This window comes from Pelobates fuscus, chromosome 13 (assembly GCF_036172605.1).
Source record: "Pelobates fuscus isolate aPelFus1 chromosome 13, aPelFus1.pri, whole genome shotgun sequence".
Taxonomy (NCBI): domain Eukaryota; kingdom Metazoa; phylum Chordata; class Amphibia; order Anura; family Pelobatidae; genus Pelobates; species Pelobates fuscus.
This window is the reverse complement of record NC_086329.1, coordinates 34,894,442-34,966,530: the sequence shown is the minus strand read 5'-3', so window position 1 is coordinate 34,966,530 and position 72,089 is coordinate 34,894,442. Positions and strand designations below refer to the sequence as shown.

The window sequence follows — 72,089 nt, the reverse complement described above, 5'->3', positions numbered from 1 at the left end:
ATAGATCTGTGAATTTTCCTTTTGCATCCTTTTGGGCTCATTTATTCTCAAATACTGCGACACCACCCACCAGGGTATTCCCAATTCTAAATACCTAACTCCCTCAGTGTCCACACTCTCGGAGGGCCCCACGTCCCTGTGACGGCCCGCCTGGCACCACAAATAGGTGTCTCTGCTAATCAATGCTTCCTAGTAAGCCTCGAGTACCATAAGCACTGCACCGGACAACATCAGCACCCTAGACCCTTAGCCGCAGCAGCTTGGCTAGAGTCTCACCATCCTCCACCCAGCTTCCAGTGGGTAGACCTCTCCTACTCCAGAGAGTATAGCAGGATAGCTCTTACAAGAGCTAGTGATATAGCTGGTATAGCGGTTCTCTACAATCATGAGACGAGGTTTTGTGTTGAGGGTGAAGCTGAACTCTTTAATGGCAGCCGCAACTGGCCTTACATGCAGGTCCCGATGCAAGTGGCACTCCCTCCTGGACCTGAGAGTAGACTACAGTAAAAACATACACACGGTTACATTGGCTCTCAGGTCCAGAACACTCCCACATAAAACAAGATAATCCCACCTCTGTGCCTGGGAGATAATTGAGTCAGCCACTGTATTAGACTCAATTATCTCCAGGCACAGAAAACATACATTTTTACAAAATACCTTTAAGCCCACAAAACCTCCACAAAAGTTGCATCTCCTGATAGTCCCGATCTGGGTGACCAACATATCCAAAAATCACCCAGATCGGTACAGGGGTTAAGGAATTTCCCGTAAGCCATAATTTGACCGACCGAACGCATGGTCCCATGCCTAAAACAGTTCCAGAGAATCAGGGCTGGTAGTTGGTCTAGTTCGGTAGTTTAAAAACTACCAAACATAGTCAATGTTCTTACCCTGGAGCTTGTTCACCTTGTTCGTGGGAATGAGTCCACTGAACAGTGCCCTTCTAAGTGGTGTAGAACCAAACACAGGCGATCCTGGAAGTCCAGCGGTGTTCGGGAGTTTGTCCGAAAACCAAACACTGCTGCCTGCGTTCGCGGGATCAAGATGACTGCCACCTCGTGGTCGTTCATGCGAACAGCGGCCACCCAAACAGACCATTAGAACATTGCGGTTAGAATTGTTCCAAGGTGTTAATAGGGCTCCCGGGTGGTCTGTTTCGTGCGGCTTTCCAGTTCCCGAACCAAATATAAAATCCCACGAACCAAGTTTGTTCCTGTAGTTCTTAAAGGGCCCATAGCCTTTTGGCAGGAGGCTGGCAAGCAGGCCTCTCCAGGAGCACGTGGCAGAGGCATTTCTGCCACTGCATCTTTCCCCCCCAAGGGAAGACTAACCAGGTGCTGGTCGGTATCTGAGTTAGTCGGACAACCCACCCAAAAACAGTTGGCCGGGTAGCCTCCAGTGCCATGCTCTATCTTGCCTGTCCCAGGTTGCTGTGTGGGGGTGTGAAGACAGCCTGCAGCCAGAGGATATAAACAACTCACAACCACCGGACCACCAGGGCACAGCACCTCTCACACACACAGCACCCTTCACACAAACACACAGCACCTCTCACACACTGCACCCTCCACACACACACACACAGTACCCCTTTCGTACACTCAGCACCTCGGCCCCCCTCCACACACAGCATCTCTCAAACACTGCACAATGCACCTCTATACACAAACACATACACTGCACCCCTATAAACAAAACACACACAGCACCCTTCACATACTGCACACACACACACACACACACACACACACGGCGCCCTCTCACACACACACTGCACCCCTATACACAAACACATACACTGCACCCCTCACTGCAGTCTGTGTGTATTCAGCAGTCTGTCTGTGTGTGTATAAGTCAACCTGTGTGTATTCAGCAGTCTTTCTGTGTGTTCAGCAGTGTGTATGTATTCAGCAGTCTGTGTATGTACTGTATGTATATATTGCATTTGTTGGAGGTACCAATAAATATAAGTTTGATTTTATCAATAATTACAAATTTTATTCCTGTGAGTTGTTGTGTAGGAAGGGCCCCAGTGCACTGCTTTGCCCGGGGGCCCATAATGCTGTAAAGATGGTACTGCTTGTGTGTGTCAGTGAGCTTCTATTTAGTGAGCTTGTCTGTACTGAGCTTGTGTGTGTGTCAGTGAGCTTGTCAGTAGTAAGCTTGTGTATGTCACTGAGCTTGTTTGTAGTGAGCCTTGTGTGTCTATACAAGTGAGTTTGTCTGTAGCAAGCTTGTGTGTGAGTCAGAGAGTTTGGTCTGTCAGTGAGCCTATTTGTGTGTCAGTGAACTTGTCTGTCTTTGAGGCTGTGTATGGGTGAGCTTATATATATATATATATATATATATATATATATATATATATATATGACTTATAGGGCTGGCATACATTTTTTTTTCCAGGGCTGCTATGCATTCCCAGTCCAGCCCGGCCAGCGGGTGCACTATACTGCCGAATCACCTCTGTGAGCTGCCGCACACTTAAGCCTGCATTGCCCAGCCCTGTTACACGTCTGTGAGCTGCTGTTGACAGGTACTAGTAGTCTAGAGATTGGGTCATGGGGTATGTGCTCAGCTATCTGTATAATACTATAGTGCTGCTCTCTGTATAATACAGGTCTGTGTATAATATCCCAGGACAGTCAGTGCTCCCTGTATAGTAGCAGAAAGATAAGTCCTGCGCTCACTCCCATCCCTCCTGGGCGGCAGCAACGACTACAGTACACATCAGCCCCAATATATAGTAAAAACCAAAGAAAAACAAGTTACCTGTGCTCTCTCCTTAATCCCTATGTATTTTTAAACAAATGGAGGTTTTTTAGTTACTTCCAATGGCCATGAGAGGGTAAGCCCATCTGCCATGCCAAGTCAGATCTCCTACGTGGGTCCTTACTCCAACCATTCACCTTGCTTCCTTGAGCTTCCGGCAAAGATATCTCTGAGACAGAAAGGGGTATTTTTTATATACACCCCTATATATTTATTAACCCGTAATAGGGAACACATGGGGATGGGCTGATGATACTAAGATATGTAACAGGGTTGATGTTCCAGGAGGGATAAGCCAAATGGCAAATGATTTAGGTAAACTAGAAAAATGGTCAGAGTTTAGTAACACAGTACTAAATCATTATATAGGCACTAATCTAACTGATATTTGTCACAGGAAGAAAATAAAGGGAAATTAAAAGAGAAGAGGTTAAAATAACACAGATAAGATTGGTGAATAAAGGAATGAAGGGAAAGAAATATAGACATATAGATTTAGAAAGTCTAATTGGACTTAAAAGACACTTTTTTTCTTCTGGAAATTCTAATCACAGGAATTGAAAAACACAGTAGTAAATCATTATATAGGCACTAATCTAATTGATATTTGTTACAGGAAGAAAAGAAAAGGAAATTTGATAAAGAGAATAGGTTAAAAATATCACAGATAAGATTGAGGAATAAAGGAATGAAGGGAAAGAAATATAGAAATATAGATTTAGAAAGATTAATTGGACTTAAAAGACACCTTTTTTATTTTATTTTATTTATTTATTTTTCACCCTCTCTTCTTTTCCTCTTTTTACAGATACATTTCTCCCGGCCAGAAGAATACTTTAGCTCACATTTTCAGTAATTTTGTGAGCCTAAAGAAGGGGGTATAGGCGACACTCGTTAGAGAGTAATTGTCGCTATTTGGTCTTTTTTCCCTGGTGTTGTGGGATACCCGGGGTTGGAGAAAGGTAGGAGGGAGGAGAGATACATTGAGCTATGCCTAAGTAAAGGCAGAAAATGTATAGAGTTGTGTGGTTGTAAATGTCTGTATTTTAAGATGATGAACCTCCCAAACTCTCTGTGGAAAAAATAAGAATAGGAAGATAATATGAGATTGGCAACAATTAATGCACACGTGATCAATTCGCAATTTAAAAGATATACAATCCTTGAATTTTTGAGGAAGGAACAAATACATATAGTGGCTATCCAGGAAACACACTGGAAATTAGAAGGAAAAAAACAAACTTAAGTCTAAGTTATTTCCCACTATAATTAATGCCTCTGCAAGCCATAAAAAAGAGAGGTAGCTTTTTTTGTTTTCAAAAAATATCTCTTTAAAAATTGCTCATCAAGAACTTGATACAGAAGGTCGATATATAATTTTAGTGTGTGAAATTAATAATCAAAAATACACGTTAGCTAATATATATGCCCGAAAACAGGCACAAATTCCATTTATTAGAAAAGTGTTTAGCAGAATTGACCATGTTAAAACTGGCCAAGTCATTATTTTAGGAGACTTCAATTGCGTTTTAGATGCAGATTTGGACAGAAGTCCTAAATTAAAAGGTAGTAATTATAAAAAGGTAAAAATTAATGGGAGTTCATGAGGCAAGCCTTTCAGGCATTTGGATTAGAGGGAAGACTTTTTCAAAATATCTCTGCTCTTTATACAGTACCAACGGCTAGAGTTATGGGAAATGGCTTTAGATCGGAATGATTCTCATTGCTAAACGGAACAAGACAAGGGTGTCCCTTGTCTCCGTTACTTTATATCATGGCATTAGAACCTTTGGCTTTAGCCATAAGACAAGATCAGAAGATAGCAGGTTTTGATAACAATAAAGAAAATATAAAAATAAATTTATATGCTGATGATGTCATCTTAACAATACAAAAACCTATACAATCTATAATACAACTTATGGAAATCATTGGGAGTTTTTCAAAGGTTTCTGGATATAAAATAAACATAGAAAAATCAACTATCTTAGCTATTAATGTATATAAAGAAGAAAAAAATGAGATGAAGAAATTTGACTTTGCATGGGTCGAAAAATCGTTTAGTTATTTGGGAATTAATATCTGTGCAGATTCATAAAAAATAGTAGAGATTAACTTTCTCCCTGTCACGATACTGGGAACCAAACACGCTAACACACACACAGAAAAGGTGCTGTACCGGACCTTAGAGTGGCCGGGCTAAGCACACAAAGAATAGTCAGGAGACAAGCCGAGTAAGGGGAACCAGAAGACAGAATAACGAGAAACAAGCCGAGGTCAAAGGGTAGGAGAAAGTCACAGAGTCAGATAAACAAGCCAGAGAGTACGTAACTAGAAGCAAAAGTTTCAGTAGCAATACTAGCAAGCAAAGACCGCAGGGAGAGACAGGAAAGGTAAGTATTTAAACCTATTGATTCATTCTGATTGGATAATTTCCAATCAGAATTAACAATCACACGTGGGAGATATTTATACGCCGGGTCAGGTGGCTGACCCCGGCGTTTAGAAAACTGGGCGTTCTCCCAGCGTGCAGCGTCATGCATGCTGCCGCTGGGGGACGGGGAGGAAGACACGGCGGGATCCGTGGCTGGGAGGATGCCACCCGCCGAGCGCAACGCAAGAAGGGGACCGCGGACGGCTGGAGGGAGAGTGCCGCGAGCGGATTGCAGCCTCCCCTCGCAGCCGCCCGCGGGATCCTGACACTCCCACTGCTTATTAAAATGATTAAACTCCTAAAGGAATGGAAGAATCTAGAATTTTCGTGGTGGAGCCGTATTAATATTATTAAGTCCTACATTTTACCAAACTGGTTGTATTTGTTTAGAATGATTCCCTTGAGTGTCCCCGATAGTTGGCTGCTACTAATCCAACAGGCTTGGTCTAAGTTCATATGGCAGGCGAAAAAAACAAGAATGGCAAGAAAACTCCTCTCGATCAATCAATCTAAAGGAGGGGTAGGATTCCCAGTCATACAGCAATATTATAAAGCGAGTATTCTCTTTCATAGTATCATCTCACAATTGGCAGGGGCCAAACTAGAAAGGTGGTACGCGGTGGAAAAAGATGGTAGGGATCTATTAACGCTTTTCTGGTTTACTCAAGAAAGAGAAATAAATAAGAGCCAACCAAGTTCTGGCAGTGTGGTAATAGAGTCCATTAGAGGAACTTGGGGTAAGATAAAAAAGAGTGCAGGATTTAAAAACCGCATTATTAACACCCTGCCGATCTCAATACTGGAAAATAATATGCAAGACCGAAGACTAAATAATTGGAGGAGAGCAGGCACACAAACCATAGAAGATATAACAACAGGACCCAGGGTTAATTTGTTTAACCCCTTAAGGACACATGACATGTGTGACATGTCATGATTCCAGAAGTTTGGTCCTTAAGGGGTTAAACAAATATGTACCAATTTTGGTCTCCCGGAAATCGAAAAATTCAATTATATGAGGATTAAAAGCCATCTGAATAAAACCCTAAACAAAGAGAAATGGGAATTTAATAATAAATTGGGAAACTTGTTAAAAGGAAAGGACATGAAAAACCTGTTAAATAAATGTAACTCGGTATTGAGACAATTCGAGGGAGATTTGACGTTCCCGGCAATAAAAAAATGGGAGAAAGATTTAAAAATACAAAAAATTGATGGACAGGACTGGAATAGGGCTTGGCTAACAGTTGCTAGGCGTTTAAAATGTCTAAAGCTAGTGGAGCTACATTTTAAGATCATTAACAGACTATTGGGTTCCTAGTCGTCTAAACAAAATAGATCAGAATATAACAGATATATGCTGGAGATGCGAAGAAGGAGTGGGAGATAGTGTACATATTTGATGGAGCTGTCCCCTACTAAGGGAATTTTGGAAATTGTTCCTGTCCAAAATTGAAATGGTAACCGGATCCAATTTCCCCTTTTCCACAGAAATGTTTATATTTCACTTACATATTCATCAGTATAACTTAGATTTGCAATATTTCTATAGCTTTCTATAGCTAGAAGGTGGAGAACTAAAACTCTACCGAATTGGGACATTGTAAAAAATCAACTAATTTTGCAACTTAGGATGGAGGGAGGTATAAATAGAAATATGAAGAAAAATAAATATATTTGACATAAATAAGATGTTATGGAAATTGACTGCAGTGGACTAATATACATAGAAGATGAAAGGAGGAAGAGAGGAGGAAAGGGAAGGAGCTAACTCATATATTAGTGCTAGGAATAGTAAAAAATAGAAGTCCAGCGCACTGACTTATCAGCTAAACGGCTACTTTGATGCTGACAGATTTGACTAGTTTTATTAAAAACACTTAATCTAGGCAAAAAATAATGGGGGTTTAGTTACACTATATGATCATACATTGCATAAGCCTGCCACAAACGGCAATGTACCCCATCTTTGGCAGGTCCTACTCTCACTGCCAACTGTCTACTAAATGAGATACTTACTTGGGGAAATCCTTCCATCTCGAGTTCTCTGCAGTACAAGGCTTAAATAGGGTCCTGAGATGAGACACCTGTGACAGGGGGCGGTGCAAAACCAAGGAGCTGGCTAGACTCCTAAATATATATGGGAAAACAAGGGGCTGGCTGCACTCACCTAAACATGCTTAAACGGGGTGCTGCTGGGGCCAATAAGTACAGTAAAAATAGAAGTCCAGCGCACTCACTTATCAACTAAACAGCTACTTTGATGCTGACAGATTTGACTAGTTTTATTAAAAACACTTAATCTAGGCAAAAAATAATGGGGGTTTAGTTACACTATATGATCATACATTGCATAAGCCTGCCACAAACGGCAATGTACCCCATCTTTGGCAGGTCCTACTCTCACTGCCAACTGTCTACTAAATGAGCTACTCACTTGGGGATATCCTTCCATCTCGAGTTCTCTGCAGTACAAGGCTTAAATAGGGTCCTGAGATGAGACACCTGTGGGGATATTTATGGGATAATAATAGTAAACAGTTGAGAATTGCCCACTATTTCAATTCTCAGATCCCAAAGATTCATTATCATGTAAGTGAAATGTATTCCATATAAATAAAATCACAATTTGTTATAAAAATAGATACAATTTATTGTGACAATTTAAATAATAATAATAATAATAATAAGTAACATGCGTGACAATAATCAATGAATATTCATTATAACATGAGTATGCAATACAATGGCAATACACATTCCAATGATTAACACAGCCAATTATCAAGACAATGATTTATGATGGTACTTCACAGAGAACAAAAGTGAAAGTTTCACACAGTTTGCAGCGTAAGGCCATAAAACTTTAGCTAACAGAATAACCCTTTCAATGCTGGCTAGACCTCCTAGGTAATTAAGACCTATTCTCATGTAATTTTAAATAAAATAACATCTAAACCAGCTCATTAGTCATTTCCTGGAACCATCCAATAAGAGTAATCTACCATGTTCTATAAGCAGAATTTTAACTTGCCTAAACAGATATTTTATCTTATTTTAGAGCAAATCAATACACCTGGATAAATAACATGATATGCTAACATGTGGTTGTACCCACATTCATATATATAATTATTCTTTTCCCATCTGCAGAATGGGAAGCTATAACTATATATTCTTTAGTAACTAAGATTTCTAAATATCGAAATCTGATCGTGATTTATCCAGTCATATATAATGCTATTAGAAGATTTTAATTAATTTAGATTAATTAAATGGAACCAGTATAATTACCAGTTAGGTAGATATTCTCATCAGATGTTCTCAGGTAGCTAAGTGTCAAGGAATGTTTGTCATGGGTCTCTTTCTCGCTCTGACTCACTTGCTTCTTTCTGACTCCTTGTCTTTCTTCTCCCCTTGCTTACTCCTTCGTTTCCCTCTCTTCCCTTTGTCTTAACTTTTTAAAGGGAAAAATTCTCTGTTCGTCACTAGGTGATAGACCAATAGAGAAACTGGAGGTGTGGTTACCTTCCAGATAGCAATTTAAGTATTTGGTCTATGGAGGGCAGTTTCGTCCCACTAAACATACCTATCCAGGAAAGAGTTAACTTTTCCTGGTGGCTATTCTGACTTATCTTTATGGTTATCTATAACTTAAGTTTTTCTGTCAGTTCAAAGTGTTTCTTTGAGTTTTGTCCAGACTATGTGTCTGGCAAATTCTGCTATAATTTCTAATATGACAGTTATAAACTAAATATGACTCCTAAATTACAATGGGACCTTATACAATATCGAAAGTAAAATTAAATTATTTAATCTTCTCTGTCACAAATATCTGGGTTTAGAATTAATTCTATTCCATTAGCATTTAGACAGTCTGTCCATCCCCCGTTCTCATTTCTTATCACTTAGTTTGTACATACTATGCATTCCTTAGCTCTGGGGCAAAGTGGCTAGTTTTACAGAAGGGATAGAAATCTTGTGTCTTTTGTTAGCTTGAAAATAACAAAATGGAGTCTGCTCTGTTCAGAGTGACTCTGACAATATACATTTTAATATCTATCATAGCACAAAATGTCTGCCGATATAAATACCCTGACACACCTGTGACAGGGGGCCGTGCAAAACCAAGGAGCTGGCTAGACTCCTAAATATATATGTGAAAATAAGGGTCTGGCTGCACTCACCTAAACATGCTTAAACGGGGTGCTGCTGGGGGAGAGGAGGAAAGGGAAGGAGCTAACTCATATATTAGTGCTAGGAATAGTAACACAGAGGGACTAGAGAAGAGAGTTTCATCATCTTGTGTGAATGCTGTATATGTCTGTTTTATGTTTTTTTTTGTTAATGAGTAATATTAATGTTTTTTATAAATTAAAGTAAAGTTATATAAACAGAAAAAAGACTGGAGAAAGAAAACATTGAAGGTGACGAATGTACCAATGCCTGGGATGCATAAAGTTTAAAAATAAGAGTCTGGTACTGTCTGAAATAATAATAAAAAAAAAAGAAAACTAAAAAAAAGAAAAATGGTCAGTTGTGGCAACTGACGTTTAATGTGGATAAGTGCAAGATAATGCATCTTGGACGTAAAAACCCAAGGGCAGAGTACAGAATATTTGATAGAGTCCTTGTCACGACAGTGACCCCAACACGCAGAGTGTAATCTAGAAAGAAGCGAAGTCAGGAACAAGAAACAAGCCGAAGTCAGGATACCAGAAAGGAGAATAGTCAGGAGGAGTAAGCCAGAAGGGAAAATACCAAAAAATACAATAGAGAATCTCAATAGCACTAGAGGGAACCAAGGAAGAACCACAATAGGGCGCTGAACCAGTGTAAAATGCGCCCTTTTATAGTGTAGTGCCTATAGCTTTAAGGATTTACAAAACTGGAGAGAGAGAAGCTCCCACCAAATTTGTAGTGGTTGTGGGATTTCTAACCCAGAGAAAATAAATAATAGAGAGGACTTGCAAAGAGGCCCCAAAAAAGGTCAGGGAGCGTGGCAACGTTTGAATTTGTGCGGCAGATTTGATCTGACTGCGTCATTAGCGTCATTAGAAGGGGCATTTCCGGAGCGGCTGGTTTCAAATAGGCTGTGCCGCTGCCGGGAAGTGCGGGAAGAAGCAGTGCCGCACAGGTCTGGAGGAGAAAGGTAAGGTATCGTCACAGTACCCCCCCCCCCTCGAGAACCACCCACTGGTTGGGAAGGACAGGGCCCACAAGAACAACGCCTTTATAAGCCTTCCCCCGCCCTGTCTGCGTGGAGCCATCCATGGGTGAAGATGGATAAAAAAAATTTGTGCTCGTGTTTTTTTTTTGTTTGTTTTTTTTATTGCGTCGGTTATTATGTTTTTTTTATTTGCCCTTTTTGGGGCTGAAAAAAAAAGATTTTAGAAGAAAGAAAACATCGAATAGTAATTATTTTTTTTTTTTTTTACAGGTACTTAGTTAAAGGTCCCCCCCTCATTATTTTTAGGGTGAGGGGGGTAGGTAGAGGGATAATTTTTTTTGGGGGGGAGGGGTGACTAGGGGTTTGGGGACCCCTAGTCATCTGGGGGGACACATTTTTTATGGCCACCACTCAAGGGTGGGGGCCAGGGGGGAGGAACTTTGTTTCCCCCCTTATTAGTATTTAGGGCCCCCACCCACCGCTGAGGGGGGGTGGGGGCCATGGGGGAGGACATTAGGTCCCCCCACTTATTCCAATTTAGGGTCCCCACTCGCCGCTCAGGGGTGGGGGCCAGGGGGGAGGACATTAGGTCCCCCCCCTTATTAGTATTATTTAGGGCCCCTACCCGCCGCTCAGGGGTGGGGGCCATGGGGGAGGACATTAGGGTCCCCCCCTTTATTCTTGTTTAGGGCCCCCACCCACCGCTCAGGGGTGGGGGCCAGGGGGAAGGGAAGTTCCCCCCTTATTCTTGTTTAGGGCCCCCACCCACCGCTTAGGGGTGGGGGCCAGGGGGAAGGACATTAGGTCTCCCCCTTTATTAGTATTTAGGGCCCCCACCCACCGCTCAGGGGTGGGGGCCAGGGGGTAGGATATTAGGTCCCCCCCTTTATTCCAATTTAGAGCCCCCACCCGCCGCTCAGGGGTGGGGGCCAGGGGGGAGGACATTAGGTCCCCCCCTTTTTAGTATTAAGGGCCCCCACCCACCACTCAGGGGTGGGAGCTGGGGGGAGGACAATAGGTCCCCCCCATCATTTTACTTTAGGGCCCCCACCCGCCGCTCAGGGGTTGGGGCCAGGGGGGCAATAGGTCCCTTAAGTTTAAAAGCCCCCACTCGCGCGCCGCGGGTGGGGGCTCGGGAGGGGGGACCCTATTTATTTTTTTTTAAACAGTGAGCAGCCACAGCCTGCTCACTGTTTACTAGACATGCCCCTAGTGCAAAATTTACTAAAACTAAGTAATTTTTACTTAGTATTAGGAAATTTGGCTGAAAGACCAATTTAGGTCTTTCAGCCTTTTGGCAGATAACTCCCTAATACCGTGGGAATTAGGGAGTTATCTACTAAGCGGCTGCAATAGAAATCCCGAAGTGCCGAAGTTCCGAAGTCTTGAAGTGCCGAATTGCGAAAATCCCAAATTTCGGAATGCTAAACCAAACCGAACCAAAAATTTTCCCCATGCACATGCCTAGTACTCAACCACACTGTGTCTCCCGCAACATAAGTAGGTGCAGCTCTACGATATCTATCCTCATTACTTTTTTGTGTCTTAGCCTTTTGAACCAATATTTGTTTAACCCCTGACCAAGTTTCCTTAATACTGTTCATAGTGCTGTCAACACTTGGCACTCCAGTAGAAGAAAGGGAACTCAGAAGAGTGGTAGGGTCAAAGCCATAATTGATATAAAAAAAAAGGGACTGTGTTGCGTAGATTTGTAGACTAGGTTGTTGTGGGCAAATTCGGCCAAAGTAAGTAATTCTACCAAATCGTCTTGATGATCGGAAATAAAGCAGCGTATATATTGTTCAAGTGACTGATTCATCCATTCGGTAGTGCCATTAGATTGAGGATGATATGAAGAAGAAAGATTAAGGTGAATACCCAATTGGTTACAAAATGCCCTCCAGAACCGAGAAACAAACTGTGGACCTCTATCAGAATTTATATCAATAGGTATGCCATGTAATCAAACTACCTCTTATAAACAAAGTAGCCAATTCCGAGGAAGACGGCAATTTAACTAAAGGAACAAGATGTGTCATTTTAGAGAATCTATCAATGATAGTCAGGATGAAATTGTTGTTTCTGGAAGGAGGTAGATCCACTATAAAATCCATGGCAATACTAGACCAGGGCTTATCAGGAATGGGTAACGGCATGAAAAAGCCACACTGTCGACTTTTTGGCATTTTGGTAGATGAACAGATATTACAGGCAAGAACGTAGTCCCTGACATCTTTTTTGTAAGAAGGCCACCAGAATTGTTTTTCAAGGAGTGATTCAGTTTTATGGATAGCGGGATGGCCGGCTATTTCAGAATTGTGCATCAAGGACAAGACCTTTTCCCTATAAACAAGAGGCACATATAATTTACCCCGGTGAATGGGTAAATAAGTGTGGTGTTGGAGTTTGGATAATTCTTCCAGTAAACCAGAAGAAATTTTAGCTTGGACGGCGGCTACAATGTGGTCGGCCGGTATTATGGATAATATTTAAGTTTCGGTGGAGGATTGATGTTCATATTGTCGTGATAAAGCATCGGCTTTAGTATTTCTAGATCCAGGTCTATATGTCACAATGTAATTAAAACGTTTTTTTTTTAAAAAAAAGGACCAACGAACCTGTCTATCTGTCATTCTTTTTGCCTCCCTGAAATAGGAAAGGTTTTTATGGTCGGTAAGTATGGTTACAGGTATCACAGACCCTCTAACACATCTCGCTCCTCTTTGAGGGCCGAAATGATTGCAAACAGTTCTCTGTCGCCTATGTCATACCTTTTTTCAGTCTCTGTCAGTTTTTTTCAAATAAAACCCACAAGGATGTAAAGGTTGATCATCCGAGGATCTTTGGGATAATAGAGCCCCTATACCAGTCTCCGATGCGTCCACCTCTAACAGGAAAGGACGAGAGGGATTGGGATGTCTCAATACGGGTGCTGATGAAAAAGCCTTCTTTAACTCCTCAAACGTAAAAGGAGCGGTAATACAGGAAAACAGTTTATAAATGTCCTATAGTAGTTGGCAAAGCCTAGAAAACATTGTATAGCTTTTAACCCCTTAACCCCTTAAGGACACATGACATGTGTGACATGTCATGATTCCCTTTTATTCCAGAAGTTTGGTCCTTAAGGGGTTAAGGACCAAACTTCTGGAATAAAAGGGAATCATGACATGTCACACGTCATGTGTCCTTAAGGGGTTAAACCAGTAGGTAAGGTCCAATGTATGATGGCCTCGAGTTTTTTAGGCTCCATCTGAAAACCAGAACCCAATATTACGTACCCCAGAAAGTGTATCTCGTCTTTATCAAAAATACATTTTTCTAACTTACAAAAAAGTCTATTATCCAATAATTTAGAAAGGACCAATCTAACATGATTGTGATGTTCCTTAATGTTCTTAGAATAGATCAATATATCGTCTAAATCAGGGGTAGGCAACCTTCGGCTCTACAGATGTTTTGGACTACATCTCCCATAATGCTTTTACAGCCATATTGCTGGCAAAGCATCAAGGGAGATGTAGTCCACAACATCTGTAGAGCCGAAGGTTGCCTACCCCTGGTCTAAATAAACGATTACAAACATTTGTAGATAATCTCTAAGCACATCATTCATGATATCCTGAAAGACTGCAGGGGCATTACATAAGCTGAAGGGCATTACTCTATACTCGTAGTGACCATAACGAGTATTTAAAGCTGTCTTCCATTCATCCCCTTTTTTGATTATGACCAGATTATATGCCCCTCTTAAATCCAACTTCGTAAATATAGACGCTTTGTAGTGGTAAGCTGATTTCCCACAGCTTAACTCCACTGGTATATTAAATGAATGCAGGAACAAGTAATAAATCCAAGAGAGTATCCAGCACAATCAGCAATAAAATCCAATAGTATCACAGTATTAGGAGTAGAACTGAAGTTTAATGGCAACATTCCTGCTTTTATGAGATTCTCCCATGCAAGAGAGGGACTCACCACAATTAGTACAGTAACCAATCCCATAGACGTTACCTCCCACACATCTCCTCCCCTTAGATTAACAGTTAACATAATTATATAGTGCATACTTTTCCCCAATTCTTGGATGTACCCCAAATATGGGGAATACACCTTTAAATATTGTACCCCCTGGTAGCTCTGATCTAGGTGAGGAACATATCCAAAAATCACCCAGATCAGACATGGGGTTCGGGAGTTATGAGAAGGTAAAGATTTGACCGACCGCATGGCTAAAGTAGCCGAAAATAGTTCCATGAGATCTGGCCCTGCAGCTGGTCTCTGTTCATGCCTCAAAAGTCCTGAAAGGCTATGCCATCCATAGTTAGGTTTGTAGCCGAATGAATCCCCTAGTTTGTGGGATTCATCCTACCGAACGACGGGCCGTTTGTGCGTTTCCATCAATACTTTCTGAAGCCCCGGAGGTCTTAGTGATGTTCGGTTAGTCGAGTGTCAGTTTTGAGTTCCAGACACTCGATGACCAAACATCGCTGTTCGTGGGTTTAAGATGGCTGCCGCCACGTGTTCGGCTGCCGAAATGGCAGCCACTCAGGGAATACCGCAGAGTGTTCGTGCATTCAAGGGAATGTAACAAGCAATCAGAGAGGTAAATTACAGCCACCCTTCACACCAGGGTGGTCCGGTTGTTCGGTAGTTTAGTTTGTATGGTGAATATAGCCGTTCACATGCAAGCTGGTACATCTTTATACCGAACAAAGTATAGCCACCTATGGTGGTAGGTGATTCTGTGTAATCCAGGCACAGGGAAAACTCGTAAGTATCAACAATAAAAGGGAATAGCTTGGACAGCCAAAGGGGTTCTGCTACACGCTTCCTTTAACCTATCAAAAAGTTTGGTTATCAAAAGGTATTGGGTAGGCATTATGGATGGTTATTTTATTCAAACCTCGGTAGTGGATACACGGTCTCAAATACCCCTCTTTCTTGGAAACAAAAAAGAAGCCCGCCCCAGCCAGGAAAGAAGATTTAGCGATAAAACGTTTTCTTAGATTCTCTGTGATGTATTCCTCTAGTACTTTGTTTTTATTAACTGTGAGGGGATACACAGTACCTCTTAGGGGCATAGTGCCAGGTAGTAAGTCGATAGTGCAGTCATATGAACGATGAGGGGGTAATTTTTCCGCCACCTTTTGTTCAAAAATTGCCTTAAGATCAAGATATTGCTTTGGTATTTGGGTCGTTAAGGGTTTCATAGTAGGAATATTAAGCAAACCTACAGGCTTCACTTGAGTTATACACCCCTTGAAACATGAATCACCCCATTGTATAATTTCTTTCCTCTCCCAATCTATCATAGGATTATGCTTGGAGAGCCAGGGAAAACCAAGAATGACAGGAAATGTGGGAGAAGTTATCTGCTGTAGAGTTATAATTTCCTTATGCAAGGTACCTACAGATAATATTAAGGGGTTTGTCTCTCTGGTAATAAAAGGAACTGACAGTGGTCTACCATCTATGGCCTCAATGGCCAAGGGTGTTGGTCTTGTTTGAAATGGGAGAGAATGTTTTTGACCGAAGTTAAGATCAACAAAATTCTCGGCAGCCCCAGAATCTATCAGAGCAATAGTCTGTACCATCTGTCTCCCCCATTCCAGAATAACCGGTAGAAGAAACCTATGTTCTTTTTTTTCATTAAAGGAGGACATACACATTACACCCAAGGCCTGTCCTCCTGAAGAGCTTAGGTGTTGCAGTTTTCTGGCCTGCTGGGGCAGGCTAGACGTGAATGACCCTTCTTCCCACAATACAGACAAAGCCCCTCCCTCCTTCGTATTGTTTCTCGGCATCTGACAACCGTGTGGCTCCCAATTGCATAGGTTCAGGAAGAGCTACAGTGGTTGCCTCCGAAGAGGGAAAGGTTAAAGCCAAACGTTCGGGAACACGTCTAGGTCTATCCCTAGTGTTTTGTCTATGCCTGAGGCGTTCATCAATATGGGCTAAATATGCGATCAATTCCTCTAAAGCATTGGGTAGATCTCTGGTAGCTACCTCGTCCAATATTTTATCTGAGAATCTATTCATGAACACATCTACAAATGCCTGCTCATTCCATCTCACTTCAGCAGCATGTGTACGGAATTCTAAGGCATAATCGTGAACGTGAACCCTGTCTCATACGCAATAGAGTTTTGGCGGCATTAGTATGTCTCCCAGGGGGAACAAAAGTTCTTCTGAAGGCAGCGACAAATTCCGCATAATTGAACACTATGGGATTGTCATTCTCCCATAAGGGGTTAGCCCAAACTAATGCCCTATCGACCAAGAGGGTAATTCTATATCCGATTTTCGACCTGTCTGTCGGATATGCTCTGGGATGGAGTTCAAAATTTATGCTCACTTGGTTTAGGAAACCACGGCATCCCTTAGGGTTGCCCCCATAACGAAGAGGAGATGTAGCATGGTTAGAAGAATTTTTATTTAGGGCCAGGGGTGGAGGCCAGGGGTGGAGGCCAGGGGGAGGACAGTAGGCCCCCCCCTCAATCTTATTTAGGGCCCCCACCCACTGCTCAGGGGTGGGAGTCAGGGGGGGAGGACAATAGGTCCCCCCCCCTTATTTTACTTTAGAGCCCCCACCCGCCGTTTATGGTGCTCACTGTTTCCTAGACACGGCCCTACTCGCGGTATAGCGAGTAAGGTCTGAATTTGCTAATACTAAGTAATCTTTACTTAGTATTAGTAAATGTGGCTGAAAGACCAATTTAGGTGACCAATTTAGGTCTTTCAGCCTTTTGGTAGATAGCTCCCTAAAACCATGGGAATTAGGGAGTTATCTACTAACCGGCTGCTTATTTTATGTTATTTTTAAGTGATTTCCCTATTCACATTTGTTTGCAGGGCACTTGTCCTACTCTTACCCCAATTTTACTTCCTTTTGCAGCCCTCTAGCCCTTTCCAGGACTTTTTTAGAGCCATTTTTGTGCCCAAAAGTTTGGGTCCCCATTGACTTCAATGGGGTTCGGGGTCAGATTCATGCTCAAGTTCGATCCCGAAAGCGGACCTTTTTTCAAAGTTCATCCGAACCCGCCGGACCCGAACATCCAGGTGTCCGCTCAACTCTAGAGGAGACTATAATTAAAAGAAGAAAAACTACCACAACAAGAGGACATAGTCTTAAATTAGAGGGACAAAGGTTTAAATATATCAGGAAGTATTACTTTACTGAGAGGGTAGCAGATGCATGGAATAGCCTTCCAGCTGAGGTGGAAGAAGTTAATACAGTGAAGGAGTTTAAGCAAGCGTGGAATAAACATAAGGCTATCCTAACTATACGATAAGGCCAGGGACTAATGAAAGTATTTTGAAAATTGGGCAGACTAGATAGGCCGAATGGTTCTGATCTGCCGTCACATTTTATGTTTCTATGTAAAGAAACAACTCTCTGACTGAAGCACATCTGCACAAGGTCTTTCTATTTTTGTACTTGTACTGACCATGTCACCACTGATACCCAACTCACCTAAAAGTGATAAAATATACCTATTTATAAATTCAAGCCTTTATAGACATTAATAGATTCACCAGAAAATGATGTCTTAAAAAGTTTTTCAACAAAAATATTAAACAGGAAGCAATTGAAGACAGTGATATAAATAATTGCTTTGCTAAAAACACAGATTTTAAGAAAAAAATCCACTTTTTATCCTCCATTTAAAAAAACTTAAAGTATGAGGGTTTTCGAGAAAGCGTGTTTAGACGAACTATATAAAATTAAACCCCTCACCAAATATAAACATAATTGACATTTAAAGCGGCACTGTCATGCCGAACTTACCTTTCCTCAATCTCTTCCTCTTCTCCCCCTCTCTCAGGATCTGTTCTTCTTTTCTTCCTGTCTTCGTTACTTTTCTTTAAAATCATAAGACAAAGTAGGGACTCTTTGTCTTATGGAGGATTCCTCCGCTTGACCAGCTCTGACCAGCGGAGGAGCAAAGTGTGCTTCATTTCCGCTGGTCAGAGCAATTTTCCCATGATCCCTAGCGTAACTCCCTGTTCCCACAATGCTTCCTGTCAGTATTGCCGAACGTCCTGTCACTTAGACAGAACGCCGGCAAAACTGCCGAATTGCATCCTAAAAGAATGAGCACTGTTTCTCCATTGATGTTAGGATGCAATTCGGTACTTTGATCGTATCGGAATTTCATTCTAATGAATGAAACTCCGATCCTATTCATTGCCGCGGCTGCATCTTGCAGCCGCTTAGTAGATAACTCCCTAATTCCCACGGTATCAGGGAGCTATCTACTAAAAGGCTGAAAGACCTAAATTGGTCTTTCAGCCAACTTTACTAATACTAAGTAAAGATTACTTAGTATTAGTAAATAATATGCCCCTACTCGCTATACCGCGAGTAGGGGCATGTCTAGTAAGCAGTGAGCAGCCTGTGGCTGCTCACTGTAAAAAAAAAAAAAGTAATAAACACCTCCCCCCCTGCGCGGGGGTTTAAGATGGGGGGGGCCTACTGTCCTCCCCCCTGGCCCCCACCCCTGCGCGGTGGGTGGGGGCCCTAATAAACAATAAGGGGGGGACCTACTGTCCTCCCCCCTGGCCCCCACCCCTGCGCGGTGGGTGGGGGCCCTAATAAAACAATAAGGGGGGGGACCTACTGTCCACCCCCCGGCCCCCACCCCTGAGCGGTGGGTGGGGGCCCTAATAAAACAATAAGGGGGGGAACCTATTGTCCTCCCCCCTTGGCCCCCACCCCTGCGCGGTGGGTGGGGGCCCTAATAAACAATAAGGGGGGGACCTACTGTCCTCCCCCCTGGCCCCCACCCCTGCGCGGTGAGTGGGGGCCCTAATAAAACAATTAGGGGGGGGACCTATTGCCCTCCCCCCTGGCCCCCACCCCTGAGCGGTGGGTGGGGGCCCTGATAAAACAATAAGGGGGGGGACCTATTGTCCTCCCCCCCCTGGCCCCCACCCCTGCGCGGTGGGTGGGGGCCCTAATAAAACAATAAGGGGGGACCTACTGTCCTCCCCCCGGCCCCCACCCCTGAGCGGTGGGTGGGGGCCCTAATAAAACAATAAGGGGGGGAACCTATTGTCCTCCCCCCTTGGCCCCCACCCCTGCGCGGTGGGTGGGGGCCCTAATAAAACAATTAGGGGGGGGACCTACTGTCCTCCCCCCTGGCCCCCACCCCTGAGCGGTGGGTGGGGGCCCTGATAAAACAATAAGGGGGAGACCTATTGTCCTCCCCCCCCCCCTGGCCCCCACCCCTGCGCGGTGGGTGGGGGCCCTAATAAAACAATAAGGGGGGGGACCTATTGTCCTCCCCCCCTGGCCCCCACCCCTGCGCGGTGGGTGGGGGCCCTAATAAAACAATAAGGGGGGACCTACTGTCCTCCCCCCGGACCCCACCCCTGAGCGGTGGGTGGGGGCCCTAATAAAACAATAAGGGGGGGGAACCTATTGTCCTCCCCCTTGGCCCCCACCCCTGCTCGGTGGGTGGGGGCCCTAATAAAACAATTAGGGGGGGGACCTACTGTCCTCCCCTCTGGCCCCCACCCCTGAGTGGTGGGTGGGGGCCCTGATAAAACAATAAGGGGGGGAACCTATTGTCCTCCCCCCCCCTTGCCCCCACCCCTGCGCGGTGGGTGGGGGCCCTAATAAAACAATAAGGAAGGGACCTATTGTCCTCCCCCCATGGCCCCCACCCCTGCGCGGTGGGTGGGGGCCCTAATAAAACAATAAGGGGGGGACCTACTGTCCTCCTCCCGGCCCCCACCCCTGAGTGGTGGGTGGGGGCCCTAATTCAACAATTAGGGGGGGGACCTATTGCCCTCCCCCCCTGGCCCCCACCCCTGAGCGGTGGGTGGGGGCCCTGATAAAACAATAAGGGGGGGGGACCTATTGTCCTCCCCCCCTGGCCCCCACCCCTGCGCGGTGGGTGGGGGCCCTAATAAAACAATAAGGGGGGACCTACTGTCCTCCCCCCGGCCCCCACCCCTGAGCGGTGGGTGGGGGCCCTAATAAAACAATAAGGGGGGGAACCTATTGTCCTCCCCCCTTGGGCCCCACCCCTGTGCGGTGGGTGGGGGCCCTAATAAAACAATTAGGGGGGGGACCTACTGTCCTCCCCCCTGGCCCCCACCCCTGAGCGGTGGGTGGGGGCCCTGATAAAACAATAAGGGGGAGACCTATTGTCCTCCCCCCCCCTGGCCCCCACCCCTGCGCGGTGGGTGGGGGCCCTAATAAAACAATAAGGGGGGGGACCTATTGTCCTCCCACCCTGGCCCCCACCCCTGCGCGGTGGGGGGGGCCCTAATAAAACAATAAGGGGGGACCTACTGTCCTCCCCCCGGCCCCCACCCCTGAGCGGTGGGTGGGGGCCCTAATAAAACAATAAGGGGGGGAACCTATTGTCCTCCCCCTTGGCCCCCACCCCTGCTCGGTGGGTGGGGGCCCTAATAAAACAATTAGGGGGGGACCTACTGTCCTCCCCCCTGGCCCCCACCCCTGAGCGGTGGGTGGGGGCCCTGATAAAACAATAAGGGGGGGACCTATTGTCCTCCCCCCCCCTGGCCCCCACCCCTGCGCGGTGGGTGGGGGCCCTAATAAAACAATAAGTAAGGGACCTATTGTCCTCCCCCCATGGCCCCCACCCCTGCGCGGTGGGTGGGGGCCCTAATAAAACAATAAGGGGGGGACCTACTGTCCTCCCCCCGGCCCCCACCCCTGAGTGGTGGGTGGGGGCCCTAATAAAACAATAAGGGGGGGGGAAACCTATTGTCCTCCCCTCTTGGCCCCCACCCCTGCGCGGTGGGTGGGGGCCCTAATAAAACAATAAGGGGGGGACCTACTGTCCTCCCCCCTGGCCCCCACCCCTGCGCGGTGGGTGGGGGCCCTAATAAAACAATTAGGGGGGGGACCTACTGTCCTCCCCCCCTGGCCCACATCCCTGAGCGGTGGGTCCCTGATAAAACAATAAGGGGGGGACCTATTGTCCTCCCCCCCCTGGCCCCCACCCCTGCGCGGTGGGTGGGGGCCCTAATAAAACAATAAGGGGGAGGACCTATTGTCCTCCCCCCGGCCCCCACCCCTGCGCGGTGGGTGGGGGCCCTAATAAAACAATAAGGGGGGACCTATTGTCCTCCCCCCCCGGCCCCCACCCCTGCGCGGTGGGTGGGGGCCCTAATAAAACAATAAGGGGGGATCTATTGTCCTCCCCCCCCTTGCCCCCACCCCTGCGCGGTGGGTGGGGGCCCTAATAAAACAATAAGGGGGGGAACCTATTGTCCTCCCCCCTTGGCCCCCACCCCTGCACAGTGGGTGGGGGCCCTAATAAAACAATAAGGGGGGGACCTACTGTCCTCCCCCGGCCCCCACCCCTTAGCGGTGGGTGGGGGCCCTAATAAAACAATAAGGGGGGGGAACCTATTGTCCTCCCCACTTGGCCCCCACCCCTGCGCGGTGGGTGGGGGCCCTAATAAAACAATAAGGGGGGGACCTATTGTCCTCCCCCCCAGCCCCCACCCCTGCGCGGTGAGTGGGGGCCCTAATAAAACAATTAGGGGGGGACCTACTGACCTCCCCCCCTGGCCCCCACCTCTGAGCGGTGGGTGGGGGCCCTGATAAAACAATAAGGGGGGGGACCTATTGTCCTCCCCCCCCTGGCCCCCACCCCTGTGCGGTGGGTGGAGGCCCTAATAAAACAATAAGGGGGGGACCTACTGTCCTCCCCCCGGCCCCCACCCCTGAGCGGTGGGTGGGGGCCCTAATAAAACAATAAGGGGGGGGAACCTATTGTCCTCCCCCTTGGCCCCCACCCCTGCTCAGGGGGTGGGGGCCCTAATAAAACAATTAGGGGGGGGAACCTACTGTCCTCCCCCCTGGCCCCCACCCCTGAGCGGTGGGTGGGGGCCCTGATAAAACAATAAGGGGGGGACCTATTGTCCTCCCCCCCCCTGGCCCCCACCCCTGCGCGGTGGGTGGGGGCCCTAATAAAACAATAAGGAAGGGACCTATTGTCCTCCCCCCATGGCCCCCACCCCTGCGCGGTGGGTGGGGGCCCTAATAAAACAATAAGGGGGGGATCTACTGTCCTCCCCCCGGCCCCCACCCCTGAGTGGTGGGTGGGGGCCCTAATAAAACAATAAGGGGGGGGAAACCTATTGTCCTCCCCTCTTGGCCCCCACCCCTGCGCGGTGGGTGGGGGCCCTAATAAAACATTAAGGGGGGGACCTACTGTCCTCCCCCCTGGCCCCCACCCCTGCGCGGTGGGTGGGGGCCCTAATAAAACAATTAGGGGGGGGACCTACTGTCCTCCCCCCCTGGCCCCCACCCCTGAGCGGTGGGTGGGTCCCTGATAAAACAATAAGGGGGGGACCTATTGTCCTCCCCCCCTGGCCCCCACCCCTGCGCGGTGGGTGGGGGCCCTAATAAAACAATAAGGGGGGGACCTATTTTCCTCCCCCCGGCCCCCACCCCTGCGCGGTGGGTGGGGGCCCTAATAAAACAATAAGGGGGGACCTATTGTCCTCCCCCCCCTGGCCCCCACCCCTGCGCGGTGGGTGAGGGCCCTAATAAAACAATAAGGGGGGGAACCTATTGTCCTCCCCCCTTGGCCCCCACCCCTGCACAGTGGGTGGGGGCCCTAATAAAACAATAAGGGGGGGACTACTGTCCTCCCCCGGCCCCCACCCCTTAGCGGTGGGTGGGGGCCCTAATAAAACAATAAGGGGGGGAACCTATTGTCCTCCCCCCTTGGCCCCCACCCCTGCGCGGTGGGTGGGGGCCCTAATAAAACAATAAGGGGGGGGACCTATTGTCCTCCCCCCCAGCCCCCACCCCTGCGCGGTGAGTGGGGGCCCTAATAAAACAATTAGGGGGGGACCTACTGTCCTCCCCCCTGGCCCCCACCTCTGAGCGGTGGGTGGGGGCCCTGATAAAACAATAAGGGGGGGGACCTATTGTCCTCCCCCCCCCTGGCCCCCACCCCTGCGCGGTGGGTGGAGGCCCTGATAAAACAATAAGGGGGGACCTATTGTCCTCCCCCCGGCCCCCACCCCTGCGCGGTGGGTGGGGGCCCTAATAAAACAATAAGGGGGGGACCTACTGTCCTCCCCCCCTGGCCCCCACCTCTGAGCGGTGGGTGGGGGCCCTGATAAAACAATAAGGGGGGGGACCTATTGTCCTCCCCCCCCTGGCCCCCACCCCTGCGCGGTGGGTGGAGGCCCTAATAAAACAATAAGGGGGGGACCTATTGTCCTCCCCCCGGCCCCCACCCCTGCGCGGTGGGTGGGGGCCCTAATAAAACAATAAGGGGGGGGACCTATTGTCCTCCCCCCCGGCCCCCACCCCTGCGCGGTGAGTGGGGGCCCTAATAAAACAATAAGGGGGGGACCTATTGTCCTCCCCCCCTGGCCCCCACCCCTGCGCGGTGGGTGGGGGCCCTAATAAAACAATAAGGGGGGGACCTATTGTCCTCCCCCCTGGCCCCCACCCCTGCGTGGTGGGTGGGGGCCCTAATAAAACAATAAGGGGGGGACCTACTGTCCTCCACCCGGCCCCCACCCCTGAGTGGTGGGTGGGGGCCCTAATAAAACAATAAGGGGGGAACCTATTGTCCTCCCCCCTTGGCCCCCACCCCTGTGCGGTGGGTGAGGGCCCTAATAAAACAATTAGGGGGGGACCTACTGTCCTTCCCCCCTGGCCCCCACCCCTGAGCGGTGGGTGGGGGCCCTGATAAAACAATAAGGGGGGGACCTATTGTCCTCCCCCCCTGGCCCCCACCCCTGCATGGTGGAAGGGGGCCCTAATAAAACAATAAGGGGGGGACCTACTGTCCTCCCCCCGGCCCCCACCCCTGAGCGGTGGGTGGGGGCCCTAATAAAACAATAAGGGGGGGAACCTATTGTCCTCCCCCCTTGGCCCCCACCCCTGCGCGGTGGGTGGGGGCCCTAATAAAACAATAAGGGGGGGGGGAACCTACTGTTCTCCCCCCCTGGCCCCCACCCCTGAGCGGTGGGTGGGGGCCCTAATAAAACAATAAGGGGGGGGACCTATTGTCCTCCCCCCGGCCCCCACCCCTGCGCGGTTGGTGGGGGCCCTAATAAAACAATAAGGGGGGACCTATTGTCCTCCCCCCTGGCCTCCACCCCTGCGTGGTGGGTGGGGGCCCTAATAAAACAATAAGGGGGGGAACCTATTGTCCTCCCCCCCTGGCCTCCACCCCTGCGTGGTGGGTGGGGGCCCTAATAAAACAATAAGGGGGGGGACCTATTGTCATCCCCCCCTGGCCCCCACCTCTGAACGGTGGGTGGGGGCCCTGATAAAACAATAAGGGGGGGATCTATTGTCCTCCCCCCCTGGCCCCCACCCCTGCGCGGTGGGTGGGGGCCCTAATAAAACAATAAGGGGGGGACCTACTGTCCTCCCCCCTGGCCCCCACCTCTGAGCGGTGGGTTGGGGCCCTGATAAAACAATAAGGGGGGGGACCTATTGTCCTCCCCCCTGGCCCCCATCCCTGCGCGGTGCTTGGGGGCCCTAATAAAACAATAAGGGGGGGACCTACTGTCCTCCCCCCGGCCCACACCCCTGAGCGGTGGGTGGCGGCCCTAATAAAACAATAAGGGGGGGGGAACCTATTGTCCTCCCCCCTTGGCCCCCACCCCTGCGCGGTGGGTGGGGGCCCTAATAAAACAATAAGGGGGGGACCTATTGTCCTCCCCCTGGCCCCCACCCCTGCGCGGTGAGTGGGGGCCCTAATAAAACAATTAGGGGGGGGACCTACTGTCCTCCCCCCTGGCCCCCACCCCTGAGCGGTGGGTGGGGGCCCTGATAAAACAATAAGGGGGGGACCTATTGTCCTCCCCCCCCCTGGCCCCCACCCCTGCGCGGTGGGTAGGGGCCCTAATAAAACAATAAGGGGGGGACCTATTGTCCTCCCCCCCGGCCCCCACCCCTGCGCGGTGAGTGGGGGCCCTAATAAAACAATTAGGGGGGGACCTACTGTCCTCCCCCCCTGGCCGCCACCTCTGAGCGGTGGGTGGGGGCCCTGATAAAACAATAAGGGGGGGGACCTATTGTCCTCCCCCCTGGCCCCCACCCCTGCACGGTGGGTGGGGGCCCTAATAAAACAATAAGGGGGGGACCTACTGTCCTCCCCCCGGCCCACACCCCTGAGCGGTGGGTGGCGGCCCTAATAAAACAATAAGGGGGGGGGAACCTATTGTCCTCCCCCCTTGGCCCCCACCCCTGCGCGGTGGGTGGGGGCCCTAATAAAACAATAAGGGGGGGGACCTATTGTCCTACCCCCTGCCCCCACCCCTGCGCGGTGAGTGGGGGCCCTAATAAAACAATTAGGGGGGGACCTACTGTCCTCCCCCCCTGGCCCCCACCCCTGAGCAGTGGGTGGGGGCCCTGATAAAACAATAAGGGGGGGGACCTGTTGTCCTCCCCCCCCCCCCTGGCCCCCACCCCTGCGCGGTGGGTGGGGTTCCTAATAAAACAATAAGGGGGGGACCTATTGTCCTCCCCCCGGCCCCCACCCCTGCACGGTGGGTGGGGGCCCTAATAAAACAATAAGGGGGGACCTATTGTCCTCCCCCCCTGGCCCCCACCCCTGCGCGGTTGGTGGAAGCCCTAATAAAACAATAAGGGGGGAACCTATTGTCCTCCCCCCTTGGCCCCCACCCCTGCGCGGTGGGTGGGGGCCCTAATAAAACACTAAGGGGGGACCTACTGTCCTCCCCCGGCCCCCACCCCTGAGCGGTGGGTGGGGGCCCTAATAAAACAATAAGGGGGGGAACCTATTGTCCTGCCCCCTTGGCCCCCACCCCTGCGCGGTGGGTGGGGGCCCTAATAAAACATTAAGGGGGGGACCTATTGTCCTCCCCCCCGGCCCCCACCCCTGCGCGGTGAGTGGGGGCCCTAATAAAACAATTAGGGGGGGACCTACTGTCCTCCCCCCCTGGCCCCCACCTCTGAGCGGTGGGTGGGGGCCCTGATAAAACAATAAGGGGGGGGACCTATTGTCCTCCCCCCCCCTGGCCCCCACCCCTGCGCGGTGGGTGGGGGCCCTAATAAAACAATAAGGGGGGGACCTACTGTCCTCCCCCCGGCCCCCACCCCTGAGCGGTGGGTGGGGGCCCTAATAAAACAATAAGGGGGGGAACCTATTGTCCTCCCCCCTTGGCCCCCACCCCTGCGCGGTGGGTGGGGGCCCTAATAAAACAATTAGGGGGGGGGACCTACTGTCCTCCCCCCCTGGCCCCCACCCCTGCGCGGTGGGTGGGGGCCCTAATAAAACAATAAGGGGGGGACCTACTGTCCTCCCCCCGGCCCCCACCCCTGAGCGGTGGGTGGCGGCCCTAATAAAACAATAAGGGGGGGGAACCTATTGTCCTCCCCCCTTGGCCCCCACCCCTGCGCGGTGGGTGGGGGCCCTAATAAAACAATAAGGGGGGGACCTATTGTCCTCCCCCCCGGCCCCCACCCCTGCGCGGTGAGTGGGGGCCCTAATAAAACAATTAGGGGGGACCTATTGTCCTCCCCCCCCTGGCCCCCACCCCTGCGCGGTGGGTGGGGGCCCTAATAAAACAATAAGGGGGATCTATTGTCCTCCCCCCGGCCCCCACCCCTGCGCGGTGGGTGGGGGCCCTAATAAAACAATAAGGGGGGACCTATTGTCCTCCCCCCCGGCCCCCACCCCTGCGCGGTGGGTGGGGGCCCTAATAAAACAATAAGGGGGGGGGACCTACTGTCCTCCCCCCTGGCCCCCACCCCTGCACGGTGGGTGGGGGCCCTAATAAAACAATAAGGAAGGGACCTATTGTCCTCCCCCCCTGGCCCCCACCCCTGCGCGGTGGGTGGGGGCCCTAATAAAACAATAAGGGGGGGACCTACTGTCCTCCCCCCGGCCCCCACCCCTGAGCGGTGGGTGGCGGCCCTAATAAAACAATAAGGGGGGGGAACCTATTGTCCTCCCCCCTTGGCCCCCACCCCTGCGCGGTGGGTGGGGGCCCTAATAAAACAATTAGGGGGGGGACCTACTGTCCTCCCCCCCTGGCCCCCACCCCTGCGCGGTGGATGGGGGCCCTAATAAAACAATAAGGAAGGGACCTATTGTCCTCCCCCCCTGGCCCCCACCCCTGCGCGGTGGGTGGGGGCCCTAATAAAACAATAAGGGGGGGACCTACTGTCCTCCCCCCGGCCCCCACCCCTGAGCGGTGGGTGGCGGCCCTAATAAAACAATAAGGGGGGGGAACCTATTGTCCTCCCCCTTGGCCCCCACCCCTGCGCGGTGGGTGGGGGCCCTAATAAAACAATAAGGGGGGGACCTATTGTCCTCCCCCCCGGCCCCCACCCCTGCGCGGTGAGTGGGGGCCCTAATAAAACAATTAGGGGGGACCTATTGTCCTCCCCCCCCCCCTGGCCCCCACCCCTGCGCGGTGGGTGGGGGCCCTAATAAAACAATAAGGAAGGGACCTATTGTCCTCCCCCCCTGGCCCCCACCCCTGCGCGGTGGGTGGGGGCCCTAATAAAACAATAAGGGGGGGACCTACTGTCCTCCCCCCGGCCCCCACCCCTGAGCGGTGGGTGGCGGCCCTAATAAAACAATAAGGGGGGGGAACCTATTGTCCTCCCCCCTTGGCCCCCACCCCTGCGCGGTGGGTGGGGGCCCTAATAAAACAATAAGGGGGGGACCTATTGTCCTCCCCCCCGGCCCCCACCCCTGCGCGGTGAGTGGGGGCCCTAATAAAACAATTAGGGGGGACCTATTGTCCTCCCCCCCCCTGGCCCCCACCCCTGCGCGGTGGGTGGGGGCCCTAATAAAACAATAAGGGGGGATCTATTGTCCTCCCCCCGGCCCCCACCCCTGCGCGGTGGGTGGGGGCCCTAATAAAACAATAAGGGGGGACCTATTGTCCTCCCCCCCCCGGCCCCCACCCCTGCGCGGTGGGTGGGGGCCCTAATAAAACAATAAGGGGGGAACCTATTGTCCTCCCCCCTTGGCCCCCACCCCTGCGCGGTGGGTGGGGGCCCTAATAAAACAATAAGGGGGGGACCTACTGTCCTCCCCCCGGCCCCCACCCCTGAGCGGTGGGTGGCGGCCCTAATAAAACAATAAGGGGGGGGAACCTATTGTCCTCCCCCCTTGGCCCCCACCCCTGCGCGGTGGGTGGGGGCCCTAATAAAACAATTAGGGGGGGGACCTACTGTCCTCCCCCCCTGGCCCCCACCCCTGCGCGGTGGATGGGGGCCCTAATAAAACAATAAGGAAGGGACCTATTGTCCTCCCCCCCTGGCCCCCACCCCTGCGCGGTGGGTGGGGGCCCTAATAAAACAATAAGGGGGGGACCTACTGTCCTCCCCCCGGCCCCCACCCCTGAGCGGTGGGTGGCGGCCCTAATAAAACAATAAGGGGGGGGAACCTATTGTCCTCCCCCTTGGCCCCCACCCCTGCGCGGTGGGTGGGGGCCCTAATAAAACAATAAGGGGGGGACCTATTGTCCTCCCCCCCGGCCCCCACCCCTGCGCGGTGAGTGGGGGCCCTAATAAAACAATTAGGGGGGACCTATTGTCCTCCCCCCCCCCCTGGCCCCCACCCCTGCGCGGTGGGTGGGGGCCCTAATAAAACAATAAGGAAGGGACCTATTGTCCTCCCCCCCTGGCCCCCACCCCTGCGCGGTGGGTGGGGGCCCTAATAAAACAATAAGGGGGGGACCTACTGTCCTCCCCCCGGCCCCCACCCCTGAGCGGTGGGTGGCGGCCCTAATAAAACAATAAGGGGGGGGAACCTATTGTCCTCCCCCCTTGGCCCCCACCCCTGCGCGGTGGGTGGGGGCCCTAATAAAACAATAAGGGGGGGACCTATTGTCCTCCCCCCCGGCCCCCACCCCTGCGCGGTGAGTGGGGGCCCTAATAAAACAATTAGGGGGGACCTATTGTCCTCCCCCCCCCTGGCCCCCACCCCTGCGCGGTGGGTGGGGGCCCTAATAAAACAATAAGGGGGGATCTATTGTCCTCCCCCCGGCCCCCACCCCTGCGCGGTGGGTGGGGGCCCTAATAAAACAATAAGGGGGGACCTATTGTCCTCCCCCCCCCGGCCCCCACCCCTGCGCGGTGGGTGGGGGCCCTAATAAAACAATAAGGGGGGAACCTATTGTCCTCCCCCCTTGGCCCCCACCCCTGCGCGGTGGGTGGGGGCCCTAATAAAACAATAAGGGGGGGACCTACTGTCCTCCCCCCGGCCCCCACCCCTGAGCGGTGGGTGGCGGCCCTAATAAAACAATAAGGGGGGGGAACCTATTGTCCTCCCCCCTTGGCCCCCACCCCTGCGCGGTGGGTGGGGGCCCTAATAAAACAATTAGGGGGGGGACCTACTGTCCTCCCCCCCTGGCCCCCACCCCTGCGCGGTGGGTGGGGGCCCTAATAAAACAATAAGGGGGGGACCTACTGTCCTCCCCCCGGCCCCCACCCCTGAGCGGTGGGTGGCGGCCCTAATAAAACAATAAGGGGGGGGGGAACCTATTGTCCTCCCCCTTGGCCCCCACCCCTGCGCGGTGGGTGGGGGCCCTAATAAAACAATAATGGGGGGACCTATTGTCCTCCCCCCCGGCCCCCACCCCTGCGCGGTGAGTGGGGGCCCTAATAAAACAATTAGGGGGGACCTATTGTCCTCCCCCCCCCCCTGGCCCCCACCCCTGCGCGGTGGGTGGGGGCCCTAATAAAACAATAAGGAAGGGACCTATTGTCCTCCCCCCCTGGCCCCCACCCCTGCGCGGTGGGTGGGGGCCCTAATAAAACAATAAGGGGGGGACCTACTGTCCTCCCCCCGGCCCCCACCCCTGAGCGGTGGGTGGCGGCCCTAATAAAACAATAAGGGGGGGGAACCTATTGTCCTCCCCCCTTGGCCCCCACCCCTGCGCGGTGGGTGGGGGCCCTAATAAAACAATAAGGGGGGGACCTATTGTCCTCCCCCCCGGCCCCCACCCCTGCGCGGTGAGTGGGGGCCCTAATAAAACAATTAGGGGGGACCTATTGTCCTCCCCCCCCCTGGCCCCCACCCCTGCGCGGTGGGTGGGGGCCCTAATAAAACAATAAGGGGGGATCTATTGTCCTCCCCCCGGCCCCCACCCCTGCGCGGTGGGTGGGGGCCCTAATAAAACAATAAGGGGGGACCTATTGTCCTCCCCCCCCCGGCCCCCACCCCTGCGCGGTGGGTGGGGGCCCTAATAAAACAATAAGGGGGGAACCTATTGTCCTCCCCCTTGGCCCCCACCCCTGCGCGGTGGGTGGGGGCCCTAATAAAACAATAAGGGGGGACCTACTGTCCTCCCCCCGGCCCCCACCCCTGAGCGGTGGGTGGGGGCCCTAATAAAACAATAAGGGGGGGGAATCTATTGTCCTCCCCCCTTGGCCCCCACCCCTGCGCGGTGGGTGGGGGCCCTAATAAAACACTAAGGGGGGGGACCTATTGTCCTCCCCCCGGCCCCCACCCCTGCGCGGTGAGTGGGGGCCCTAATAAAACAATTAGGGGGGGACCTACTGTCCTCCCCCCCCCTGGCCCCCACCCCTGCGCGGTGAGTGGGGGACCTAATAAAACAATAAGGGGGGGACCTATTGTCCTCCCCCCGGCCCCCACCCCTGCGTCTCCTACCCACCCTGGACCTACGACAAGGCTGCGGGCTCCAGTGGGTGAACCCAAAGAGCTTAGTGATTATAACCAGGGGAGTTTACAGTGTATTGCAATCCCCAGTGTAGATGCAGCCTTTTCCCCCACACATGAGATGAGGCTCTATGTTGAGGGTAAAACAGGAACTCAGCAGTCTGAGGGTTTATTGTCTCTTATATACAGGTTTTCCCACAAGGTTGTGGAACACAGGAACCTTGTGGAACACAGGATACAAAGTTACAAAACCAATCAGGACAGACTTGTACAGTTTAGACACTCCCAGACAATGTACATAAACCCTCCCCTCTGCCTGTGATACAATTAACAAACACAATGGGCTAACTTAATTACTCACAGGCAGAAAACACATATTTTCCCAAAACACCACATATCCCCACACATCCCTGTATAGCCTTGATCTGGGTGAACAACATATCCAAAAATCAACCAGATCAGAGCAGGGGTTCACAAATTCCATGGAAGTGACATTTGACCGACCGCAAGCATGGCTTTCATGCCCAAAATAGTTCCACAGATTTAGGCTGTGCAGGCGGGCTATTTTCTCCTCTATGCAGGAAATAATTGGCTTAAGTGGGTGTGGTAACTTAATTATCTCCAGGTACAGGGAATATCTCTAAGTAAAAACTGTTACAAACCATATAAAAATACATAACTCATATAATACAATGTTTAACCTATATGTCCAATATACGTCCAATATATCTCCAGATAGCTTGGATCGAAAAGCGCTCAGATCTCACAAATACAGTTGGAACGCCATGTGGTTAAACAATAGCAAGGGCTGATGAGAGATTGAGGAGGGGCAAAGCAGCCAGTTTCAACTGGTCTGGCCGTGTCCCTGGTTCAACGCCCTGCTGGAGAACAATAGGGCAGGAAAAAGGGGAAGGGGAAGGTGCACATTTTCCCATGGAAGTCACTTTTCAAGCATGTCTTTTTGCAGGTCCCATAATCCTGTGGCAAAAGGCTGGCAAACAGGCCCCTCCAAAACCCAGTGGCGAGGTTATTTTCACCACAAAATACATCCTAGCAAAACCTCTGAACTGCATGCTGAGAACATTTGTTCCCTTTTGAGAAAGATGCAAACCATCTTTTTTGTACTGTTCATATCCATTCAACACAGAGCTACCATGGGAAATTAAGCCAAATCCTTTCTCCCGACACCAAGCCACAAGTGAAAGTTCGTAATACGCATCCACCTGTTATTCTGAGTGTTATGCAGAGGCAGAACGTCAGAAAATGACATTGTGGAAACAACCTGCCGTATATCATTGGCAAAAACACCAAAAAACCTCCTTTACCTCTGAAACTTCCTTGGAAGCCAAGTCATTTGTCCCTGGATGGACAAGTACATCCAATTCCCATTCCTGCTTTGCTTGCTTAACCATATTAAAAATGTGTCTCCTGTCTCTGTGAGCAGTAGCTACAGGAAGACATCTCACAAAGTCACTTTTGTCTAGCTCCACACCTCTTATGATCGAATCCCCCAACAACAACTGCTTTCTATCAGGCCTTACCTTTTTGTAAATGGCTGCAGTCTTGCACAGCTTGGACATAGAGGATGATGTTTCCACAAGCTTGGTGCCTGAGCCTGTCTCTATAACATCACTACACTCAGTGCCTGAGCCTGTCTCAGCTTTATTTGTAGTGGAGCTCCCTGTACTCCGGCTGGGGACCTCTGCCAAGGATCACTTCCTAGCTGGAACCAGGAAAACATCAGTGCTTCTGCTCCTGTTGCCGTGGCTTGACTGGGTACTCCTGGAGCCTCTTGATCCTGGAACAGAATAGGGGACTTGCTCTATTCCCTCCCAGGAACTGGATGACAAACAGTCCTGGGAGCTATAGTCCTTACATGGACTTTCCCCACTGAATCCTCCACGAGCTGGAACAAGGTGCTGAGCAGTGAATAGCCCTTTCCCCTCCCAGTAACTAGATGACACATAGTTCTGGGAGTACAACTATTTCAATGAGCTAAACTCTGACTTTTATGCACAGACCCCAGCAGGGGGTCTCCAAACAATACACTGCAAGCCCCTCCCAGGAATCTCTGGGCCTGGGAGATAATTGAGTGAAAGACTGGGATGCTAATTATCTCCCAGTAACAGAGAGCCAAAACAGAAAACATAGAAGTACCCCAAAACATCATAAAAACATATAAAAACACCTAATGTTATACATCCCCAAACAGCCCTGATCTGATCGCCCAAGTTGTCCAAATAGTCCAAAATCCATGCAATGTAGGGGAAACACCACCGGGGCAAAGTTTTGCCTTTCCGCACATGTGGTCCTAGCCTAAAATAGTTCTAAGGCGTTTGGTGCTTTTGCCGTTCAACTTTTGGGAGCTCCTGCGGCCAAAATACGGTATGCTTTATCTGGCTCTCATGGAGCATTTGTTCCCCTTAGTCTGAGGCACATTCCTTCCAAAAAATGCTCTTCTGGCGTGTCACAAAGTGGTTCAAAACCCAGGACCAATTTGTCTGGGAACCGAAGGTCACCTAATGCCGCAATTAGTTCCATAGTTGTCGCGGCTAAGTACCACTGAGGACCATTCATGGGATTGTTCATGCAAATGGCCACCAGGGAGCTAGCGTTCCGTTCCATTCGAATAAAGGGGAAGTACCAAACCAGAAGCATCAAGGGAAATCTGCTAATGGCGGCTGGGCAGGGTAACTCCTGAACGGAGTCTCCGACCTGGACCATAGTCTGTGGGCATGAGGCAAGCTTCCATCCTCCTCCAGGAGTTCGTTGCAAACATTCATGGGAAGGAGCATTTGTCACACCTTCTTAGAGGCTAACAGAATTACCTTAATGGGGGCAGGAGAAGGGACATCCCTAACAGCCGCAGAAAGCCTAATAGGGATCTGAACAAGTTACCTGTGATAACGTGAGGTGAAGTGCGAGTTGAAGCTAAAAAATGTAGGAATGTTTTAGAGAGAAGATGCATTATAAACTAGGCTTAGATAACAGGAATCACACATAAAAAAACCTGTAGTAATATAATATAAAATAATGAAGCAGGACAAAGAGGGGAATATGTGCCAGAGAATAATACATTTTGTAATGTTGGGCAAAAATGTAAACTAATGGCCTTGGCCTACTAGTCAAGGTCAGTGTTTTGTCCGTACAGAATAGCCTGGGCAGTACACTGTTCCTTTACACAGTTACTTTAATGTCTAGGTTGAAAAAAAGACTAAAGTCCATCAAGTTCAATATTGAAACCCATTCTTTTTGCTGTTGATCCAAAAGAAGGTAAACATAAAAGAATTGTAGCCATTTCCAATTATGCCATGAAAAACGAAAATTTTCTTTCTTGACTCAAATAGTGGAAATCAAATTTCTCTTTGGATCAACAACCTGCTTACATACATGTCAATGATATCCTTGAATATTCTGTTTATGCAAAAACGCATACAAGCCTTTTTTAAATAATAAAATAAATAGAATTCACGCCAGCAATACATCGCAGGCAAGGCACAGATATTGCTCAAACACTCTAATAAATCTCTCCTACTGTGACCAGACTTTTTTTTACTGGTTAAAAAAAAATGCAATATTGCACATGCACATTACTGTGGCATCATGATGACACTGGAAAACAGACTTCTGCCACAAGTGATACTAACCATCACATAGATTTAACTTATATAAAGGAGCATGTCCACAATAACACTACCAAGTACAAAGTTCTAATCAACCGTTTCAGTGCTCTTCACTGCAGCACTGAAATGGACATTATAATACATTAAAAAGAAATGTATATGGAGACATATATCTTAATCCAATATCAAACATTGGAACTTCCCCTAAAGCATTCACCAGAGATTTCCCATATTGGGGAACCCTAACCTGCTTGCGGGATGCGGCCAGACTGCTTTGTTCAGACTGTTTGGGGAAGCCTGGAAGAATTTATACGACACACTCATTGTTAATAAATTCCTTGCAGGATCAGTCCTTCTGGGTGACAGAATCCCCACTCTGATGGAACCTCTCTGTATCTCCCAATTGTCACACTTTCTTAGAGTATTGATGTTGCGCCATTGGGAACCAAAGCACCTGATTCCTTTTGAGGTTATTTGCCACTAAACCGAGAAGGCAGTTATACACGTTAAGATATATACCCTAATCCGGAGTAATAGCTGTGGCGGAACCAACCTCGCCACTGGGCATTGGAGAAGCCTGTTTGCCCGCCTCCTGCCTGCTGACTATGGCCCCTGGGAGATTTGAATACAGGATTTGGGCATGTTGTATTGTATTATGCTGCTACTGGCCCTTTAAGAACCATCTGGGGACATACTGTGGAGTTACTGGGTGGCCACCGTTTCATGTACCAGAGGCACATGGTGAGAACAATGGATGGCGGCCATTTTAACTCACAGACACTGTTGTGACTTTTCTACACAGTGCCATCTCGACGGTATTTGGTGCACAAAGACATCGTGCAGTAGTTTTAAACTATACAACAGGGGACACATTATACAGTAATTATTTTTTATATAATCTGTATATGTTCTGCGGAATCTCCATTAAACTGTATCTTCCAAACTACTGAACGAATCTGGGTTAATTTTGGATATGTGGTTCACCCAGATCCCCCAGTTCTGAGGATATACTTTATATGGGGTTATTGCATGTTTTGGGGTCCCTGTGATATGTTTTATAAAACTGTATTTCTCTGTCTGTGATAATTATATTTCCCATTGTGTTCAGTAATCATATCACAGGCAGAGGGGAGGATTTTGTGTGGGAGTGTCTGTGTGTATTGTACGTATTGATTGGTTGTTCTGTAAAACCCTGTGGGCAGTACTATGTTTGTGGATTGGGAATAAAAGAGGCTGTATGTGCCAGTACAGTTAGTTCTGCTTGACCTCAAAACGAAGTGTCGTCTCGTTATTGGGGGGATTGGATTGTATGCTGATTGCCAGGAGTGTAAGCTGATTGTATGCTTTTCCTGTTCAGCTGTTTACAGCATTCATATGCTTGAGAGCATTCGTATGCTTCTCCGGTTTGGTGGTTGTGGTGTCTGCTGCAGTGCTTGGAGTCCTCAGTAAGCGCTAGGAGCATCCTTCAACGGAGGTACCCAGTCGGTGGCGGACCAACCTGGCACCCCGACTGGGTGCCTCTGCCAATCGCTGCTTCCTAGTAGCCTGGAGTACTTTAAACACCACACCGGACACCATAAGCACTGTAGCCCCTTAGCCACCGCAACTTGGCAGGAATCTCGTTGTCCTTCACCCACTCAGAACCCAAGCCCAGGATCCAGCTTCCAGTGGGTAGACCTCCAACAAGAGAGTGTAGCAATATACTCTTAAAAGGGCAAGTGATTATAATCCCAGGGCAGTGTAGTGATATAGCAATCCCCAGAGTGAATATAGCTGTCCCCTCCACACATGAGACGAGGCTCTATATTGAGGGTGGAGAGGAACTTGTTTATTGGTAGCCACAACTGACATTTTATAATAAGCCCTATGCAGGGGGTACTCCCCCCCTGGACCTGAGAGAAAACCACAGCAGAAACAAATACACAATTACATTAGCTCTCAGATCCAGGACACTCCTATACATAATGAGACAATCCCTCCCCTGTGCCTGGGAGATAATTGAGTCATGGACTGTACTAACTCAATTATCTCCCTCAGAAAACACACATTTTTACAAAACCCCCAAAATACCTCTAAAACACATGGAAACCATACAAAGCCTGATAGCCCCGATCTAAGGGAACAAAATATCCCCAAATCACCCAGATCGGTTCAGGGGTACTGGATTTCCATGGAAGTCCTATTTTGACCGACCGCACGCATGGTCCCATGCCCAAAACGGTTCCAGAGATTCAGGGCTTGCGGTCGGTCTAGTTTGGTAGTTTCCAAACGATCAAAATACCGAACGTAGTCAATATCCATACCGTGGAGCTTGTTCACCTCATTCAGATGAATGATTCCACCGAACTGCACTCTTCGAGGATGCAAAGTACCGAACGTAGGCTATGATGGAAGTCCAGCGGTGTTCTGGAGTTCCAGTGTCCAAAAACAGTTCCATGAACTCGATGACCAAACAACGCTGGCCGCCACCTCGTGGTCGACCATGCGAACTGCGACCACCCACACAAACAATTAGAATGCTGCGGTTAGAATTGTTAAGAGGTCATGATAGGACTTAACAAGCTCCTGGATGGTCCCTGGTTTCGTGCGTCTGTTTGGTTCCCAAACAGGATAGCAAAAAGGCATGAATAAAGTCTTTTATGAGCCTTTTTGCATGGCCCATAGTACTGAGGCAGGAGGCTGGTAAACAGGCCCATCCAAGAACCAGTGGCAAGGTTACATCAAAGAGAGCATTAAAGGGGAAATAAGTCAAAGTTATTTTATACAACTGGTCATGATGGTGCTGACATATATAAACCATCATGGTAGTACAAGGAGCCAGAGGTTAATGCAGCAAACAAGACCAATAATGTTCTGGGCTCAGATTAATCTGGAAGGCATATCAGTAGTTCATCTCCTGGGAAAAAACAACAAAATCACTGAGAAGCAATTACATTGATCGTGGAGAGTTAAAGTTGAGTTTGGATATTTTTCAGGTCATCTTCAAGAAATAGATGAGGCCCGAAGTAGACTTGATGGCACCATTGTCCGAGAACTGTCAAAGATTTTTCTCCAGAAGATGCGTTTCAAGGGCAATGGACCAGGATGCCCTCTTTAAGGTATGAGATTTTTATCTGTGCTATATTTCGACCCCCCCCCCCCCATTTCTATTAATTCCAAGAGTACTCAAGAGAATCTGGAAGGAATGAGTGGAGCGAATAGCCATTTTCTCATGTTGGCTCGGAAAGCCATGGTTCCCTCTTTTGCTTCAGATGTCTCTGGTAGGTTCCTTGGAGTTACTGAATACAAAAATCTTGCTCTCTCAAGGCCTGGAGATTGGGAGGCAGGGTTTAAAAGCCAGAGGATTATCAGATGGTAATTGATATGATTTTTTTTTTCCATTGAGATTTTATTGATATTTCAAAATATAGGTGTGGGTACAGAAAAGAAAGAGGGGAGTACGGGGAGGGGGAGGGTGATACACACCAGCAAGTATTGTTATACACTGTGAACAGAATCACATGTGACATCATGCCCATTCGTCAATAAATCCATCTCCTATACATTTATGGAGCAGTACCATAGGTTACAAACATTTTTGTGTGTTACCAAATATTACTGTATGTTACAGAACATTACCATATGTTCCTATATGTTCCCACCCGTACCACAGGTTACAAATATTAAAGCTGTGCCGATCTCCATGTGTCCCACAACATCCAAGCCTCTGTGGAGCAACATGTGGTGGGGGGGGGGGGGCAAATGGAAGTGAATTTGGATTTATAGAGGCATGGTTTATCGATCTCAGTGATCACATCAACTAGTTTTCCGTGGAAGGGAGATTTCAATGCTCTCTCTATGATTTATTGAGCCGTTATTAGTACATGGAGTGCCACTTTTCGTATCTTATGGGGGAGTTTGTCTGGTAGGTCGGTTAATAGGTACGTAAGTGTCAGGAGAGGAATGTTGCATCCCGTGAGTTTCAGTAGTGTGTCCTGTATGGACTTCCAATATGGTAGAAGGGTTGTACAGCTCCACCAGATATGAAGGAAATCACCCTTTTCCAGCCCGCATCTCCAGCTTTTGGAAGATATAAATGGAAACATTTTCTGTAGCCTGGCTGCTACCATGTACCACCTATAGAGCAGTTTATAGTGTTGCTCCAGTTGTGGGGAGGATTTGATATAACCTGTTGGGCTGGTTATGATGTGGTCCCAAGTTTTCAGGGTGATTTTTCTCTGAATGTCAGTTTCCTACTGGAGGGCAATTTTGGATTCAGGAAAGGGGGTGTAGTTAAGCAACATAGTGTAACACATAGAGATCGGCTTGCATTGTAGCGGCAACTTGCCCTTCATACAGATCTTCTCTCAGGGTGAGATGTTGGTGTGAGGAGGCGTGTTGGATCAGACTCCCTGTGTCTGGTTGGCTTTAAAAGGTGAGAGACCAAGGATCTCAGTTGCATGTAAGAATAGTGTGATGTTTGTGGTAAGCCATGGATTTCCACCAATTGCTCAAAGCTTAAGAGGGTGTCCTCCTTGACAATCTAATAAAGGTGGGGGATTCCAAACACAATCCATGGGGCAGTGTGGAATGTAGGGACACAGTACGGAAAGGTCTTACGTGAGGTTCCAAGTGGTAATTTCGGCATATTACTCAGTGCAGTGGCGTGTAATGGCCACTCTTTGGATGGCCACTAGAGGTGCTTTCTAGGACAGTGCCATTCAGTGTCTCCCACCTTCTGCATTAAGACACTGAACTTTCCTCATAGAGATGCATTGACTCAATGCATTCCTATGAGGAGATACTGATTGGCCAGGACGGTGTTTGGCCCTGTCCCCGCCTGGCAGTGTTTGGACCCTTTTGCTGTGGGAAAGCATTGGATTGGCCAAGATCATCAATTCTGATGATGTCAACCAAAAGGCAGATCCTGGAGAGCTGGAAATGAGGTAAGCTTTAACCCTTTCTAAGGGGGCTAAGGGAAGTCAAGCCACCTAAATTAATACTCGTTTGTGTTTCTGACCCGATAATGTATCTTTAACTTGAATTTTTTTTAAAAAGAAGGAATGATAATGGCCTTTTTTCTGCTTTAGAGAAGGGAGGAACAATCTGCCCAAAAGATCTAAATATACACTGTCTGGGTGATTCAGTATAAAATATTTCCTAATTGTTTGCTTTGCCTTTTTTTGAACTTGTAGCCATGAGGTTATCTGGTTAATGTTTACAAGGCTTTTGTCTTTCTCAATACCTAAACATCTTTACATATAAATTGCCTTTCAGGTCCTTGTACGTCCACACAGATTGGAGGCAGATTTCTGAAACAGAGAAGTAAGTATACGAATTCCTCCTCTTGGATGCTTGTGAATCTCTCTCAATGAGAGGGCTTCGTTCAGGAGAGCTAAAGGAAGGTCTTGTATAGGAGCTTCTGGCTCTCCAGAGGAAGTAGTAGCTAGTGCCTACCTGAACGCAATTAAGAGGTCTAACAGTTACTAAACAGATTGACTACTTACATGGGGTGGATGCCAGGGCCAATGATGCCAATGAAAATGCATGCAAGTATTTTGTTTTAAAATACTGCCTTGCAGGATGTCTGTTTTCCTAAGTAGGAATTGTTCACTTTTTATCTTTCCTATTTTGCATTACTATAGAACAATGGTTCTTCATAGACTTGTGCACAGTGAGAAAATGCAGGTCGACCAAATATTTTTTGTTGTTGCATACTTTCGGTAACAAAATGCCAATTTAGCAATCAGACTAACCAAAAGGGTGCAAAAATGGGCTAATGAGATATCATATTCATAATATCATATATTACACTATAGAGGGGTATCAGTTACACCTTACTGACGAGGCCAAAAGAAGGCCAAAATGATAGTCTGAGGTTGCTTTATCGTTCGTGAAGAGGGAACTTGCCACCATTTCGGTTCTGGACTGCCCATACGGGTGGGATCAGTCTGATATGCTTCAGATATGTTCCCTCTGTTATGGCACAAGTGAGCAAAAATTATTTTAAAACCTAAACAGGGATTTACCGAAGGGCAAGCTACTGAGTTTCTCTAAGCTTTTGTCCGTACTCGGAGTTCTCATTTTCTTTGTTTTTGCTTCATATATTATACTACATGGATGGATAGCAACATTTCTTTGCCATTTGGTTCACACGTGAGAAAAGGTAAACAACAGAGGAAAAAAACACAAGCTGCAGTAAAAAGATAAAATAAAATAAATATTATTATTTTATATATTTATTAAATATATACAGAGAGATCTTTTTTATAGCTTCTCTTTTTTCTCTCACTTGCTCACTTCTCATTTGATCTGTAAATGAAAACATTTTGTGACTGTCTCCTAGCCATCAATCATCCTTTTTCCCATAATAAATGATCTGTTTTTGGTGCCACGGGCGGAATCCACAATTACCAATCAAAACGAACATGCTCGACCATTGTGCGTTATGGTCGGTTAGAGATTCAGGTAGCTTTCGAGTTGGAATTTCACATTTAGCTACTTTGTTTCATTATAGATTGTTACTGTTTAGATAACAGTTTATTTACCATTCTGATACAATTTTGCTATGTGCATGAATGGTAATGTTTATCAGCAGCAAGCTCTGATTTAACTATTTAGGACCAGCCACTGGCAATACAATAGAACTGAATCTAGTTTATATTATACGTAGGTCTATTCATTGTACATATTCTCATCTATATTAGTTCTCCATTTTGAGTGGTCACCCAATTCTATACAATTATTGATCCATTTGTCATAGACCCCCCTACAGGCCAATTGAGCTTAATTTCTCTCCTCAGATTTATAGATGTGGAGTGTTTGGTTTATTTTATTTCTTATTATTTTCCCATGTATTCTATAGATTGACTAATTAAGATATTTTCTAATTTGTTACAACTACTCGGAGGTATCCCAATTGTGTGCCTTGGAATTGTTTGCCCTAGGACCACTTATTTTCTTGGAATTTCACATTTGGACAAATTTCAGTTCAGACCAAAATAAATCTCCAAGTCTAGTTCTTAACATTTTTGCCAGGGACCCAAATCATGTGTGTGTGTTTATATTAGTAACCTGTTCTTTAATCCAACAATTATCTTAGAGACCCATTATTCACATATAACCTAATTAACAATAATTCAAATTTAGCACAATGCCTTAACTAGACACATCACAGTGCCTGGTGAGTCTCCATTGTACTAAAAAGGCAGCGCTGGTACCGTGAATAACACATTATGGGAAGTTACCTAGGGACCACTACCAGAAGGAACCCATTAATATGACATTGGGAGCGTTCTTGGGTCGAGACCCAGCAGTTAGGAACCACTGCTATAGAATAAAGTTACTATTATTCCTGCATGCTGTTATCATATATCTGTTTATTATTGATAAGTGTGTTCATTTAAAACAGGGATGAAACAACGCGACTGTGTATAATCTATAATATTGCTAGTACTGTGTGAACCTTAATCAAAGGCTAGATAAACTGCTAGTCTGTGATTTATCTCCCATGACATTGTGGGCATAGGGGCAGACTGGCAAGGGGAATAAGATTGACAAATAGTTTTGAGGCAGCTCTCGTATGAAACATTTGGAGGAAATAAACACTAATTTAAATGGATAAATAATAATCAGCTATCCTATAATTGCTCTCCAAATCTGATTTAAAAAAACCAAAAGCAAAGAAACAGAAAAAGAGAAGTAAATGAAGGGTGGGGGGTTGGGTGGTGGGAGAGTCCAATATTAGGTCTAAATAAATTTAGCCCTAAAATGTTCAATTCCATTCTTGGTTTTCCAAAATTCCCAGTTTATTGATTCATCACATATTTATAATGGAAGTCAGTTTAGTACTGAATAAAAATGTATTGGATTTTCCTTTAGGCAGTATCTGATGTTGTTATGGTAGAGCGCTTAGTGCATTATTTAATGGGACACTAATTCACATGAATACCTTCTTGAAGTGCCAATCTTATAAAGTGCAATCTCAACTGTCAAGTTTTTGTGTAAATATTTCTACAAAGTGCCAATCGTATAAGGTGCAAATCCAGTACCTGATTATTTTTTTTAAAGCAAAAAATAAAAGTATTTATATATCACTAAACAAATTTTTTGAATTACAATAAAATAAAGTGCTTTCAAAAAATAAACCAGCATTAAAATTATTTGTATTTTGTGCCATTTACAGTCCTTATGCGAAATAAAAAATAGAGTGATCTCCCCCATTACACTTTTTGCATTCTCTTATACCCACAGTATTGTTGGAACCGCTCTTTTATGCAGGCATAAAACCTCAAAAACAAAACATAGAAAGGCAGACAAATTTAAAAAATAGGGAGAGATTCATTAAATCGTTAAAATGCTTACTCACAAAAGAGGAGCCAATAATGTGGCTGTGTTGTCACCTTGGATTCTATTTGTAGGGAGTTCTCTTGCTCGTATTGGAATGGTTTTATCTAAGAAAATATATTCACAGATATAAAGAATTTCGAGCAATATATCTCACTCACGTTTGGAGGAGCCTGTTTCTGTAGGCTCTAATTGCTGAGCCAGCGTCTAATTTAGGGGCAATGCTACCTCTTAGAATCATCAGAGATCTCTAGTATGGTGAATGTTTCCAGCTTTATTCAGGTAATATATTAAAAGCCAATTAATAAATATCTTTGGTTTGGAAAACCATATTAACCCCTTAAGGACCCATGACATGTGAGACATGTCATGATTCCCTTTTATTACAGAAGTTTGGTCCTTAAGGGGTTAAAAGCAATATGATAATCAGTATAAATATCAATGGGGCTTATCTTCCAATACGTGCTTCACCCTTGGGGCTTCCTCAGTCCTTACTCACCTAGAATCTGGTCTTCAGTTTTGGCTTGTGAAATTAAAGATATATTTGTTGAGGCTTGAGACATTGTGAATATTGTTGAGCGGACACCTGGATGTGCGGGCCGAACTTGACCCCGAACCCCATTGAAGTCAATGGGGACCCGAACTTTTGGGCACTAAAATGGCTCTAAAAAAGTCCTGGAAAGGGCTAGAGGGCTGCAAAAGGAAGTAAAATGCATTGCCTAAGTAGTAATATACTTACCCAGTGGAAGAAGAATGTTACACTGTATATAATTTTAAATACAAAGTATACAAACATAGCCAGGATTCAGCTGTAAACATTTGCAACACTTACAACAATCAAGTAACACACATATAAAATTTACCCCCCCCACCAGGTGAATAGGGGTCCCCAAAACCCTAGTCACCCCCTTCCCTAAAAAAATTAACCCCTACCTACCCCCCTGTGGATTTTTATTTGGCCTTGTTTGGGGCTGATAAAATAAGATTTTAGAAGAAAGAAAACATCAAATCGTAAGTTTTATTTTATTTTTACAGGTACTTAGTTAAAGGACCCCCTCATTATTTTTAGGGTGAGGGGGGTAGGTAGGGGTTAATTTTTTTGGGGGGGTGACTAGGGGTTTGGGGACTCCTAGTCCCCTGGGTGGGGGGGTTACATTTTTATTTAGGGCCCCCACCAGCTGCTCAGGGGTGTGGGCCAGGGGGTAAGACAATAGGTCCCGCCATTGGTATTTAGGGTCCCCACCCACCGCTCAGGGGTGGGGGCCAGGGGAAAGGACATTAGGTCCCTCCCCCTTGTTCTATTTTAGGGCCCCCACTCACCGCTCACCGGTGGGGACCAGGGGGAGGACATTAGGTCCCCCCTAATTGCTTTTTAGGGCCCCCACCCACCGCTCAGGGGTGGGGGCCAGGGGGGGGCAATAGGTCCCCCCTTTAGATTAAAAGCCCCCACTCACATGTCATGAGTGGGGGCTTGGGAGGGGGGCCACAGACTGCTCACTGTTTAATAGACGTGCCCCTACTAGCTTATATAGAGGCTGGGTCACATGCTGCACTGGCCAATCACAGCCATGCCATTAGTCGGCATGGCTGTGATGGCTTCTAGGGGCACACGAGTCAAACGCTTGTTGATTGGCTGCCCTGCAGCTTTTCAAAACGCGCCATGAAATCGCCGAACACCGAACTCGAACCCGAACTGTTACTGAAATGTCCAGGCTCGGGTTCGGGGTCAAAAAATCGTAATGTTCGGTACGAACCCGAACTTTACAGTTCGGGTTCACTCAACTCTAATTGTAAATTAATTTAACGTGATACCATGGAAAATTAGGTTTGAACGAAGTTAGCGGTTATAACAGTAGGTGGCGCACTATTTGAATTCCTTCGTAGGTATGTAAATAAAAATTTATAAAATGACAGTGAAAGGGATTTTTAAGCACGAACAAAGAGAACACCCAAACATCCATGTGATTAAACAGCAAAACAATATCTAGTAGACTTGTGCTCAGTAGCTTATTTTGGTTTGTCTGAAACAATTTTTTACTTTTTTTATTTGAATTGTCCGAAACCTAATCTCATCTATTCGGCTCAGATAAAATTCAGGCAATATTTTCAGATTGGGATTTGATTGGGACAAATCAAATTACACAATCTAACAGCTACATCTTGCAGTAGTTTACTAGAAAACTCCCTAAATAGGTACCCTTGTGTGCAATTGCCATATTTAAGAAACCAAATTAGGGATCTGTTTAGTAGATAATGCCACCATTTGGTTTCCTTAACAATAATGTCAAATTATGACAGTTTACTATGCAGCTAAAAGATCACAATTAAGATGTATTTTTCCTAATTTTGGTCTTTCAGCTGATAGTAATGGTATAAGGGAGGTTTAAATCCTCCCTTAAGCCCACACAGGCTATGCGGCTGTTAGAGGCATATCTACTAAAAAACAATTGTTTCCCAGTCTCTACTACAATAAAGGAGGAATCTGGCATTGGCCCCCATGTCACCACAGTGGGTTAATTAATAAGATAATACAGCAGTGGAGAAGGACCCTTTTCCTCCCATTGGCAGCACAGTGGGCTGGGGGAAACAATAGGTGTCCCCCCTCCCCCCAAGGTTATCATATTTGGAGTCCCCATCTGCTTCCAATGGGTGGGGTATTGTGAAGACAATAGTTTCTGCTGTGGTTCCAATATGGCCATTCATCTTTTTGAAGAATGGATGAGCTACCCAAAATTTGGAGAAACATGCCTTCATACGAAATTGAATACAAATCTCTAATGTCTAGTATCATTGTATAGTGCAGGTCTTTCATGCATTGAATTGCTTATAAAGTATTCATTTAGAACGGGGACAAGAGAAGGAGGGAACAGGGACTATGAGAAAGAGAGAGAAAGTGAAAGAGACAAGTAAGAAAAGTGGGTAAATGAAGAGAGAGGAGGGAGTATGATTGAGAGATAGATAAAAAGACCTTAAAGGTTTTGGTAATTGGTAATAACGTGGACTTCTTGTTCTCTCACCTACATTTTGAGGTAGTCAAAAAGTGTGGGGTGCTCCATGTAGGCCATCTAGGTAATGTCTAATATGTGTAAGTGTGAACTGCTGGAATGTAATATTGGTTGGAAAATAAGTTACAAGATAATTAGATTTTCTATCTATGAGTTGCTCCTACTCTAGTTCAGGAATTCACAGGCTCCAGCCAAAAAAAAAAAAAAAAAAACAGCATAACGTAAAACATTTTTCTCTGTGTGAAGGAGATAAAGTTCACTAGCTGCCTAATCGTATCTGCTGTCTGAATCCATCTAGTCTTTGATTGGGAATTATTTTTTGCATTACGATTAAGGTATCACTGACGTAATATATTTAAAAAACACTCCAGACACCATTAAAATGATACGTTTTGGCTTCTTAATGCTGTGGTTTTCTCCACAGTAAACTCTCTTCTAGTTATGATAATAGAAGAAGACACCACTTCGCTCCTTTTTTTCAGATTACAACTTTTATGAGATGATGGGACCCTTACCTCAGCCTCTACCCTCCATTCCACCACTTGGTTTTCTGGCCTTAATGAGACAACCTTTTCACATTACTATTAATTGTATAGACTTATGACACTCTACAATATATATACCATAAACAAACTCTGCAAGTCTAATTTGTAATTATGAAAAATGTCTGCTTGATTTTGTGCAGGAAATGAAGTGTCTCCTCCTTTGTTTGAGTGCCTTTCTATTATGCACTATAGTCTTCAGTCACCACGGTGGTGAACATGATGAAGAACATGCTGATCACACTGACGACCACAAACATAACCATGGAGACCATAAACATAGTAATGATCATGGTGGCAATCACAAAAATCATGGCCATCATGGAAAAGGGAAACATGACTCACACCATCATGTTCATTTCAATGAATCGATAGCTTGCCATAAAATTGCATCATCCAATTCTCAGTTTGCCTTCAGATTGTTCAAGCAGGTAACAGATGCAAAACCTTTAGAGAATATTTTTATTTCCCCGGTCAGTATATCTACTGCTTTTGCCATGCTTTCTGAAGGAGCTAAGTCCAAGACCCATGACGAGATCTTAGAAGGTCTTGGTTTCAACATTTCTGAAATCACAGCGGAGGAAATTCATTCTTGTTTCCAGCATCATCTCCATGTCCTAAATCACCCTGATAGCGAGCTACATCTCGACAGTGGGAATGCCCTCTTTATAGACACAAAACTCAAACTGCGCCAGACATTTTTAGATGATGTCAAGAGAAATTATGAGTCAGAAGCATTTTCTAGTGATTTCACAAATTCTGATGAAGCAAAGAACCAGATCAACAGCTATGTGGATAAGAAAACCAATGGGAAAATTCCTGAGCTGCTCAGCAGTATTGACAAGGACACAATTTTAATCCTCCTCAACTGGATTTATTTCAGAGGTAAGGCCAAAACTGTGCTCCTAATTAATTAGAAATACCATAAATAATACTATAACCATTTGCACAGATTATGTGTGTGTGTGTGTGTATCTATATATATATTTTGACAGAGGTCCCGCTAGTGCCTGACCACAGTTAGTATATGTAATATACATATACATATAATATATACTAACTGTGGTTGGGCACTAATGGCCAAGTGAATCAAACAGTCACCGTCCTGGTGCTTCCCATGTGAAATATATAAATTGTGGACTAGCGGGTCCTCTGTCAAAAAAGTGTATCCAGAAGATCACAACATAAATTAAAAGCCCTACAGTCTAAAACGTTCATAATTTACGTTGTGCTGTATGGAATACACTTTTTAATTTTTTTAAATTTATTTAAATACAGCCATAGATATACATTTATGTTGTTTGTTGTGTAGTGAAGTACATACGCCTTCTGTCCTTGTTAATTGGATTTATTTCAGATCTAAGGCCCAAACTGTTTTATTAATTAGGAATGCTATAGCCACATGTCAAATGTACAATTGTTTTGATATTATTTTATATATATATATATATGTGTGTGTCTGTGTGATCAATATATTTCATGACCTGCCAGTTATTTCACTGTGCAGATCGTGTTTTAGAATCTCGTACCAACACTAAACATTACCCCTTCTCTACCACAGCTATAACCACTAACTCTTACACTACTGTAACACTAATACCAACCTTAACCTAAAAATATAATATAATGTAATATTATAGTTACACAATAATGAAGCATGTATTATAGGGAACTTCCGGATTAAGTTATTATGGTGCCAGGAGGTCCTTGGTCCCAGCTTATATTTATGGGATAACCCATTAATGAGCGTCTTAGCCCCAGCTTTTTGAATCCAGTGCTGTTTAGCTCTCACCTGCTCGCTCTTGAAACAGGAAACCTTGGACAGGGGTGCTGCTGACTGGCTGACACTATAAGCCAATCAGTAGCTCCCCATTCAAAATGTCGTAAGAAGTGTGCTTATTTTCTCCATGCAGTTTTTATGAATGGGGAGCTACTTACTAGCTTAGACCGTCAGCACTGATGCTGTCAGCCAATCGGTAGCACCGCTATCTGAGGCAGTCCAATGTTTCCTCTTTCAAGAATCTGACAGCAGTGAAAGGGCAGAAACAAAGCAATTCTCTCTTGTTGAACTGTGACAAAATAGATCATTCTTTGTTTTCAGGTCAGTGGAAAAATCCATTTAATGAAGAATTTACTAGTGAAGGAGATTTCCATGTTGATGAGAACACAGTTGTGAAAGTGCCGTTTATGAGGAGAATCGGCGTGTATAACGTATTACTGTCTGAAAACGTTACGGTGGTGGAGATTCCATACAAGGGCAATGCTTCAGCTCTGTTTATCTTACCAAAGGAGGGAAAACTCCGACACATCGAACAGAATCTTCAGGAATCCACAATCAAAGCATGGAAGAGCAAATTCAGGTTCCGGTAAGGATTTTACTGTATTCATTGATTTCAATAAGCGTCACAACATCGCTAAGACATTCACTGACATACTGGAACAAATGTATCTTCTACTTTGACGCTTAGAATGACAATAATATGCGGGGCTCGCCTATTAGGCGCTCTGTGTGCAAAATCTTTACAGCTCCCCTCCCTGGTAACATCCACTCATCCATGTATAGTGTGTATATGGGTGTAGTATTTGTATAGGGATTTAAGTTGGAAAAAAAAAAACGAAACAAATTAATAAATATTCATCTGATACCTTGCAGGGAGGGTGGCATGCTAATCTCTATTGGTGTGCTGAGAATCTGGTTTGCACCTCCGCTTCCATATGTGATATTTATTATGGGTGTAATAACTGTGTGTGATATTTGTGATGGGTATTTAACCCCTTAAGGACACATGACATGTGTGACATGTCATGATTCCCTTTTATTCCAGAAGTTTGGTCCTTAAGGGGTTAAGTCAGATTTAAAAATGCATGTTGGCCCATGTACGAATGCAGGTGTGTTTTTTTGCAGTGTCAAATGCACACAGTACCACCGTCAGACACACAGCCAGGGCCGATGCAAGGATTTTTGGCTACACAGGCAAAAATGCTATTTTATTTTTGTTTGTCTGTGTCTCTCTTTACCTCCCCCCACTACCCTATTTGTGAATTTGCAGAGCATGCACCAATTTTTTTAATTCGGAAAGTAAGGGACACTGTTGTCACTGACCGTTTGTTTTCCTGGCACTATAGTTTCCTTTTAAGGAATACCCCAAACGTTAAAACCAAATATCAGCTTTTAACATTGGAGTGTTCCTCAAATGTATGTGTAATATATTAATATTTGTGTATATATTATAAACATGAAATATATACATATCAATATAAGATTATAATAGAAGCAAACATATGTTAATATAGTACACATATGGTAATATGCTGTTGAATAAACATATACATAATTATGATTTTTTTTATTGAAACTTGAACATTTTATTAAAAAAAGTTTTAAAAACACATGGACACAAATTCACAATTTATGACACTGAAACAGCAATTCACATGTACCAACATACACTCATCACTGACACACAAACTCTAACACACAGTCACACACTGACACACCCACACACTTATCACTGACACACAAACACACACTCATCATGTACACACAGTCTGAAACACAATCACACATACTGACACACACTAACAAAAACACACTAACTGACATACACAGGCATGAACACATTTACTGTCACACACTCACTCTGACTTTCTAAATGACTTGCAAACTGACTGACTTATTGCCCTTTGGTAGCAGTTGCCATGGTTATTTGATGATACATGCAGCTTGATCCTTTCTCACAGCCATTCACAGAGCTAAGGCCACCGGATGTGATGTAATGTATCCCAGCAGCCTTATTTCTGTGCACTACGAGGAGCGACTGGCTGCTGTCGCTCCTTGTTCCTCCTACATCCAGCAGCATTTAAAAAGGCAGCAGCGGGGGCGGAGCCAGCTGAGGAACAGAGCGGACACGTTTTCCCCGAGCTCCGAGCAAAGTCAGCCTCAAAACCTACTAAATTTGGTGAAAAAGGCGACTTTTATTGACAAAACCCACCATTAGAGGTGCAGGAAGAAGTATGGGTCGGAAAAATAAAAAACCTAAAGGTGATCGGACCCCGACAAGCCGAGACATCGGCGAACTACTGCGGGGTGCCCAGAGGGCCGCATGGGACAAGATGGCGCTGGAGGGAGACGAGACCTCTTACTCATCGGGAGACAACCCGTTCGATATGGGAGAGGAGCTACCCCACAATGCGCCCAAAAGACCCACGATCCCTCAGCAAGCCCCGGCCGAGCCGGTAACTGCCGCCCAGCTAAAGGACATGCTCGCCGAGCTGCGAACGAACATTGCAGCGGACATGGCATACTTCAAAACGGCGGTTAAAAAAGCCACCTCACGGATCACACTCCTGGAGGCCACAACAAGCACACAGGACTCCAGACTCACCGTGGTAGAGAGCCAAATCGCTGAAATTATAAAACTACAATTGACTACCACGGATAGAGTGGACGCCATGGAAGACCAAAAAAGGCGATACAACGTCAAACTCCGCGGCGTTCCAGACTCGATCGACCTGACGGACTTACCACATTATATCCGCAGGCTGCTCAGCACACTGCTGCCACCCAAGCAGGCTAAAGCGGTGCGATTAGATGGCTTATTCCGTCTGCCGAAACCATCAACAGCGCCCACGACCGCATCCGCAGACCTCATCATCCGATTTCAATCCATGTCGGATAAGGCCCTCTTGCTCAAAGCTACAAGGGGAAAGACCCCATTACATTTTGAGGGCTCATCTTTACCGACATTCCCAGACCTCACCCGGAACACCATTGCATGGCGCAGGTCACTGAGACCGCTACTACAGCTTCTTCAATCAAAGAAAGTTTCATACCGCTGGGATACACCTAAACATCTGATGTTCACCTACATGAACACTGCCTATAAGGCGCGGAGCTATGCAGAACTAGAAGCTCTCATGTGCAAGCTTGGTATCACAGGACTGCAGAGCGTGGCCGGTACGGGACTGACTCACTTGGACCCCTCTGCCATCGAGGAATTCATACCCCGCACGACAAAACGCCCAGGGCCAGAGAGACTGACCTGAGAATGATAGCCCATTTGGCTGCCCTTCCTTAAAGGACTATCGGGTTCCTTCCAACCCCACCACCGATGGACGCTCAAACACCTGACCTACCAGGCTCACTTGAACGTACTCTGTTCCTTAGCTGAATAAGTTTAACAAGTTGTTTTCTCATTTTATTTTGGTTCAATGTTTTTTATGTCTTACTTTTGTTTTTCTAATGGCCAACATGCTCAGACCGTCATGACCATTACCTGCAACGAGTTAGCTCCTGTTAACACTCACATCCTCTACACTTCTAAGCATGGGCACACCATGTAAGAAGCAACCCTCCCCCTCCTCCCCCCATCCTGCCCTAGACGACATAGTGCAGTACAGAACGTGACTTCTTACTGACACCAGGAGGGAGGTTACCCTTGACAGGGAACTACACGACCCACATCAGCGACAACACATAAGTACCCTGGGGACAATACTAAACGAAGCCCGCTCCGACACCTCTTTTTTACTCATTTAAGCTGTTCACATAGACAGCCTTAAACTCACTGGCACATTACTTACTCTTTCTCACGCCTAGCTGACGCATAGGGAGTCTAGCTGTCCCACTCTCGGACCCACTCACTCACTGTACAAGATTATGACCCCCAAATGCTGTCATGCTGGCTGAGACCCTCTCACGTTTGACCTATACTATGTTTTTATTGACTTTTCAAAAAAAAAAAAAAAAAAAACAGTGCAGTATGAATAACCTTCTACTGCATTGTCAAAAATAAAGAATTAAAAAAAAAAAAGGCAGCAGCAAGCACCGGCCAGCCACAGGTAACAGAGACCCACCGGGAAATTTCTCTGTATCCCGGTGGGCTCAGAATGACCAGCAGGAGGAAGGAGCTCTGTTCACCTCTTTCCTGCTGGTCATCCAAACTTTGCGCCCCCTGGCCAGTGTGCACTAAGGGGCGGCCCCCCGTGCTGCCTTATGGTAGAGCCGGCCCTGCACACATGCACAGATTGCCAGGCATGTAGTCACTTGTACACAGTCACACACACATTTACAAGCAGACAGTCACACATAGTTACTGGCAGACAGTCACACACACAAAGTGTTACAGGCAGTCACACACACAGTCATAGGCAGACAGTCACAGGCAGTTACAGTCACACACACACGCACATAGTCACAGACAGACTGTCACACACACAATTCGTCACTGGCAGACAGTCACTGTACTGTAATCAAGGCTGTAGTAATCAGATTTTCTATAAAATGGTTTCTAATCTATGTTACTTTCATTCATGTGTTTATAGGTTTGTAGAAATATACCTTCCTAAATTTGTAATTTCTACAACTCTGGATCTTAAAAAACAATTTATCAAAATGGGAGTAACCAAGGTATTTTCAAACGCTGCTGATCTATCTGGCATTACAGAACAAGCCAAGTTAAAATTGTCTACGGTGAGAGTTTTTTTTTTTTTTTTTAAGTATATATTTGTTTTAATATTTGCAAAAAATGAATGACAAACATATAAAATGCATATAAGACATAAAACTAGTATACATGTACATACAACAACAAAAAAATTGTGAGTATGTGGTCTCAAGAAACCGAACAAAAATTAGATTAGAAGAACGACATATCTAACCGACTAATTAACTCAATGACGTCACTCAATTTGGGGATCATTTGTAAATCCAACCTACAATATCAAATTAATCCTGGCATGTTTTGGCTTGTTTTTAACCCTTTATCTATTTTTATTTGGAAAATGTAATTTCACCTTAATTGTAAACCAGTCTGATAAAACCTCTGATTTCCAATTTCTAGCTATCAATGTTTTAGCTGCAACAAATGCATGGATATAGAAATATTTGAGATTTACATTAAATCTTTTCAGATCAGAGTGTAAATGTGGTAACATCCCCAAAATATTTTCTCAATTTTGGACAAATTTCTGCCAAAATATTTAAATCGGGTCACACAACCTCCAGTTATAGAATAAATCGCCTCTTTCCCTGTTACATCTCCAACAGATATCCAAAACATTGTTCCTCATTTTGGCTAATATACTAGGGATTATATAAAGTATATTAATTATCTTAATATGTAACTCCATTAAATTGATCATATTTGGAAATCAATAACCATGAATAATATTTCCTCTCATCTAACTGAATCTTTCTGTTTAAATCTGACTCCCATTTTCTAACAGCTGGGAACTTAGAATTGGGCACAAAATCTTTTGATATTAGGGCACCTTTTTTGATTACATTTCTTAAATCGGTCTCCATAATTAATTTACCCAATTTATCAAGACTCTCAGAATTGACATCAAGCAAGTATCTATTCAGCAAATAATTTATTCTAATAAAGTTAAAAAGTTCCTTACTAGGCAGTAGAAAGGTGACACAAATTTAATCAAATGATTTCATATCAGAGCCCCGAATAATAAATGCAATATTATAAAACCCATTTTTTTCTAATATGACAAATTTAAGTCTTGAATATTTGAAGTTAGAATTCAGATTGGTAAAGTTCTAATAATACGCTATCTTAAATTTATAGAGCATTTTGTTGCAATCCACATTTTAAGAATAGAGTTAAAGGGACACTATTCATCTGAATTAAGTTGTTATGGTGCCAGGAGGCTCTGGAGGCACTCTTACCTCAAACGCTTAAACGGTTCTCCAATGGTTTAACTCCAAAGTTAGGTCCTGTGGTGATGTCCATGTCAGGGTACCTGTGGTCTCTACCTCCGAAAGAGGTAGAGACTTAGCTGTTCCTCCATCCAGACGGTCTGATGGCTCCCTTCCCCGCGGTCTATCCGGTCATGCTAGGCCGGCCGCGAGGGAGTGACTGCCTTTTACAGCATCTAGGCAGGAAGTAGTCATCAGGACACTCCCCCGGAACGACCTGTCAGTCAATTGCTGCAGGACCAATCAAGACGCCTCGGAGGCGTGGTTACTGCTCTGAACAGGGTATTTAACAGAGCTTCTTTCATTAGCTCATTGCCCTGTCGTGGTTCTAGCTTGTTCTAGTCACTCAGTGCTTGTGTATTCTATTATCCCTTTTGGTTTTGACCCGGCTTGTTTACCTTACTCTGCTTATCTCTGTTACCCTTGATTCGGCTTGTCTCTCGCTTACCTGTCTTCTGTTACCCTCGACCTCGGCTTGTCTTTGACCATTCTATACTGTACTACTTACGTTAGTCCGGCCATTCTAAGGTCCGGTATACGTATCTGGCTACTGTTTGTACTCTGCGTGTTGGATCCCTGTCCCGATCCTGACATTACGACAGGGCCAATGGATCCTGCAAGTACAAACAGTAAGCTGGCTGCTCCTGATCCTAGGTTTGAAGCCATGGATCACAGAATGGATCAGATGGCGCTTGCGCTACAGGCTCTATTAGCTTGTGCCAATAACCCACCAGAGGAGATACGTAATACCCCTGTTTCTCCTGTCGGTTCAGGTCTAGAGGTAGCCACAGTGGGTGCTTCTTCTCGCATTACCCCCCCCCAGTACGCTATGGTGGGGCTCCTGAGAAGTGTCGTGGTTTCTTAAACCAAATTAGTATCCACTTTGAATTGCAACCTCGCTCTTATCCTACAGATAGGGCAAAAGTAGGATTTATTATCACCCTACTCATTGAGAAAGCTCTGAGATGGGCCAACCCACTATGGGAGAACGATAACCCATTAGTTTATAACTATAACGCATTTGTAGCTGCTTTTAGAAGAACATTTGACCCTCCAGGTAGAAAGGTTAATGCAGCCAGATTACTGTTGCGCCTGAGACAGGAGAACCGAACACTGGTGGATTATGCACTAGAGTTCAGGTCTCTGGCGGCAGAAATCAAGTGGAATGAGCAGGCGTATATGGATGTATTTTTGAATGGCCTATCTGATGTAATCCTTGATGAGGTTGCTACCAGAGAACTCCCTGAGAATTTAGAGGATTTAATTTCGTTCATCTCTCGTATAGATGAACGTCTAAGAGAGAGACAGAACACTCGAGAGAGGAACCAGAGACCTTCTTTTAGGTTAGCTCCCGCTTTTCCAAGTCCTGACTCCACGATATCTTTGCTTACTGAACCTATGCAGATAGGGTATACCCGCCTCTCTGAGGAGGAAAGACAGCACAGGAAAAGAGAGGGTTTGTGTATGTATTGTGGGGCCAAGGGTCATTTACTCTCGAACTGTTCTAACCGCCCGGGAAACGCTCGCACCTAAGTCTCTCTAGAGGACAGGCCTTGGGTGTTTCTATTTTGTCCTCTACTCCTAATTATAAAGATCACAGGCTTCTGCTACCAGTTTCCTTAACTTGGGGGAAGGAAGTAGTAAGGGCTATGGCTTTGATAGATTCCGGTGCTGCTGAGAATTTTATCGACCAAGCCTTTGCTAGTAAGAACAATTTCCCATCCCAGCTAACGGAGACACCTTTGGCCGTTGAGGCCATAGATGGTAGACCACTACTAGACCCTGTTATCTTTCGTGAGACCATACCCATTGATATAAATGTTGGTATCCTACACGTGGAGAATTTATCTCTTATGCTCATTTCGTCTCCTTCCGTTCCCATAGTTCTGGGGTACCCATGGTTGAAAAAACATAACCCTATTATCGATTGGGAGTTAGGAGAGATACTCTCGTGGGGCCAGGGCTGCCAGGATCGGTGTTTGTGCAAGGTTTCTCCATTAGCTAATATTAACATACCGGAGAATCCTACTCAGTCCACAGAAAGACAAATACCAGACCTTTACCTAGACTTAAGGGCAGTGTTTGACAAGAAGAATGCCGATTCTTTGCCTCCACACAGGTCATTTGACTGTAAGATTAAGCTTCTACCCGGCACTATGCCTCCGAGGGGCCATGTATATCCTTTGTCTGTTCAGGAAAACTCAGTTCTAGAGGAGTATATTCGGGAGAATTTAGAAAAGGGATTCATCAGGAGGTCTTCTTCCCCGGCCGGGGCTGGGTTCTTTTTCATTAAGAAGAAGGATGGCACGCTGAGACCATGTATCGATTACCGAGGCTTGAATAAAATAACTGTCAGAAATGCCTATCCTATCCCACTGATTACCGAGTTATTTGATCGTCTTAAGGGCTCCAAAATCTTCACCAAGTTAGATCTCAGAGGGGCTTACAATTTGGTGAGAATCCAGCAAGGTCACGAGTGGATGACGGCATTCAATACCCGGTATGGCCATTACGAATACACTGTTATGCCATTTGGACTATGCAATGCACCTGCAGTATTTCAAGATTTGATTAATGAGGTACTTAGGGAGTTTCAGCATGATTGTGTTATTGTTTACCTGGACGACATACTAATACACTCTAAGGAGATTGAGACTCACCATAGACAGGTCAGGAAGGTATTACACAAGCTGCTGCAACATGGTCTATATTGCAAATTGGAGAAGTGCAGTTTTGATCAGTCTCAGGTAGACTTTCTTGGATACGTGATTTCTGGGGAAGGTTTTAAAATGGATCCTGTAAAACTCCAATCTATTTTAGACTGGCCCTTGCCCAAAGGACTCAAAGCTATCCAAAGGTTTATTGGTTTTTCCAACTACTATAGGCGCTTCATTAAAGGATACTCCTCTATCATTGCGCCTATTACCAATATGACCAAACAAGGGGCTGATACTAAGTTCTGGTCTAAGGAAGCTCTTGGTGCTTTCAAGACTCTCAAGGAACTTTTTGCCTCGGCTCCCATTCTAGTTCATCCTGATACGACTCTGCCTTTCTTGCTTGAGGTCGATGCCTCTGAGACAGCAGTTGGGGCTGTTCTGTCTCAAAGGTTAGGGGTGGATAAACCGTTACACCCTTGTGGTTTCTTCTCTAAGAAATTTTCTGGGCCTGAGAGCAGATATGACATCGGGGAAAGGGAACTGTTAGCAGTCATTAAAGCCTTAAAGGAGTGGAGACATTTGTTGGAGGGGACCCTACACCCTATTACGATTTTGACGGACCACAAAAACTTGTCCTATATTGGGGAGGCTAAGCGCTTATCCTCTAGACAAGCTCGTTGGTCCTTATTCCTGACTCACTTCAATTATGTACTGACTTACAGACCTGGTTCTAAAAACTCTAAAGCCGATGCATTATCTCGCCAATATGAACCTTCTACTGTACCTGAACCAGTTCTTTCTTCTATAGTTCCGAAATGCAATATCATTGCTAATACGAATCTCAGGATTCATTCTCCATTACTGGCCGAGATCATTAAGTTGCAACATCTAGCACCTAAACAGACTCCTGCGGGTCGTCATTTCGTTCCTCCTGCTCTTCAACTGGAACTTTTACAGTGTTTACATAATAGCAAGATGGCGGGACATCCTGGTATTCGCAAAACTTACGCGTTGATCTCTAAGGACTTCTGGTGGCCTGCTTTACGGAGGGATATTGAGGAGTTCATCGCTGCATGTGAAGTTTGTACTAAAACCAAACAACCCCATACGCTTCCATGTGGATTCCTGCACCCCTTGGAGGTTCCAGAAAAACCATGGTCCTGTTTGGCCATGGACTTTATTGTCGATCTACCTATCTCTAAAAGACAGACTGTTATCCTCACCGTGGTTGACAGGTTTACTAAGATGGCACACTTCATTCCCCTGCCTAAACTCCCGTCTTCTTCCGAATTGGCAGAGATATTCGCTAAGGAGATTTTTCGCCTACATGGGATACCCTCTCACATTGTATCGGACAGAGGCTCCCAATTTGTTTCCCGCTTTTGGAGGTCCTTCTGCTCTCAACTTGGTATTAAATTAAACTTTTCTTCTGCCTATAATCCTCAGTCTAACGGAGCTGCTGAACGTACCAACCAGAAAATTGAACAATATTTACGATGCTTTGTTTCTGAACACCAGGATAATTGGGTCGGTTTGATTCCTTGGGCGGAGTTTGCACACAACAATCTCGTTTGCGATTCTACTCATTCAAGCCCCTTCTTCATGAATTATGGTTTTCATCCGTCTATTCTTCCTTCGGATTCTCCTTCCCAGGGGGTGCCGTCGGTTGATGTTCATGTTGCCAATTTGAGGAAGTTGTGGGATCAAACTCGACAAATCCTTGTGCACAACTCTATGTTGGTTAAGAAACACGCTGATAAACGTAGAAGGGCGGCTCCGGTCTTTGTTCCAGGTGATAGGGTATGGCTGAGCACGAGGAACATCCGTTTAAAAGTGCCATCCATGAAGTTCGCTCCTCGTTATATTGGACCCTACAGGGTGCTGACCCGTATCAATCCAGTTGCGTATCGTTTAGCTCTTCCTAATACCTTACGCATCCCGAACTCGTTTCACGTTTCATTGCTGAAACCACTCATATGTAACAGATTTTCCTCCACAATAGCCCCTCCTCGCTCCGTTCAGGTGGAGGGTCAGGAGGAGTATGAGGTTAACTCTATTATTGATTCTCGAATCTCCCGGGGGAGAGTACAATATCTGGTTGATTGGAAGGGATATGGTCCTGAGGAGAGGAGTTGGGTACCTCAGGAGGATGTTCATGCTCCCCGTCTCCGCAGGGCGTATCACTCTCGCTTCCCATCTCGTCCCGGTTCATTCCGCCCGGTGGGCGTATCTGAGAGGGGGGGTACTGTCAGGGTACCTGTGGTCTCTACCTCCGAAAGAGGTAGAGACTTAGCTGTTCCTCCATCCAGACGGTCTGATGGCTCCCTTCCCCGCGGTCTATCCGGTCATGCTAGGCCGGCCGCGAGGGAGTGACTGCCTTTTACAGCATCTAGGCAGGAAGTAGTCATCAGGACACTCCCCCGGAACGACCTGTCAGTCAATTGCTGCAGGACCAATCAAGACGCCTCGGAGGCGTGGTTACTGCTCTGAACAGGGTATTTAACAGAGCTTCTTTCATTAGCTCATTGCCCTGTCGTGGTTCTAGCTTGTTCTAGTCACTCAGTGCTTGTGTATTCTATTATCCCTTTTGGTTTTGACCCGGCTTGTTTACCTTACTCTGCTTATCTCTGTTACCCTTGATTCGGCTTGTCTCTCGCTTACCTGTCTTCTGTTACCCTCGACCTCGGCTTGTCTTTGACCATTCTATACTGTACTACTTACGTTAGTCCGGCCATTCTAAGGTCCGGTATACGTATCTGGCTACTGTCCCGATCCTGACAGTCCACTTCCCCCACGGCAGCATTCGGCATCTGAATTTTCAGATTCAGAAAGCGTGGATTGCTGCCAGACAATTGGCTGATAATGCTAATCTTTTCATGTCAGGATGGGAAACCGAAGTTATTTATGGCCGTCATAACTGGGGGACGAACCTGGCCTCATACCATAGATATATCGATGATATATTTTTTATATGGAAAGGTACACAATCGGACTTAGAGTTCTTTTTATCAAGTATTAATTCCAATGAGTGGGGTCTACATTTTAGCAGTTCTTTTAGCAGCCAGAATATTAATTTCCTAGATTTAGAAATCTATGAGGAAGCTGGTATTTTAAAAACAAAAACTTATTTTAAGAAAGTTTATGCCAATAGTTATGTACTATATAATAGTGGGCACTACACTCCGTGGTTAAATAATATTCCAAAAGGCCAACTACAAAGAATAAAAAGAAACTGCACCGAACAGAGTATTTTTGAAGAACAAGCTAAAATAGTGGTAGACAAATTTTCGCAAAAATATTATCCCACTGATATATTAAATAGGGCATACGATGAAATAAAAAGTATGGACCAAAATGAATTAGTTTTTAAACAAAGTAATTTCAACAGAGGACAAGAAAAATTTGAGAAAGTACCTTTAGTTTTAGATTTTAATCAGGATTTTAAAAAGGTTAAATCTATTATTAATAAACATTGGCACCTTTTAAAAAAAGACAGAGAACTATCAACAATTATTCCAGATAAGCCTTTTATCACTTTTAGAGGTGCACCTAGTTTAAAGCAGATCCTGACATTTAACCACCCAAGAAAAGAAGTGCCAGAAACATTCTTAAGTGTAAATAAAAAAGGTTTTTATTCATGTGGAAAATGTGTAGGATGAAAATGCAGCAAAAACAATACTGGGATTAGCAAATTTAAAACAAAATATACAACAGAAGAATATACCATTAAAGATTTTATTACTTGTTTTTCTAAAAATATTATATACCTTCTAATATGCCCATGTGGTCTACAGTATGTAGGGAGGACCATCCGCCCCTTACATAAAAGAATTTATGAACACGTTAATAATATTCGGAAGGGCGTAGATCACCATAGCGTATCTGATCATTTTAAAAGGTACCATAACAAAGACCCTAGTGGCCTCACATTTTTAGGGATTCAAATGGTTAAAAAATCATGGCGCGGAGGAAATTTTATTCAATACCTAGGCAAAGAAGAAATGAAATGGGTTCACACATTAGATACCCTAGAACCCAAAGGTCTTAATATTGAATTTGATTTGTACAATTTTATGTAATTAATTTTATACTTAAATATATACACTGATATTAATTATCCTCGCTTTTTTTTTTTTTTTCCTCTCTTTCTGCTAGTAGGTGTACTTATGTATTTGTATTGTTGAATGTTTCTCTTGGACCAAATAGGTTTTTTAGAATATATATACAGATATCTTTTTAAAATAATATATATACATGCTTATATCTCTTTTTAAAAATAATACATGTACCTTCTGTTTACTGTTATGAACTACCTCTTTAAAGTACAGTTTTATATCATCCTTTGCTGTTGTTTTTTGGGTTTTTGTTTTTGTGCTAATTTTTCCAATTCTATATGGACTGTGGGATTCCCCTTTTTAGACATTTAGCGGACTTACCCCTTTTTCATTATAAAAAAAGACTATGGGAATGCACCCAATGAACTAATAGATTCCACGCCCCCAACATGGGCTTTAAAAGGCAGGACCAGCTACATCAGGACGTGATCTGAGGAAGCCGATTGGGCGAAACGCGTCATCACGTCATTACGTCATCACGCCATCACGTGATCGGACGAAACACCGAGTTCCAGGAAGTGCAGCGAAGTGCTGAAGTTTCGTATGGGAGTGGTAGATATCCCTCATACAAACACTGATACATGATTGTTTTACTTCCATATGGGAACGGTGACTTTGGATTTTATTTATAAAATAAAGTGTTTTTTTTACTACTGATCGAGCTGGTACCCTGCTATTTTATACTACCATCCAAGTCCTGATGTGTGGACTTATAAGCTGGACAAGTTAGAGCAGACTTTTACTGCTCTATCTTTGTGAGTAATATTCCTATTTTGGGTTTATTTTATATACCTGTTTATCAAACAATATTATACTATGTTTTTTCCTCTCTGTATTTTTTTATATGTTTTAACTTGATTGGAGCATCTAAGGAGACATATTTTTTATTGTAAGTTATTATTTTATTACTTACCACCATTGACTTGCAATTTTGCACATAACCTTATTCGAGTGTGACTAATTTGCACACTCCTTTTTGCACTAATTATATGTATATACTCGCACCTTAAATATTTAAAGGTATAGCGCACCTTTTTACTAATGGTCAGCTGACACTCTCAAACAATCAATAACTCCCCATTCACAAAACTGGAAAAAACAACCAGCTTGAAGCACTTCCAATTTTGCAAGAAACTAGGAAACAAATTCCTTCATGACCCCAAAATGGCAGAAGGATATCTCCTTGGCTCAAGAAGATGTAACCCTACAGTTGAAAAATTATATAATTGAATATTATGTTTTTGCAAGGAGGCATCTAGTTGTTGTTTAAACATCTGTGCAGACTCTCATAAAACCACTTCTTTAGGCAGAGAATTTCCACATCCTTATTGTTCTTATGGTAAAAAAAGCTTTCCTTTGCCTTAGATTAAATCTTCTTTCTTCCAGTCTACATGCTAGACCTTGTATCATATGTATAAACCTGTTTGTGAATAGATTTCTACATAATGGTTTGTATTGGCCCCGGATATATTTGTATAATGTTATCATATCCCTCTGAGGCGACATTTTTCCAAGCTAAAGAGGTTTAAATTTGTAAACCTTTCTTTATTGCTAAAATCTTCGATTCCTTTTATTAATTTTGTAGACCGCCTCTGCACTCTTTCCAGTGCCATAATATCCTTCTTTAGTACAGGTGCCCAAAATTGCACAGCATATTCAAGATGTGGTCTTATCAGTGATTTATAAAGAATAATAGTATTTACATCCCAAGAATTGATTATCTTTTTTAAACATGAGAATACATTACTGGCATTAGCAACTGCTTATAGACATTGCACATTGTTGCCTAGTTTTTTTTTATAAATTTGCATTTTTCTACATTAAATTTCATCTGCGATTTGAGTGTCCAGTCCCCCAGTCTATCTAAATCCCTCTGCAAGAAAGCAATATATTGCTCCCATTGTTATTACTTTACAAAGTCTTGTGTCATCTGCAAGCACTGAAACCTGAATTTCAATGCTTATTTTTCAAGATCACTTATAAACATGGTAAATAGAAGAGGTCCCAAAACAGAACCCTGAGGGACACCACTTACCACCTCTGTCCAGCTTGAACATTTACCATTAATGACAACTCTCTGTACTCTATGTTTTAGCCACTGTTCTACCCAAGAACAGGAATTTTCATCTAGACCAATTTCTTTGAGTTTAAACACTAATCTATTGTGTGGAACTGTATCAAACGCCTTGAGAAAATCCAAGTAGATCACATCCACTGCAACATCCTGATCTATACTTCTACTTACTTCTTTGCAGAATGAAATTGTTAGTTTGACCTTACCTTTACTTCATTAAACCATGCTGATTTTTGCTGATAACCACATTCTTCTCGATGAACTCTTGAATATTATCGCTTAATAACATTTCAAATACCCAGCCACAGATTTGGAGCTCACAGGTCTATAATTTCCAGGCAAGGATTTTAAACCCTTTTTGAATATAGGTACCACATCTGCCTTGCCTTCCTTCAATTCAAAAGATTTACTTATTTCCACACTTAGTTCCTCAAGTACTCGTTGATGAATACTGTCAGGCCCTGGAGCTTTGCTTATATTAACTTTCTTTAGTTGCTGCAGCACCTTTTCTTGAGTCATCCAATTACAATTCTCTGCAGTCATTTGCGTATCTATAACCAGAGGTTCTTCCTTAATATATACTGGGGAAAAATATTTATTTAAAATTTCTGCCTTTTCCTGGTCTTCATTAACCTTTACCCCCATCGCGGTTTTTAGTGTAGCTACATTTTCTTTCTTTTTTTTTTTTTTTGAATTTATGTACTTGAGAAATGCTTTGGGGTTGGTCTTGCTCTCATTGGCTACCACTTTCTCATTATAGGTAATCTAATCACCTTTTTGCATGCGGTATTGGCTTCCTTGCATCTTCTATAGGATGCCTTTGATTTGTCTCATTTGAAGGCTTTAAATGTCCTTTTCTTATTTTTCATTTCTTGATTCACTTTCTCACTAAGCCACATTGGTTTCAATTTGTTTCTTTTCTATTTATTACCCAATGGTACATACTGAGAAATGTACCTTTCTAATATGTGTTTGAAGATATTATGATCACTTTTTCCCAAGTGCTCACGTTAAATGTAGGTCAAAAGATCAACATTGTTTGTTAGAACCAGGTCCAGACAAGCATCCTTTCTAGTTGGTGCTTATACAAGTTGTGGCTAGAGTTGAGCGAACCCGAACTGAAATTCAAAGAACTTTCCCATGCTGTGTAAAATGACACAGAACACTCTGATTGGTTAGCTTGAATCCAGCCAATCAGAGTGATCTGTGTCATTTTACACAGCGCTGGAAAATTCCAAAGAACTTTCCCACGCTGTGTAAAATGACACAGAGCACTTTGATTGGTATATTTCAAGCCAACCAGTCAGAGTGCTGTGACAGGTAAATGTAGAGACTTACCTGTCAGTCTCTTCATTTACCTGTCAGAGCACTCTGATTGGATGGCTTAAACCCACCAATCAGAGTGCTCTGAGCCTAATTGCAGGGCGGGGCAAGGCTTTATAAGCCTTCCCCCACCCTGCAGAGCTCACTCTGCGCAGGGGTGGTGACCGGGGGGAGGACATAAGGTCCCCCCCCCAATTTTTATTTATGGCCCCGACCCACCGCTCAAGAGTGGGGGCCGGGGGAGGACAGTACGTCTCCCTCCCCATTTTTCATTTATGGCCCCCACCCACAGCGCAGGGGTGGGGGCTGGGGGGAGGACAATAGGTCCCCCCTTTACATTCTTATTTAGGGCCCCCATCCGTCGCACAGGGGTGGGGGCAATAGGTTTTTATTTGTAAAAAAATTTTTTACAATGAGCAGCCACTAGCGAGTAGGGGCGGGTATAGCGAGTAGGGGCTGAATTTACTAATACTAAGTAATCTTTACTTAGTATTCGTAAATGTGGCTGAAAGACCAATTTCCCGTGTGAATTAGGGAGTTATCTACTAAACGGCTGCTTATTTTATGTTATTTTTAAGTGATTTCCCTATCCACATTTGTTTGCAGGGCACTTGTCCTACTCTTACCCCCATTGTACTTCCTTTTGCAGCCCTCTAGCCCTTTCCAGGAGTTTTTTAGAGGCATTTTTGTGGCCAAAAGTTCGGGTCCCAATTAACTAAAATGGGGTTCGGTTCCGGGTCAAGTTCGAGCCCGAACCCTGACTTTTTTTCAAAGTTCAGCCAAACCGAACATCCAGATGTCCGCTCAACTCTAGTTTTTTCTAGTTTTTTTTTTTTTTTTTTCTTCTCTTTTGGATCAACAGCAAAAAACAGGTGTGAGGAAGGCTGAACTTGATGGACGCAAGTCTCTTTTCAGCTATCTAACTATGTAACTATGTAGTTGTGACATGAAGGTGTCATTTAACAATGTGTAATATTTGTAATATGTAATATTGCTTAGTTTATGCTATTGCCTCTAGTCCCCCAATTTGGTATTTAGGCTCCATGCATTAGTAAGAATACATCTAATATTATCATGAGTCACTTGTACTTTTTTAGAATTTTTTATTAATATAACATACCTCTTCTGTTCTGATCTTGCCCCTCCCCCTTCTCCACCCACCTTATACAGATCTAAAGCCCATCTCCTTTCTGTCCTTTCTCCATTTTATAGATTAGTATGTCCCTCCCTCCCACCACTAGTTTAAAATCTCCTCCAACCTTCTAGCCATGATGTCCCCCAGCACTGCAGACCTTCTCCTGTTTAGGTGCAATCCATCACGGCCAGGGCCGGCCTTAGGCATTTAGAAGCCCTGTGCGAAAAATCTTCACAGCGCCCGCCCCCCCCGTCATCCATGTATGCTGTAATGTTTGTGTTGTCTGTGTATGTGATAGTAGGTGTGATGACGGTGTGTGATATGTATGCTATGTGTGATATTTGTAATGGGTGTATTAACAGTGTGTGATATGCGTGTATTGGTTGTATGTGACACACACACACACAGAGTCAGACGGCCATACACACACACAGGAAGACAGTCATACACACACACACACAGACACACAAAGGCAGACAGTCTCACACACACACAGGCAGACAGTCAGTCATACACACAGACACAGACAGTAATACACACACACAGAGGCAGACAGTCATACACACACACACACACGCAGACAGTCATACACACAGACAAACACGCAGACAGTCATACACACAGACACACACAGGCAGACAGTCATACACACAGACACACACAGGCAGACAGCCATACACACAGAGGCAGACAGCCATACACACAGAGGCAGTCATACACACAGAAGCAGTCATACACACAGAAGCAGTCATACACACAATCACACACACAGAGGCAGACAGTAATACACACAGACACACACACAGAGGCAGACAGTAATACACACAGACACACAGTGGCAGTCATACACACACACAGACACACACAGGCAGACAGTCAGTCATACACACAGACACAGACAGTAATACACACAGACACACACAGAGGCAGACAGTAATACACACAGACACAAACAGTCATACACACAGACACACACAGAGGCAGACAGTCATACACACACACACACACAGACACACACAGGCAGACAGTCATACACACACACACACACAGGCAGACAGTCATACACACACACACAGGCAGACAGTCATACACACACACACAGGCAGACAGTCATAAACACACACACAGACACACACAGGCAGACAGTCATAAACACACACACAGACACACACAGGCAGACAGTCATAAACACACACACAGACACACACAGGCAGACAGTCATACACACACACACAGGCAGACAGTCATACACACACACACACACACACAGGCAGACAGTCATACACACAGACACACACAGGCAGACAGTCATACACACACAGACAGTAATTAACACAGGCAGAGAGTCACACTCACCTGACAATCTCTGTGGAGTTCATTGTGGAGGCAGTGCAGCTCCTGGTGACTGTTTGGTGGGGAAGCAGGGACTCCTTCCTGCTTCCCCTGCAGCAGTTTTCCGGCGCTTTTAGCTCCGCCCCCGCCACACGGTAAGCTCCGCCCCCGCTGCAAATTTAAAAAAAAAAAAAAAACTTTTTTTTTTTTTTTTTTAAATCCCGGCCTGCTGTGCGGCCGCACGGCGCCCCCTGCTCCATGGCGCCCTGTGCGGCCGCACAGCTCGCACACCCCTAAGGCCGGCCCTGATCACGGCTATAAAAGTTCCCAAGCGCAAAGTCATCCCAGTGCTCTAAAAAGCCAAAACACTCCTTCCTGCACCAAGACTTCAGTCATACATTGACCTCTCTAATCTCCCGCTGCTTTTCCACTGTAGCGCATGGCACGGTTCATATCACAGAGAATACCACCTTGGAGGTCCTTTTCTTTAAAATTGCTACCTAATTCTCTGAAATAATCTTTCAGGACCTTCCATCTTGCTCTAACTTTGTCATTGGTACCAACATGGACCATGACTGCTGGGTCATCCCCAGCCCCTCCTAATAATATATCCAATAATCTATCCACTCTGTCAGCAACATGATGGACCTGAGCACCCGGGAGACAATCCGGTTGAGCCGGTCAGAGCAGCAGATTACCCTTGCTATTCTCCTAATAATAGAATCCCCCTACCACCACAACCTGTCTAGCCTTCCTTACATTTTCATCCCCACCCGTACTAGAGGGACTGTTCCTTTGGCTGTTAGAAGGAGCAGCTTACTCTAGTACAGCTACTCCTAAACTGATGCTCCCAACACCTTCACTCAAATAGGCAAATCTGCTAGGTTGCACAAAGTCAGGACTAGCTAGCCCATTCCTCTTAAGGAACACTCTCCCAATTAACTATTAACATAGTATAACCTAATCCCCCAGCTATGTTCCTATAGCATTGTTACCTTCTCATTACCAGTCATGTTCAATTTTCTTCAGTCTCTTCCCTCTCTGCCCAACATAATATTGTCCTCCTTGCCCAACTTTTCCAAAAACTCATTCACTATCCAGCGCTGCCAACTCCTATACGACTTTACTACCGTTAATTAAATTTACCATGCCTTATGCTTGTGTTCCTCTCCAGGCCACATACCTGTCTCTCATTGCCCCACGTTGCCCCATTTCTGTTTTTCCTCCGTTGCCCCATTTCTGTTTGAGACTCATGGATCATCGGCAATCTCTACTATGACCTTTCATCAGTCCCATTTCTAAACACTCTTTCATTGGCACAAAACAGGTTTAAACCGCACAAGCTTGTTTGATTACATGCTCAATCTGCACTTTCTCATTGCAGTGACCTAAAATGAGACTGTCCTGACAAATGTTAAGAGACATTCCATTGGTTTTCATGGTGATTTTTCTAGTTAGCACTTTGCCTTGAATTGCACCTTGATAAATATAGCCCTATGTACTAATCCAGAGCAGTGTTGTCCAAGGATAGTGGTATTGCAGGTAAACACCCATGTGGAGTTACTAACTAACCAACCCTATCTTCATATATTTACATTGTATTACATGAATCTTCCTTAATGAGATTAATGTCGGTTTCTCTCCATAGGCGGTCCACAAGGGAGCACTGAGTGTTGATGAGAAAGGAACAGAGGCCGTGGCAGCGACAGTCCTTGAGCTAGTACCCATAAGTCTACCACCAACTATTAAACTTGATAATCCTTTTCTCATCCTTATTCAAAAGGAAGAAACTCATAGCCCTCTGTTTATGGGAAGAGTGAGAAACCCAGCGGTGGCATAATACGTTACATGTACAATGCGCCATTCTTTTCAGATTAAAAGATACTTTAATTGTTTGATGTTTCTGTGTTCCTCAATAAAGGGACAGTGAGTGGTGATATATTTATTAATGATATTTTTGTCCCAGACCAGCTAATCGTGTCAGCTGTTGGGTTCGTTCCATCTAGTAGATAGGATGTCATTTTTTTGAAGAACATCAATCCTGATCTCAACAGGTGATAAAAGACAACTGAGTGTCAGAAGTTTATTTAGTACATATGACCTGTCTACCACTTGCTAAATTTTTAATTTCAGTTCAATAACATATCTTGGCAATGAGCAGCTTTGTACAATTGTAATGAATGAACTAAGGTTAATGCTTTCATGATCCAAGTATTAAAAAGAGATTGAGAAAATGGTCACCTTCTAAATCTTTAGAAGTCAGAATGTTTCTTTTATCCACCATATACAAGGCTCAAGCTGTCCAAGGTGACCTTGCAGTTCTCGGACAACTTGGGCTGGGGTTGTGAACCACTTTGCAACCCGCCAGAAGAGCACTTTTTGGAGGGAAGGTGCCTGAGACTCAAGGGAAAAAACTCTACCTGAGAGCCAGGCAGAGCACCCTGTATTGCGGCCGCAGCAGCTCCCGAAAGTTGACTGACCAGAGTACTAAATGCTCTTGAGCTATTTTGGGCATAGGATCACGTGTGCGGCGGGTCAGAGCTTTGACACGGTTGCGTTTCCCTTGCACTGCATGGATCTGAGCACTAGTTGGACAACTTGGGCAATCAGATCACGGCTATTTAGGGATGTAGGACATGTGGGGTTATAGTATGTTTTTATTATATTTTGGGGGTACTTTTATGTTTTGTGTTGGAATCTCTGTTCCTGGGAGATTAGCTTACCTGGCTTAAACGTAATTTTATAACAGGACAGGAGGCTTCATATTTTGCATAATCTTTCTTTACTAAAACTCCAGCAGCACAGGTTTAACAATAAAGTTTAGTGAAAAAAACATTGCCATAGGGTATAAAAGGCCCTTCCTCTTGCATCATTTCCTCTTTCTTTGCTGCTCCAGTCAGACAGGTCAGAGTATTTTATTCTCTGCTATTGAATTTACATTTACACTGTCAGAGTTTCCTTTCTCTGCTCATTCTTACTACTGAATTTACATTTACTCTGTCAGAGTGTCCTTTCTCTGCTCATACTCAATATTGAATTTACATTTACACTGTCAGAGCTTCCTTTCTCTGCTCATTCTTACTATGGAATCTACATTTACTCTGTCAGAGCTGCCTTTCTCCTCTCATACTTACTACTGAATTTACATTTACACTGTCAGAGCTTCCTTACTCTGCTCATACTTACTGTTGAATTTACATTTACTCTGTCAGAGTTTCCTTTCTCTGCTCATTCTTACAATTGAATTTACATTTACTCTGTCAGAGCTTCCTTTCTCTGCTCAGTCTTACTATGGAATTTACATTTACTCTGTCAGAGCTTCCTTTCTCTGCTCAGTCTTACTATGGAATTTACATTTACTCTGTCAGAGCTGCCTTTCTCTGCTCATACTTACTATTGAATTTACATTTACTCTGTCAGAATCTTGTATTCTCTGCCCATTCTTACTATGGTTTTACATTCACACTGTGTTTGATGGATTGTCTCTATATTTGATTAGCACTATTTATTTTCTTAAATTTTTCCCTTTCTCCCCTATATCCCCACCTATACTACCTTTGCTTCCCTCTCACTATCTCCCTGTCATTCATTACGCGATCGCGGCAAGTTACCACGATCGCGCTTATCAAACCAGGGACTGGGGCATTGGTTAGGGTCAGCGGGAGGGGGAGTGTGGGAATCCGCGTTACCGGCATTAAGATTTGCACGCGAACGGCGGCCATTTTGGGTATCGCAGACCGCATTGATTCCGCATTGATCACACGGTCTGGAATGCTCTCATTTCTCCTACAGGGTTTTTCAATGCCTGTCAGGAGCTGTGATATACATAGCACCATGTGTATATGTGTGTGTGTGTGTGTATGTATATATATGTAGTAAGGCCATTTGGCCTGTATTTGTGGGAGGGGCTTAAGTTAACTCAACCCCCTATATAAGCTACACCCCTTACCTGACTCCTTACCGATCAAGGTCAGCGTCTGAATGCACTTCCGGTTCATCCAGTCGCCATTTTGGATTCTTCTGTGTTCCCACGAGGTCTTCCACGCCGAAACTGTGTCCTGGAACCCAGCAACAGGTTTCCGTCCGACCAGCTTCTAAATCTCCTGTTCATCGCCGCAGATTGCATCCCAGGCACTCGCATACCGTAAGTTGACCTACCCGTTCCGCCAGGCTACAGTCCCACGGCGTCGGTAACGGGCCAGGTCCACACTTTACGGCGGGAAATGTTTTACAACCCCATCCCCGGTCCGGGCATACAACTGTTAAGAAATGCGTCCTTCAGACATAAACTATTGCAGCATACCTGCCCTCACACGTATCTGTTCCATTTCGGGCTCACAGCATACACTGGGGTATTAAGTACTGTTGCCACATATCGGTTAAAACTACATTTGTCACCACGGCACCACGGGCAGTCACATATACTAACCTCGTCCTGGCAAAATCCGTTGCCCGACCGGGCAGTATCAAAACGCCAGGTTACATTATATATACATACACATGTCCAACTGTTACTATTACCACACATGGCAGTCTGTTTTACAACAGACGGGGGCCGCCATTAGTAGCCTCACCGATAGAAGTAGCTTGTCACTGACCTATTTTAATACAGCTATGTTATACCAAACTTAAGGCACATAGATTTTTCCCCCATACCTGGTTGGATAGCATACCAGGCCAGCACTCGGTCACACCGATATAAGTCACTCACACGCCGGAACTACATTCCCCATAAATGCTCCCACAAACCGCCAATCACAGGCCCCCTTGCATTTACATTAAAGTCGCACGCCGGAACACGCAATTACAGGCACCATTACCATAACACGTTGATTTAATTCTTACACTAACACTCATACTAAAAGTCACATAACGGTTAAAATTTTTTCTCCCATACCTGTTGGAGTGAACATGGCAGGCGGCTCAACAATTCCACGCCGGAACTACATTTCCCATAATCCCTCCATACAGACGCCCAATCACATCCCCCCCCCTGGTTATTTTCAAATTAAAATTATTAAATTACGCTGACAGTACAATCATAGCGCAAATCACGTGATTCCCTTGATCCAACCACATTTTAAAACTCTAATTTCGTGGGCTATACATAACACAGCTTCATATTGGTTATCATTTAACTTCTCTTTCAATTCATTTTTCACGTTACAATTGCACCGCTGATTAAATCACTGCCACACTTTTACCACTTCACAAATCATTCTGTAAAATCAATACATGCTGCAC

General features: G+C 45.6%; 1 protein-coding gene across 1 annotated transcript; it reads left to right on the top strand.

Annotated features, from left to right (window-relative positions):
* The first annotated feature begins 39,837 nt into the window (after positions 1-39,837).
* LOC134582874 (alpha-1-antitrypsin-like) lies at positions 39,838-68,740 on the top strand. The gene is made up of 5 exons (XM_063439547.1): positions 39,838-39,930; positions 46,642-47,383; positions 48,600-48,864; positions 52,823-52,970; positions 68,494-68,740. The coding sequence occupies exons 2-5, from the start codon at positions 46,645-46,647 to the stop codon at positions 68,683-68,685; spliced, it is 1,344 nt and encodes a 447-aa protein (XP_063295617.1). The 5' UTR covers positions 39,838-39,930; positions 46,642-46,644; the 3' UTR covers positions 68,686-68,740.
* Positions 68,741-72,089: the final 3,349 nt, after the last annotated feature.

Coding starts and splice junctions, on each gene's coding strand:
- LOC134582874 (XM_063439547.1), top strand. CDS start 46,645: ATGAAGTGTCTCCTCCTTTGTTTGAGTGCCTTTCTATTATGCACTATA. Junction 47,384..48,599: donor CAACTGGATTTATTTCAGAG/GTAAGGCCAAAA, acceptor CTTTGTTTTCAG/GTCAGTGGAAAAATCCATTT. Junction 48,865..52,822: donor AAGAGCAAATTCAGGTTCCG/GTAAGGATTTTA, acceptor ATGTGTTTATAG/GTTTGTAGAAATATACCTTC.